Source organism: Zootoca vivipara, chromosome 17 (genome assembly GCF_963506605.1).
Source record: "Zootoca vivipara chromosome 17, rZooViv1.1, whole genome shotgun sequence".
NCBI lineage: Eukaryota > Metazoa > Chordata > Lepidosauria > Squamata > Lacertidae > Zootoca > Zootoca vivipara.
Window position 1 is genome coordinate 21,509,112 of NC_083292.1, and position 72,089 is coordinate 21,581,200.

At 46.6% G+C, this 72,089-nt stretch overlaps 1 protein-coding gene and 1 non-coding gene across 2 annotated transcripts; both read left to right on the top strand.

Moving 5' to 3' along the window:
• The first annotated feature begins 15,547 nt into the window (after positions 1–15,547).
• On the top strand, positions 15,548–60,297 carry TBX5 (T-box transcription factor 5). Its single transcript, XM_035098282.2, has 8 exons — positions 15,548–15,694; positions 20,348–20,442; positions 29,004–29,123; positions 31,085–31,232; positions 39,995–40,147; positions 40,486–40,577; positions 47,752–47,978; positions 59,272–60,297. Exons 1-8 carry the CDS (start codon positions 15,548–15,550, stop codon positions 59,856–59,858), a joined length of 1,569 nt encoding a protein of 522 aa, XP_034954173.1. The 3' UTR covers positions 59,859–60,297.
• Positions 27,675–27,750, top strand: TRNAI-UAU (transfer RNA isoleucine (anticodon UAU)). Its single transcript has one exon. It is a non-coding gene; the product is annotated as a tRNA-Ile (tRNA).
• Positions 60,298–72,089: the final 11,792 nt, after the last annotated feature.

Below are 72,089 nucleotides of genomic sequence, written 5' to 3' on the forward strand. Positions count from 1 at the left end.
TTTGGTGAAGGGTAATGGGATGGGCCTAACATCCCAGGGCTCGCTTTAGTTTGTTTATTTATGAGAATTATACCCCGCCTTTCTTCCAAGGAGCTCGAAGCGGTATACATACATTTCCTCCTCCCAATCTTATCCTCACAACAACCCTGTGAGGTAGGGTAGGCTGACAGAAAGTGACTGTGGGTCACCCAAGGTCACCCAAGGAACTTCCTGGCTGTGTGATGACTAAGACCCCGGTATCTCAGGTCATAGTCTAGCACTCTAACCACTACACTACACTACACTGCCTTTCTCTCTTTCTCTTTCTCTTTCTCTTTCTCTTTCTCTTATAATCGCACCCAGGCACCCTACCTACCCCTCTATCCAATGTCATTACAAGAGGACAACTCAGATGGTTAGAGCGTGGTGGTAATAAGGCCAAGGTTGCAGGTTCGATCCCCATATGGGACAGCTCACAGCTGCATATTCCTGGATTGCAGGGGGTTGTGCTAGTCTAGATGATCCTCGGGGTCCCTTCCAACTCTACAGTTCTGTGAATGAAACTCTATGAAAGAAGAGCGATTGCTTGTTTGAAAGGGAAAGGGAAGGCAAGCCCCGGCCTGCATCCCTTTCTTCAGAGTCCGCGAAGAAGGGGCTTATCTCGGCTTGGGTGGGGGGTTGGGGGTCCCACTCCACCTCCCTCTCTACTCCACCCCCTCTCTAGGTGGCGATCGGGCGTTGATTGACGCGATGTTTGGCCATTGCAGATTAGCATGGCCCTTCTGGCGTCAATGAGAGCTCTCTCACCCATTAAGTAATTGATTAAGGAAGGTGCGCGAAGTGAGGGTGACGTTAGCGTGGGAAATTTGTTTGCTTATTTGTTCGCTCATTCATTTATAGTTTTGCCAACTGAGCTCCAAGAGAGACCAGTTGGCGTCCGGTTGAGTCTGAAGAAAGGATGCCGGTGTGGTGTACTGGCCTAGGAGCCCGGAGAGCGGGGTTCGAATCCCCACTCAGCCACGAAGCTCACCGGGTGACCTTGGGCCACGGACGCTGTCTCTTAAGCCTTGCCTGCATCGCAGGGGTGTTGTGAAGATAAAATGTGGGGGAAGAAACTTTGTACGCCACCTCCATCCCCTTGGCTTGGAGGAAAGGTTGAGGTATCAATGCAAGCATAATAACGACGCAGGTTTCCTAGCTGTGTGGGAGGAGAGCAAGTTTTGGAGGCCAAGAAGGAGTAGCGAGGAAAAGCTCGGTGACACTCGAAAGTTCATCATCCGACACCGCCATTGGGACGTCCGCTTGCTTTGCTTCTTCCCTTGGAAAAGGGTAGAACTGACCAAAAATCCCACATTTTGAGGGCACAACTTTTCTCCGCATTGAGTCACTGGGAAGTTGTGTGGTTGTGGTCAAACCAAACCAAAAACACTCCATGGAAATAGAAGATTAATATTCTGCTTAGATTGAACCCTGAGATGCTAGCTGTCTACCTACAAGTAGAAGTTGCTCCTACCCCCGCAAAAAAACAAACAAACAAAACCCCTCGCCCCTGCAGGGTGGTTTGTTTGTTTGTTTTTAAGCCTTTTTGTTCTGTTTTCCTAGTATGAAAGTATTAGCGTTTGCTCTGTTCTTTAAACAGCAGAACATAGGAAGCTGGCTTGGGCGGACCCAGACCCTTGCTCCATCTTCACGGACTGGCAGCGCTTCTTCAGAGGACTGAACTTTCAGCATGCCAAGCGGATGCCCTAGTTAACTAGGCTACCTCTCTTCACACTTGGCCCATCTAGTTCACTATCGTTGGCCCTGACTGGCAGCGGCTCTGCAGGGCTTTCAAGGCAAGGGGTATTCCCACCCTCTCGTCTAGACATGCCGGGGATCGAACTAACGACCTTCTTTCTGCAAAGTAGATGCTCTGCCACTACGGCCACCGGGGAACTTCGCGGGGACTTGTGGAACACCGGAGACCTGCAGAGTGAAGGAAGCTTCATTTCAGTTCGTCCTAGACGAGCGCCGCAGAGGAGCTGGGGAAGAGACAACAGAAAATAGCAATCGTCCTTTTGCCTTTATGCCTGGGGGAGAAGGGGCTCAGCAAATAAGTTGTTTCTAGTCCGCCTAAATACAATATGCTCTTTCTAAACGCAGGCGCTATTAAGGCTTGCGCTGTTTGCCTTTCAATTTCGTGCAACCCTGAGGGGGAGGGGGAGATTAATGGACTGCAAGAGAAAGGGGGGTGGATATTAAATGGGGTTTTCATCTAAGAAAAATAAAAAAGCACCTGAACTAGCTGTTTAAAAATAAATAACTTTAAAAAAAATGTGTCCACCTGTTTGTGACTTTAGAAACTAGAGGCCGGGTAATCCTACCGCCCGGTTCTTGAGTCCCACAGCAATCCAGTTCAAAACCAGTGGGGTGGGGTAATTTTTTTGGGGGGGTGTTAGGGTTAGAGGTGAGGGAGGTGAGGAGAAGAAATTCTCATTTCCTTCAAGGCAGCGTCTGACGTCAAACAGTTTCTGTGTTTATTTATTTGTGTGGTGTGTTTGGCGGGTGGGGGGGGTGGGGAATAAAATAGCGACTGCAGTCAAACCCCAGTCCCCACTTTTTAATGTGAACCCAGGGCCGACCTACCCTACCAACAGCACCGACTCCTGGTGAAAGTGATGGCCCCGATCCAGCTAAAAGCAGGCCTGTGTCTAGATAATTTCATTGGGAAGTAAAAGCCCCTTTAATAACGGGACTTTCGACTCGACGAGACCCTGTAGGATCAGGCCGGACGTCCCATCGATATCAATGGAACAAGATGACTTAGTCCGGCCCCGTTGGCTTCACCAGAACAGCGGAGGGATACCCTGAAGCGTCTTACGTTGCGCGGATATCTCAGCGCAGCTGGGTGAGTTTTGCTCCCTGTGTTGAGTGAGTGTTGGGTCTCGCTTCTAGGCGGGCCTGCTTTCAGCTGGATCGGGCCCACCACTCGCCTGCGGAAACTCTTTCGGTTTCTCAGATGTCGCCTCTGGCTTGCATGGTATATAAAGAAAACTTCACGGCGATACGGTGATAAATATAAATCGAAATGGCTGCAGAACGAAAGAGAAGGGCTCCCCACTTTGATTCCCTGACCAAGAAGTAAATCCCGCTGGTTTGAATGGAATTGGTTTCCAACCAAGACGGCAACACCCTTTTCATTTGAAAGCAAAGCCCCATTGAACTAACTGGGTACTACTTAACTCGGGCTGCAGGAACGCTAAAAGGTGCAGTCCGCAATAGTTTCTGAGCAGTCTTAAAATCTCATTCAGCTCCAGTAGCTCAGGAAATCATACAAGTGCAAATATTATTATTATATTCTTAATAAATATGGTTAATCCATAATAATTAATTAATTGGTAATATTATTGTTCTTTCTGAGCATTGGGGGGCATATTGCAATCCATGATCATTATTTCCCCTTAAATTTCGAGTACTGTACAATATTTCCCTGTGTGTGATGTGTGTGTGTATTAAGCGTTTTTGTAATTGAGAAGCCCATTGAGAAGTCGAGCTGCTGCAGACTTTTTTGTGGGTTCTAGGCAGAGTAAGAGGAAGTGAACCGCTGAGAGGGAATTTCTCCCTCCCCGCCCCCCATATATTCACTTTCCTTTTAACAGCTTTGTACTTTTAACAAATGCAGATTTATTCACACACCCACACCCACACCCAAAAGATAAACCTGTGTTACGAACTGAGTTTTCTCTAGCTGTTAGGTAGATTTAATGAAGCCTTCGCCGCTTTGCTATTTACTATAGTACGATGTAATGAGGGTTTCTCAGTCTGGGCATGTACCTGAATCTACAGGAAGGGGTAGGGGAGACAATAAGGCCACATTTGTCAGCTGTAGTGAAAATTAATGGAACTGTTCACAGCAATGATCCAAGCCTCCTGCAAAAGAAGATTCATTTCCCAAACATAAGGGGTTTTCTTTTTATTTTTATTTTTTTGAATTTTTTTGGAAGATTCTGAATCTTTCAGGTTAAGCGACAAAGCTCTAGGATGCAAAGTGGAGGAAGGAAGCCGGCGATATACCGAGGGCACACTGACTAGGGAACAATCCCCAGTGGGCCTGACTTTTGAGAAATAACTTACTAGGGTTCTGCGGTTAAATGGCCCTATTTTAACAGATGTGGCTCTCCTCCCCTTGATGTCACTCCCCCCCGTTTTTATGTAGTCAAAACTGTATGGGTGGGATCCTCAACCTAGTTGCACGGATACGGTCCTCATGACAATTTCTCAGATGTTCAGTTCCGCCGATTTTGTTCCCCAGCAATCAGGCCACTGGGCAGGCGGAGAGAGGGGAGGGGGTCAGTCAGCAAGCCTGATATTGGAGTCGTCATGCGGACTGCTCCGAAGAACTGAGGTCGGGCTGCGCTGCCCTTTTCGCCCATTCATCCACCGAAATAGGAAGAAATCCATCCAAGTCGCCTGGTGTCAAGGATCGGGAGCAATCCAGCCCTAAATCGAACCTGCAACCCCTTAAGAACCAGCTCGCCTGGCGAAGGACTCCCCCCTCCACAAGAGCAATTCCAGCTGTCGAATCTGTCGCCTTGTCCGTCCCGTCCCCCCCAAACTCGGAAGAAGTAAGCCCAACCAAATTCAAGGAGAGAGGATTTGCTTCGGATTGCAGCTGCTGCAGCGGTGGAGAGCAGAGGAAAATTAGAGCGGGCGGGGGGCACTGAAAGAAACCAGAAAATTGCTAGGAAGAGGAAACGAGCCATCTGCTTGTTCCTCCTTCGGTGTTTCTTGGGACAGTCGCTTCTGCCACATAATTTGTCCTCTGGTTAGGCAAGGCAAGGGGGAGAAATTCTGCATGCTTTCCTCGGATTTTATGTTATTATCAATAGTTTCAGTTCTTTAGTTTTAAGTCTAGCATCTGCCCTGTGGGTAACTTTTTTTAAAAAAGCGGTGTTTTGTTTTAACATTACTGTAAACTGATTCGGGCTCTCTCTTTTTGCCCCACCCCCCAAACCCCCACCCCCACAACCCCAGTATATATTTATCTGAAATAATTAAATAAGGGGCACTCCAAATGGAAACTCATTTATCAGGACAAAAGTTCACCTTTTAAATAGTTTTTATTTCTCTTTCACACACGCGCGCCACCGTAAAAGCATTTCTTAAATGTAATTTCCCGCTCCCTTCCCCCCAAATAGATATCGATTGGGGGGGGGGGACAATACAGACGTACAATCACTGCAGGAAGCTATGTTGCTCCATTGTTTGGGAGAGAATCCCGAACTTACAGCGCAATAACTTACACACATTTTCGCAGAAGTTAATTCTGTTGTGTCCTATAGGGCTGTCTTCCAGGTGTGTTCTTAGGTTTAATTTTTTAAAAAGATAATTATTGGCTTGGTTAGGAACAACCAGTCACAAGGTAATGAGAAGTCCAGGTTTTTCCCCCTCCTAAATCCCTTCGGGCTGTGCGCATCCTATAGTTTATGTCCCGTTGAAGTCAAAGGGACTTCTGAGCCAGTATGTTTAGGATCGAGCTGAGTGCTTATTGAGCTGTTTAGCTAGGAGAACAGTCATCCACATAAATTATCTAGTGTAGGTTTGCTTTAGAGTAAATGCTTTCGAGGGTTGCAATAAGAAACTCCCTTGTTTGGGGAGAATTCCTCAGAAGCAAGCCCCACAGAGCTCATCGAGGCTTAGTTCTGTTTGTGTTACGGATCCCAGCCATAGTTCTGCGGATATGGCAATTTAATAAAAACTCACTTATATTAGATTTCTATTAAAGCACACCCCCCCCCGTCGTGATGTTCTGCCTAGTTTACCAAATGGACACAGAGGACCCTCTCGGTTCAATGCTTTGCCACAATGAAAGCAATAAAACAATATCTTTATTTTCAACCATAAGAAACTGGGGGCTTCTCTTTGGAATCAGGTGGGGGAAACGTTGGACACGATCTAGGTCCATTAAAAGGAGCTAATAAACACACAAACACACACAAATCGTCAGCTTAGAATATAAACGTTGGCCTATCACATATGCAAGAGGAGGGAACTGGTCCCTAATTACTGGGATGACTTTGTTCTGAGAGTTACCCAGGCCTCCAATCTTTAAAGGGCCCGCAGGAGTATTTCTTTTTTAAAACACACACACACACTACATCCTTATGAGTCAATTATCAACGGGATGGAATAGGAAGACAAGCATCCTTTGAAGCGAGGACATGCAGACAGAGAGGAGACGGATTGTCCTCAGTCGCTCCTTGCGGCCTTTTTTTCCCTGGGGGTGGGGGGTGTTCACCTGATGCCGATCCGCAACTCTGAGGTGCTTCACTCCCTCCGCCTGCCGCTTCCCCCCAACTCCCAACCCCCAGCAGCCTGGTACTCAGGCCCCTCTGATGGGCCTTGTCTCAAATCCTCAGCCGGAAGCCTCTGACTGAATCCAGCTCCAGCCGGCCAACAGAGGACATCAGCACCTCAAAGCCGGTCTGGAAAAGGGGATACTTCAAGGGTCCGACTTGGGGTCCGGGACTAAGGGAGGGACTTCTTCTCACCCTACCCCGCTCTTACCTCCTAGCTAGATCCTGAAGAGGAATCTTCCAGTCTTCCCGGTGGACCTGGGCTCGTCTCGTATTTTATTTTAGTCCCCAGCAACCATTTCTTGCCTCTCCCCAGCCCCCAGCCCCCCCCGTCTCAATTTCTGCTGGGGAAAGCATCGCATTTCTAGCACGCTGTGCTCGCAAAGGGCGAACGATTGCCAAGGCCAGCTTGCGAAATATCTGCAAGAGAGGGGTTACAAAAACGTAGATGATAAAAAAGCAAAACGAAACAAAAATATTCCCCAATCTCCATGGTCAGTAAATTTGGGGACTGGGGACCAGGAAAGAAAGGAGGCTATACTGTAAGGTCAGTATTCTTGCTCCCCATCCCTGGAGAGATCAGAGTGCCTGCGATGTCAGATCTACCCAAATCGCAGCTCTCCACGCTCCCTGCAATATATAGAAACAGGACAAGCCATGCGGACACATCATGCGGTTTAATTCCACCAGAAGTGCAGTCTAGCGATACGGCCAGTTGGCCCTCCATCTAGTCCAAGAGAATCTGGGTTTTCAGTTCTCCATACCTCCCCCCACCTTTTCTGCCCGCTTAGCACGCCCCCTCCTCCTTCCAAAAGGGCTACATTCCTCCCAATTGCAACTAGCACCCCCACCCCCGCGGGAAAAAAAATCCAGAAGAAGACGAAGAAGAAGAAGAAGAAGGGGAAACTGACTGATGGGGATTTAAAGCAGAAGAACACAAATTAACCTTACATTACTGCTGCGCTCAAGCATGACAAAGGGGCCGGTTGCGTGCGCGGTGACGTCTCCGTGTCCTATAGGTGCAGGCGCTGGTGAGATAGGAGCGATCGCCTCGAACCCGCTTTATTTTATTGGAGTATGGCTGGTAATAAACAGTAATATTTAATTTGTCAGAGGCCACAAATCGCTCGCGAGGCTGGGCAAGCCTGTCTCTCGCCTTGACAAGATCCTGGAAGGGCGCTACCTCCGCAGGAGATTCCCCACGAATCTTTTTGGTCTTGTTTGAACCTGGAGCAGCAGGGACAGAAAACGTCGTGGTCGTCTGCGGCGTCTTCAGCTCTGCTTCGGAGCCCTTGCATAGCCGGTTTGGGTTTCATAAGGTGAGAGGTGGTCCTTTTAGCAGAGTTTGGGGGGATCGGTCTCTTCTATGCAGCAATGGTGAATTTTATTTTTATTTTTATTTTATTTTATTTTGTGTGTGTGTGTGTGTGTGTGTGAGAGAGAGAGAGAACGAGAATGTTGTATTGTTACTATGTTCAGGATGTCCGGTGGTTGATGATGGGACTGACCCGTGCCAAATGAACGGGTAGAATCCGGTCAGAATGGTAGCGCCCTGGATTCCCATGGATTGCAGTGGCGGCGAGATTTAAGCACGTGGTTTTGCCTCGCTGTTGGTATAGATGCCCCGAAACATCCTTCTCAGCGCCTCGATCGTGCCTATCGATTTTAAATATATATATATATATAGATATTGTTTATTGATTTTAAATATGGTCGTGCTCATAAATGTGTTGCATAGAGTCTAGTTTTGAGAAAGGAGCTCATAGCTGGAGTCTCTGGAAGCAGCCTTTGGACTTGAAATAGGTTTCAGCCGGGCCGAATTGAGCTCAGGAAAGCAGGCCGTATGCCTACGCGTTTCAACTCGTGGTATTTTACTCAGTGTGCGTGCGTGTGCACCTCTATACCCTTAAAACACGTTCTCTGTTTGGGCTGTGACTTGGGTTGTCCTTGCTGAACGACAGCTGCTGGCCTCTGTTCTTTGTGGAACTTCGTGCACACAAATCGCCCGTGGTTCAAATTATTCTTCCAGCTGTGGGGCTATCTGCAAGATTTGTAGGGTTTGGTGAAAGTTTGGAAGATATAAGCAAATCTCAGAAAGAGCCTCCTCTTTCAAAACTGAAGGAGGTTTGAAACACAGGCGCACATACAAACGCACACCCTCACCAACATAATAAAAATCCAAGGCATTTTGTATATTGAAAATGTGCTGTGGAAACAATACAGTAATCGATAATCTCTACCTATCTATATCATCTATCTATTCATATATCTCTCCGGATATTTTTCATGAACAGAGAGGAAAGAAAGTTGGAGGCTGATTTAGTTTCTGCATCAAGCTCTAACTCGCTAGACGAAAATGCATTCCTCCAGAGTAATTCTGCAGCCAGCGGAGAAATAAAATCCCAATGATTTTCACCCAGATGTAATTAAAATACAGTCTACATGGAATCCATGGAATTGCCTGGGGTTGGGCCAAATGTTCGGGCGGTTTCTAAAATGTGCAATACATATACCAGTTTAGGATTCTCTTTCTAAGTTGTTGTTGTTGTTGTAATCTGTAGTACAAGGGTACTAATCTTTAATGATACCAATCTATAATGCACGATACACGAACGTATACGCACACTTTGCAACATAATGAATGTTAATCCATGTGGTTCACGTATATGATATTTTAACATATATGTATTAGAAGGTGAGCTGAGAAACGCGTGGCCAAGTCTCTGCTTATGTGTCCGCAGAATACAAACAAGAAGTATGTGTGTGTTACATGCCTTATTCTCATGCTCAGGGTTTTTATTTTGCAAGGCATTTTGTGGGTGCTGTCTCCTGCAGCCCACGTTGCTTTTCCGATGGATTACGAATGGGAAAGATTTGCAATCGGGTGCTAGCAAACTCCACAGAATTCCTCGGCCCTCGAGGCTTGACTGATATCCACTTTCAGCCCCCTGCTTTTACCTCCAGCTCGAAAAGCTATCCAAGCAGATCGCGCCTTATTGAACAGGATGAACTTTCCAGCGCAAATGTTGGGGGGTCGGTGTTTAAATTGCAACGAGGCTTACAGCGCAATCCTATGCCTGCCTCCTCAGAAGTAAGCTCCACTGACTCCAACGGGCCTTTCGCTCGCCTTGCCTAATCGTGCAACCCTGTAATGTTTACTCGGCAGGAAGCTCCACTTTGTTCCATGAAGCTGACTTCTTCCTAGGTGCGTGGCAACCTAACCCCCAATTTAGGGGGAGAGAAAGAGAGCCCCATTTGCAGACCGTTGGACTTTTGAGTTGGAGAGGCGCTGAAGCTCTCGGTAACCTCCAAATTCCATTTTAGAGAACGGCATGTAATCATGCAACAGCAAGAAAGCGGAGGCAGAGCTCAAGAGTGCTAAATAAAGATCCTTTATACCAAACTTTTTTTAAAAAAAAAGTAATAAAAAATGACCACACGTGGCTATTATCAACCTGGTTCTCTTCAGATTCCAGAAAGACTCAGGGAGGCTGTTTATCCTCGCTTTGACCTATTCAACTTTACCCTCAAAAATAATACATTTGAAAGAAAAAGAGAAGAAAGTTAAGATACAGAGAAGGGAAAGACAGATTACAAAAAACCACATTCTCAGCTCTCTTGACGGGTTGATTATTTTTAGTAAAGCCGGTTCTTGGAGCTTGTATATGTATGTAGTCTCTCTCTCTCTCTCTCTCTCTCTCTCTCTCTCTCTCTCTCTCTCTCTCTCTCTCTCTCGTGTGTGTGTGTGTGTGTGTGTGTTTTGTGTGTGTACACTCTATACATTCTTTATTTCTTTAGGGAAAAAAGGGTGAGATTATTCGTAGGGAGGTGGAGGTCCTTACAAAAATAAACCTATGCAGTAAAAATAATCATTGTTAGTAACAAGGAGATGACAATCGGATCAGATGTATTTATTTATACGGTGGTGTAGGACCCATCGCAAAATACATACGGAGGAGCAGATCCTCAAATAACCTGGAAGATCTCTCTTACAGTACAACATGACAGTGGTCTTATTTCTCTCCCCATAAGAACAACCCGAAAACTACCGTCGTGTGATTTGGTTTACAAATACAGCCCCGCTTCCCTTCGAACAAATGCGTTTTTGTTTTTATTTTAAGAAATTATCTCCTTGGATATAATGCACGAGAGAAGTCAGGCTGGTTTGGAGACAGTGGAAGCCGAAGGGGAATGGTTTGTATTAGGTGTGTGTGTGTGTGTGTGTGTTTTTTTTTTTAAAGCCAACGGCCTTTCTTTTCGAGGAAAAAAAGGGGGAGGAAAGAGAGAAAGGGGATTTCTGAAGCTTTGAATTTTTCTTTCTGCTTAAGAAAGATGGATAGAAAGGAGGGAGGGGAGAGGAAGAGGAGGCAAAGTGGGGAGGGAATCCAGAGAGATCCCTCCGACTGTCTTTGTGAGATTTTTTTCCCCTGTGGCCTGGGAGGGAAAATCAGGCTGGGAAAAAGAGAGGAAGAAGGGAGAGGGTAGGATAGGATAGGAGAAGGGTGGGGGGGGGGAGAGCGAGAGAGCGCCAGCCTCCCGTTGCACAAGCGCAGCTGGTTGGCCAGAGCGAGCTGGGCGCTCGCTCGAGACGCTGCGCTCCCTTCGCCTCAACGCACTTGGTTGGAGACGCGCTGGGCTCCGTCTTCCTCTGCCGAGCTCGCTCTTTCCCGGCCTTAAAGAAGCAAACCTGCTCTTTAGGGGCTTCTTCCGCCATCGCTCCTACCCCGAACTTTTCTCTCCCAGCTCTCTTTCCTGGAATCTGTAAGCGTCCCAGGGAGAGGACAGGACGGGGTTCTCGGCTGCGTGGAGGAGGCGAGGACCCTTCTCATTCCTGAAGGCATCGCCTGGAGGGACTCGCTCCTCTGCACGCTACCAGGAGTTGTGTCCGGGAGGCAGAGAAGGGACTGAACGGGTTTTCTTTCTTTGAGGGAAGGGGGAGAAGTAGGGGAAGGGGCCTTTCCTTCCCCCCTTCGTCCTCTCTCGCCCTTCACATCATTTCATTGATGCTGTCTTGAGGAAAGGCTCGGTTTTTTATTGCATTTGGAGCGGCGAGAATACAGCAAGGAGATGGCTGATGGTGGTGGTGGCGGCGGCGGCGGCAATGCTGCGTCCAGGCTGGGGGCTCTGTTGTGAGTGAGATGCGGTGACTGCCCAGATCCGGGCAAAGCTAGAAGGTAACGAGGGCTGTTCTCGCGCTCCGGATGCGCGATCGTGGGGGGTGGGGGCGCCCGAGGCTCAGAGGGGAGATTCGGACCTCTCGGTGTGTGGGTGACATACACACACACGCACGCACACCGAGAGAGAGAGAGGGAGGGAGGGAAGGAGGGAGAGAGAGAGAGAAAAGCGAGCCAGAAAACAAGGCCCCAGCAACACAACTGGGAGATGGTGTTTTGCTTTGAGGGGGAGAGATCTTCCAGTTAGTCCCTCGATCTTGCAGAGGGGGTGGCGATCCAGTTTAGAGGCACCGTGGGGTGTGTGTGTGTGTGTGTGTGTGTGTGTGTGTGTGTGTGTGTGTGTAGCGGTGCACCCCTCCCTTTCCATTTCATTCTTTCCCCGAAGCGCCTGGCAGAGCAGTTGCGGTTCCTTGCTCGGCTCGAGCTGGCTGGCTGCATTTTTCATCCAGCCGCGGCCTGGTTCTGTCAAGGCGGATTGCTTCTCCGCAACTCTCGGAGGGAGAAGCAAGAGGGTCTCATTCATATCTCTCTCTCTCTCCCCCCCCCCGCACCGCCAGCCTTCTTGGCCCAACTCTTCCACGAGAAAACCTTCTGCTCAGTTATGTGCCGATTCCGAGAGCCGATTTAACGTTAGGAGAGGCGTTCCTCTCGCGGTTGTTTTGTTCACACACGCGTGATACGTTGCCACGTTCGTCTCGGAGCTGGAGGGGGGATTTAGGGGAAATTGCAGAAAATGAACAGGCAGTGATCTTGAGTCATTTGGCACTCTCCTCTCCTCTCTGAGTCTAGAAATCTCTGACCCTTCCTTAATCTAGCCTTAAGCCAGCAGTTCAGTGAATTCAGCCCAACCACCACCTTGCTTTCTACCTCTGAATCACTTGCCTCCCGCTAACCCCACTTGGAACTTTAGCGTTTCCGAGGTGAGGTAGAGCCTCTGTTTGTCTAGAGCTGGTGCGCGAGTACATCCCTTATGATGATTCCTACAGTCCCATTTACCGTTCTTTATTCGGAAGTAAACCCCATAGACTTCCATGACTTTAACTCCCAAAACAGCCTGCCTAGGTCCAGCGGTTTGAAACAGGATGGTCTTGTTGTTTTTCCTATAAATCCCCCGCCAATTTAAAACTATTTTCACACTGAGGCTAAATTCTCCTTTAAAGAAATTTTCTTACATGCTGATGAAAGGAGCTGATATATTAATTATTTTTATTAATTAAAAACAATCACAAAACGCTCGGTCTGGTTTCTCTACAATTCGCGGGCTTTGTTTTGTTAAAGGTGTAGGCGCGGGGAAACCGGGCAGTTGAATTATTTTAAATATCCAGTCTATGCTCTAATATTCTGGAAACTAGATTCAACATATGATATTTTTTCCCTTTATTTCTTTAAAACTAGATTGCTCTGCTCCCTTGAGTTGTACTAGCATCCCAACTTGAACTAATAGGAAATATTTCCCGTACATTTCAATTATTTTTCTCCTTCAAGCGGCTGTATTTTTTTTAATGCAGCTGTAAATCCTTTTGATTTCGCTGGATATTTCTTAGAAAACGTACTAAAGATTTAACTGAGGAGGGAAAAGCAGCAATGAAAAGTTAGGGGCCTTTAGGTTCTAATCACTAATTCATTAGAAGACAAGTCGCTTTGTGTCTTAGTTCGGTTTACTTCTAAATAAGTAAGTGGGATTCGGAGTGCAATTCTAGATACATGCTTAGCCGGGAGTAAGTTCTATTGAATTTAGTGGGGCTTGCTTTGTAGTAGAGATTTTTGTAGAGGCTAGCTTGCACCGAGAGTCTTCCACTTCATTCCCGGTTAAACTGAAAGGAAGCGCCAAGGAAATATCTTCCAAGTAAAATATATATATTAGGGTATTGGAACGAGAAACTGATTTTTGATTTGCTGGAATTTCCTTCCTTCGTTATTTCATATTGATCTTTAGGAGATGGTCTTTAAAAAACAACAAAAAACACGAACATTCCTCAACACCAAAGAACATATAAACGAGAACATATATGAAAAGTATATAATTTTTCCTTAAAGTAAAAGACAAGGTCTTGTCGTCGTCGTCATCATTAAATAATGGCCATTTTCTACGTGGCTTGCTATAGAGCAAATTGTACAGCCTCTAATTTTCTCATTTTATCAGAGGAAATCTCTCTTTCCAGTCTCTTTTCTTTGGGGGGGGGGGATAAAGTCCACATTATTCAGTTCACATGGGTCCAGTCGTTGGCTCTTTTTAAACCTGCGAAGTATGTCGGGTTTTCATGAGGGATCTCTCCCCCTCCCCCAATATACCAGCATATTCAGTTGTAGATACGTACTGTTTTGTTTGGACGCAGAAATGAAAAGGGGGGGGGGCATGGATCGGTAATTGGCCTCTGCTGGAAAAGTGCTTCCCACTTTGGCGGTGCTGGTGGGAGGAAAAAAAAAACTATTTTTGCAAGGAAATCATGCCTGGGCACTTTTCGACATGAAAATATTTCTGGGCCTTTTCTATATGAAATTGACAAACGCCTTCCAACGGATGTCCATTGCTACGCTTCCTTCGCGACTCCACATCTAAGGTCAATACCACTTTCTCTGTTGACCTCGCTGTCTCTGTGTGTACATAGTTGTGCGCACACGAATCTTTCTCTTTGTTTTACGCATGGGTATATACATACGCTTGCTTTATGAGTACATGCAGAATATACATGTGTACACACGGAAGATGTATATGTATGTATATCCATGCTTGTACGTGTACATGTGTAATATTTTGGTTACTATAGAGTAGTATAGACTCTGTGTGTGTACTCAGATGTATGTATGTCTCTGTGTGTATATATTTGTGTGCATACAGAATATGTGTACGTGTCAGTACACATGCTTGCGTGTGTGCATGTATATTTTGTGTACGTAAAGAATATGTATTTGTGTGCTAATCAACACACATGCACACATTGTGCTTCTGCACATATGACATATGTGTGAAGAGGTGGTTAGCAGACGCACTGACCCAACAAAACAAGTAGCGCAAGAATGTGTTGCAATCTTGGACATCCTTACATTCCTTAAGCCCCACAGACTTCTCGGGTCTGGCAGCCCAGCGGCCTGAATCTATGCAAATTTATTCAGGAATAAATCACATTCGCTAGAAGGGGTCTCACTCCCCAGTACTGTAAGTATCCATGGGGTTATTGCAACCCTCTAGACGGAGACCGCTGTAAGAAAGCTTCATTGATCCAATATACACATAGCTACAGAATGCATATAGCTACAGAATGCGATTGCGGTTGTGGTAATTCACAGCTCCATTAGCGTATGTGGCATTTTACCTCCTATCATGTAAGTTTTTAAAGTGTTTGTGTGTTGGGATGGCCTTTGCACTGGAGATTTATGCACGGCACAGACACATTTCTGTATATCTGCAAGACTGGGAATCTGTCGATGTGAAAAGAAGGGAGGCAGCAGGGATCCCCAAGCAAGCTTCTTTTCTGGGGCCTGGTCTTTGAAGCGGGGCAGGCGTAGGCCTTCGAGGAACGCGGGTATAACTGGCTTTGAATTGGCAGCCGTGGACCTTCTCTCTCTCTCTCTCTCTCTCTCTCTCTCTCTCTCTCTCTCTCTCTCTCTCTCAATCTCGGCCTGTCCGCCCAACATTCGGCCTCTCTAGCTCCAGGGCAGGGCCGGATTTAGGTCTGATGAGGCCCTAAGCTACAGAAGGTAATGGGGCCCTTTATATGTCCAGCTGTCCTTTGTCAACAACAAATTGTCGCCGTTTTTTGTGTTGAATATATGCTATATGGTAATTCATGGACCTAATAGTTATCTAAAGCTATTTGCACATAACAAAATATGTATTTTATCAAAGTACATCTAGTTTTTTTCCTTTATTTTTTTTGGGGGGCCCCAAGAGAGTGGGGCCCTAAGCTATAGCTTGTAAATCCGGCACTGCTGCAGGGGCAAAGAGGGGAGGCGACCGTGGGCCTCTTCTCTCTCCACCACCTCCCCAAGACTACCTCTCTCTCTCTCTCCTCTCTGTTGTACAGGAGTGGGGCGAGGGGGGGCTCAGCAGCCTAGAACATGGCGGATGCCGAAGAAGGCTTCGGGCTCCCAGCCACGCCGGTCGACTCAGACACGAAGGAGCTAGCGAGCGACGGGAAGCCGGAGAGTCAGCTGGGCGCCAGCAGCAAGCAACCTTCCTCGCCCCAGGCCGCCTTCACCCAACAGGTAAGCCGCCGCACTGGGCAGGAATGGGGTGGGGAGGCGGGGGTGGGAATGCTTTGGGAAGGTGGGAACTAATGAGAGACAATCCCATTACTCCTCCTCTGTTCTTTTAATTCATAATAGTAACAACAATGGGTTGTGTATCCAAGGACAGTCCTACTCAGAGTAGGCCCATTATAATCAACAAATATGACTCACTGGGGGTTCACTTCGTTAGGTCTTCTCTGAGTAGGGCTAACGTTTGATGAATGATAATAATAGGTTAGTTAGGTTGCAGTCGTAACCCCACTTACCTGGGAGTAGGCCCCATTTAATTCGAATGAGTTACTTCTGAGTAGACGTGGTTAAAACTGCGCTGAAAGGTAGTTTCATTTCATTTATTTATTATTCACTGTAAATCCCACCTGTAAGGTTACAGTTGGAGAAAGAGATTACAATGCAATCAGACAAATATAAACATCTCCACCCCAAAAATCAATACAATATATATATATATATATAGAGAGAGAGAGATGGAGTCTGGAATGCGCTGATTCTGCTCTGCAGAAAGGCGAGCACGGCTATTGACTGAGGGAGACCGTCCTTCTGCAGCAGGGAAATTTGGGGGTACCGTTAAAGGACAGGAAAAAATATTCGTGTTTGTAATGTCCATTCGGATTGATTTCCTGGCTCCCGCCTGAAATACAGTTTGTAGCAGACCCGGTTATGTAAGGCAGCCGCGCAGTCCGCGTCAATCGATCCCGGAATAAACTGCCACCGCCAGATTCTTGCTCACAACCACAACGACTAAGGTCGCTTTGGACAGATTGCGCCGGCAGTAAAATGCAAATACACACGCAGGCGCGCCCGCGTCCCACTCTTTCCTCATGCGAGGGCGGCGTAAGGGTCACAGAAAAGGAAGTCGAAAGAGAACTGGGAGCGAACCCGGTTTAAACGATCGTGAGGACGCTCCCCGAGATATACGTGTGCGGCGCTCGCACCGGCGACAGACGCAGGCGAATAAAGAATTAAGTACATTTATTTGCACCCAAATATCAGAGGTTGGAAGGAGAGAGGTTTAGAAAATATATATAAAAAAATAAAAGTTCGCGTGTGTAGGGAGTGCCTGAGCGTAAAATACATTTACGACCGCGAGGTTTCCAGCCTTGATCCTTCGGGCTGCGTCTTTCTCTCGACGTCCCAACATCTGGTTTCTCGAAACCGATCCTCCCTCTCCCTCCAGCCCATTACTGCAAATATATATGCAGTATGCTCTTGGCTTGATCGGGGGAACTGGAAATCTGCTCTTGCTTCGGCTGCTTCTAGCGAGTTGCTTCGCTGCAGTTCGTGATGAGAGCGAAGTCTTTGGTTCAGGATTCTTAAAAAAGAAAGAAAAAACCACGCATCCGGATCACGACGCAGAAGCGACCCCCGCGAAATGGGGTGTGCTCTTTTATTTATATTTAGGTTATTTTTTTTTTAAAAAAACTATTTCTCTTTTAGGCATCACAAAACTGGGAAATCACCAAGGCTGCCTCATTCTCATTCTCTCCCTCCCTTCCACGTTAAACATTTTAAAGCATGTCCCTCCGCTCCCAGAGGGAATTGTAGTTCACCCTACAGGTCCCAGCACCCATAACAAACTACAGCTCCCAGGATTCTTTGGAGGGGAGTGTGCTTTAAATGTACGGTGGCCTAATCTCTTAGGTCAAAGCAAGCCTCGTTAAGTTCCACGGATGGTGCTCACCCCATTCCTACCGTGTTCAGTAGTGCTTACTCGTAGGTAAATGCGCGTATGCGGAGTCCCCGTGTTTACAAGTTAGGCCTACCGACCACTTTTTAAAAACACAAAAATTATGGGAGGGAAGGAGACTCGAAATCACCTTTTACTGTGTAAACGGCACTGAGAACTTTTGCTGTTGGAAAACTTAGTATAAACATATTGCAAATAAAGAAATGACCCAGGTCGAGGTTCCAGGCACTTTTAAGGCGCGATCCTATCGCTATCTTTTCAGGAGTTCGGTGGGGCTTACTGGAGATCAAGTGGGTGTAGGATTGCAGCCTTTAACTTCGCCTCCTCGAACTAGTTAGGACTTACTTCTGAATAAATATGGGTAGGATCGCACTGTCGAGCTCTCCCGGCTTGTGATAGGGAATAAGCCAACGTTACATTTGTCGAAACGATCCATCAGCACTAAGCTGATGCGCAGCACGGCTGGAACGGTCCAGTCGATTAATCAACTAAAGTGTAGGTTGATTAATCTGCTATTAATCGGCTGGGTCAAATTTTGAACGGTGGGCTTGAGAGCTAACCTTCTCTCTTTTTTGGGAGGTCCAGTGTGTCAGGGAAGCAAGGCTGATGGGGGGGAAGAGATAATAATAATAAATAATGATAATGATAATAATAATAATAATAATAATAATTTATATCCCGCCCATCTGTCTGGGTTTCCCCAGCCACTCTGGGCGGCTTCCAACAAAATATTAAAATACAATAGTCTATTAAGCATTAAAAGCTTCCCTAAACAGGGCTGCCTTCAGATGTCTTCTAAAAGTCTGGTAGTTGTATTTCTCTTTGACATCTGGTGGGAGGGCATTCCACGGGGCGGGTGCCACTACCGAGAAGGCCCTCGGCACTGGACCTCAGTCTCCGGGCAGAACGATGGGGGTGGAGACGCTCCTTCAGGTATACTGAACAGAGGCCGTTTAGGGCTTTAAAGGTCAGCACCAACACTTTGAATTGTGCTCTCTTCCAGGGCAATGCAGAAGTAAATCCCATTGATTCCAATGGGCCTCATAGGATTGCAGTTTTCGAGTTTAACTTTTGCTTCCTAAATGTTACATTTAACCCCCACTTTCGGTAACCCCCAAATGCATTTCCACTGCACCCATTGGAAATGAGGAACCCAGAAGCGGTGCAGTCCTTTTGCACACTTACTAGGGAGTAAGTCCAGTTTCTCCCGAGTAAACAGGGCTGCTGTCCTAGGCACTGGGTGGGATACTCCTCTCTGTTGCTTTCCGCGGGCTTAGACGTGCTCAGCTCTCAACAGGATCAGGATTCTTCAGCAAGGCAATCCTAAATGTGACTACTCAGAAAGAAAACCCCATTGAATTTAATGGGACTTATTCCCACGGATATGTGCATAGGATTGTAGTTCAATAATAAAATAGCCTGGATGATTATGACAACAGGCGTGTACATAAGAAAGCCACGGTGGCGAGTGCGTATTTGTGCATTTGGAAAGTGCATTAACCCAATGCACTTTCAACTTGACCCCCACCGAGTTGGCCTCGTTTCCCAGAACCTAAACCAGAAACTCAGTAGGATAGGAACCGCGCCTTTCTGCCATGTAATCTCAGCGCCAGTGTGGGGTAGCGGTTAGAGCGTTGGACCAGGACCTGGGAGACCCGAGTTCAAATCCCCCGCTCAGCCCTGTGATGTTCACTTGGGTGACCTTGGGCACAGCAGCATGACGTACCTCACAGGGTTGCTGTGGGGATAAAATGTGGAGGGGGGGAACGGAAATCACGTAGGCCGCACTGAGCTGGGGGGGGGGGAGGCGGAATTAAAATGCAACCAATAAAGGAAACTCTGGAAGGACGTTGGGATGGGCCCGTAAGTGACTGCAAGGCAAAGATAACCTCCTCCCCAGGGGTCAGCTTTTCATCCTCCTCCTCCCTCCTTTTTCTCTGCTCTCTCTTCCCCCATCCCACCCCGCTGCTTTTTTTCTCTCAGGAAAACCTTCCTCGCCTCCGATCCTATTATAGCGCCTGCTATTTTGATGCTCTTGGCTCGGAGCCTATCAGGCCGGCTCCTATCAGAAAAGTTCCAAGCGGCTCTCATGGCCGCTGGCGCTGGGCAGATCTCCGGCCTGGAGCGGCGGAGCGTCTTTGAACATGAGCCGGACTGTCCCGTCTCTTGCCCACACCCTCCCTCCCCATTTCGGGAGATAAAAACCACAAGCCTAGTTTAGGCAGCCTCTATTCACTGAGAAGGGATAACAGCCGTCGTGGAGTGCAGCCAAGTCCGCTAGCACACACACACACACACACACACACACACACACACACACACACACACACACGCTCGCTCTGGGGGTCGTTCCACACGTTACACAGTCATAAACTCGGGTTTGCCACCGAGGAGGTACTCTCAGCAGGAGCCACAGCCAACCCCGTCTCCTGGCCGCGTGTCCCTGGAAGAAGCACGCGTCTCTCCCCCGTTTCCACGTTCACTGTTGGCATTTTAGGAACACCCGTGTAACCCGAGCCTATGCGTGTGTACTAGGGAGCAAGCCACCTTTATCATCATCACCACCATCAATTAAAGCGGTGGGGGATATACACTTGAAAAGGTGGTGTGTGAAAAAGACGTGCCATCAGCTATTGATGGGCGCGGGGAATAAACACCCTTGATATCCCCGTGATTTGGGGAACGGAGGCAGCTCAATGGGTACGTCCCATTGCATGCTAAAAATCCCGAGTTCGATCCTCGGTTTCTCCAGGTAGGGATTGGAATGTCTCCTGCCTGGAAACCTGGGTATCTGCTTTTAGTCAGTGTAGACAACACTGAGCTAGATGGACTGCTGGTCTGATTCAGTCTAAGGCGCCTTCCCGTGTTCTCACCTGCCCCTGCTGTATAATGATTTGGCTGTTGCCATTTGCTCTCCTTTCCAGGGCATGGAGGGAATCAAAGTGTTCTTACACGAGCGAGAATTATGGCTCAAATTTCATGACGTGGGGACCGAAATGATTATAACCAAAGCTGGAAGGTAAGATACAGATATTTCTCTTTTGGGGGGATCGGAATGTGGGTGGAGAAATACTCATTATCACTAGATGTGTGCGTGTGTCATGGGCTTAGCCAAGATTTCTTTGGGGAGGGCAGACTTTATATGGGGTGGTGGTGGTAGAAGCGAGTTATCTGCGATGCAGTTGGTCAGTTAGTTAAGTATTTTTATTTATTAACTTGACGCCCATGGTGTGTATTTTAAATTTATTCTCTATATCCTCTTGCCTTTGTGGTTTTCCACCGAGGTTGCGTATTGTAGTCTTGCGTATTGTAAGCCGTCTCGAGGGTTTTTCTTTTGGTCAAAAGGCGGGGTATGGGTATTTTTTAGGTAAGTTAATGGTTCTATGGCGAAATAAATAAATGAAATATCGGCCTGCTTCCCTAAAAGACGAAGAAACACGATTCATTTGCAGGGCTGTGTGTGTCCTCGGAGGGAGGGGGAGTTCCTTTGCGAACCCCATTGAAATGAAAAGAAACATTTCCGGGTGCGTTATAGCAGCCCGGACGTGCCTTGAAGGCTATTGCCCAGTGAAAAATAGGTACGCAGGATCTGGTGTCGCATAAAATGTAATATCAGGAGTGACACCGGAGCTCTCAGAATAGATTTCCTTGCAGGAATATTTCGAAGAATTGATCTTAAGGTTTGTGGATGCGATAATTAGGGCGATGAGTGTACTATATAGAAGGCAGGCGAATTTGGCCCACGTCAAGCACGTCTTGGGTTGCAATGCCTGGCGCGTTTTCTTGGGAGTAAGTCCTAATGAACGTAGTGAGGTTGACTTCTGAGTAGAGGGGCGTGCATAGAACAGACGGGCTGGAGCAGGCATCCCCAAACTGCGGCCCTCCAGATGTTTTAGCCTACAACTCCCATGATCCCTAGCTAACAGGACCAGTGGTCAGGGATCATGGGAATTGTAGTCCAAAACATCTGGAGGGCCGCAGTTTGGGGATGCCTGGGCTGGAGAGTTCTGTTCTGAAAAGTGTTTGGCTTTGATCCATGGGTGGTGGTGGGGAAATGAGAAGTTTTGTTTTCTCCTGATATTCTCTCCCCCCACCCTTTTAAAACAAGTTTAGGTGCTGCAGAATATCTTCCAGTTATTTTCGCAGGGTAACCATTGCAATAATTGAGACAAAATGAAACCATTTACCGTAAAGGCCCGCCAGTTTCGGTGGCACAGTCCTGACTATGTCAATTCAGATGTAAGTCCGGCTCAGAGTAGATCCACAGAAATGAATGAACGTAGGTTAGTCATTTCCCTCTGAACAGGACTTAGTGCTTCAATCCAAAGTGTTTCCCCTTTTCTTAATGTGTTTGTTTGTGTGTCTGTGTGTCATAAAAGCATAAACACTTCACTCAAGCTTGCTCTGGTTTTGTTAATGAGTTTTTTTGTTGTATCAAGTTTAGCGACAGGTGAAGGCTTGAAATTAACACAGTGAACACTATGCCATTAGACTGCGATTCTACGCACAATTACTTCGAGTAAGTTCCTCAGAACTTCAGAGTAAACATGCATAGGATCGCACTATGGGGTTCTATTGCGCTTCTCAGTTTTGCGCGCGTGTTATAGGGACAGTAAGAGATTCGCCATGTTTTAATATATATATATATATATATATATATATATATATGCGCAAATCTAGACCCAATGGCATCAAAACAATCAGATCGGAACAGGGTCCTTTATAAACTATTTGACCTCCTCACCTCTGTATTTATCATAATATAACTTAAAAGGTAAAGGTAAAGGGACCCCTGACCATTAGGTCCAGTCGTGACCGACTCTGGGGTTGCGCGCTCATCTCGCATTATTCGTTTACCTTCCCGCTGTAGCGGTTCCTATTTATCTACTTGCATTTTGACTTTCGAACTGCTAGGTTGGCAGGAGCTGGGACCAAGCAACGGGAGCTCACCCCGACACAGGGATTCGAACCGCCGACCTTCTGATCGGCAAGCCCTAGGCTCAGTGGTTTAACCACAGTGCCACCTGGGTCCCTTAATATAACTTACAAGGGCGCTATCTCTACCTCTCAGTGTTGAGGAAAAAACTGTTCTCTGATCCCGCCTCCAATTATGGTGTTCCAAAAACACGCTCCACCACAAGCGCCAGAGGTTATGCTTTAAGGTTCAATTTTTACTCCAGTTTTGAAATTACGGTAGTCCTGTTGAAATGAATGCCAGGGTCTGACTGGAAGATTCTGCGTTTGAGGAGTTTAGGATTTGCTGCAATTTATTCTGTGTTTCCGTTTCCGAACACAATGTTGTTTCTCCCCCCTCCCCCTTGTATAAATATACTATTATATATTATTATATTATATACTATTATATATTGTTTTATATCTAAGTCTTCTATAATGCTTTAGATGGATAACTATAATCATTATTGGTTATTAGCCCCGCTGGCTATGTTGTACCTCCACCGCTAGAGGCAGTATGCTCCAGATACTGTACTAGTTTCTGGAAATGATAGGCGGGGAGAGTACTGTTGTGCTCAGATCCTGCATGTAAGCTTCCCATGGGCATCTGGCTGTATTCCCCTCTCCCCCGTTATAATTTTCAAAATTTGAATCAAATTTTCAAAAAAATCACATATACATTCCAACACATATTTTTTCCTTGTTGTTTTGTCGACTTCCCACCCCATTTTCCATTGTGTTTTACATTGCTCCCCGTTGCTGCACCCTGTCACCTCTCTCTTATACCATAACAACAATGCAATAATCTTTAATTCCTTCTGTTGCTCATAGTTCAAATCCTGCTTGCAAATTCATCATACTATAATATTTCTTTAACTAGTCCGAAAAAGGCTTCCATTCTTCCACAAAACCAGGCATCCCCAAACTGCGGCCCTCCAGATGTTTTGGCCTACAACTCCCATGATCCCTAGCTAACAGGACCAGTGGTTGGGGAAGATGGGAATTGTAGTCCAAAACATCTGGAGGGCCGAAGTTTGGGGATGCCTGCACAAAACAGTCATCATTAGGTTCTCTTATTTTAGCTGTTAACTTTGCCAATTCCATGTTGTCCATCACTTTACTTATCCTGTTCTTCTTGGGTGGGAACTTTTTCCTGCCACATTTGTGCCATAGAGAATCCTGGCTGCTGGTGGTTGTATGTATTTTTTTTATGTTGTGAACTGCCCTGTGATCTTCGGATGAAGGGCAGGATACAATTTTAATAAATAAATAAATAAAATAATAGATGGGCCATTGCCCGATCCACTACGATTCTTCATACATTCTTATGTATAAGCATTCATTAGCGAATGGAGCATTGATTAGTTCGCATCCGTTGCATCTGTCGCAGGAGGAAGAGAGCAAAGTTCTACTGCAGTTTTGATGACCCTGCTGCCACTCCCTTCTAAGTTTTGAGGATGCAAAGAACTGCTTAGTGGCACAAAGAAGCTTGTCTTAGCAAACAGGATTTTCAGGCACCCCTCCCTGCTTTTTATACACAATGACCGGTTCCCCACTGCCTTAGCATGTCCATTTAAATTTCCATCTCAAAAGCAGTTTAGGAACATAGGAAGTGGTCTTCTGTTGAATCAAACCCTTGGTCCATCCAGCTCTGTATTTTCTACATGGGCGGGAAATGATTCATTTCAAGATGTCAGGTGGGGGGACATTCCAGATCCTACCTGGAGATGCTGGGGATTGAACCTGGGACCTTTTGGATGCAAGGCAAATGCTGTACCACTAAGCCACAGCCCTTATTCATGTTGACCACGTGGCACAGAGGATATGCCGTTGTGGAGGAGAAGCAGAGTCCAAGGAAATCTTATACCTGTCTACCTGGAAGTAAATCTGATTTGGTTCAGTTGGACTCACTTCCAGGTACAGGATTCCAGCCTTTGGTTCCTTCGATTTCTAGATTTATTGTTAATTGGATTCTGGCCTAGAATTGAAATAGAAAAAAAGAGACAATTATACAGTTTCAAACAAATTTATTCCTGTGGTTCTTTTGGAGGTACCTTACAGACAAGTTGTGTTGTGTTGTGTGTATATATTTGGGGGGTTAATGGGTTGTTGTTTTTATTTTGATTATATATTTTGTGGTTTCGTATTTTGATTTTGTTCTATGAACAGCCCTGAGACCTCCAGATATTGGGCAGTATATAAATTCAAATTCAAATTCAAGTTGTTGTTGTTGTTGTTGTTGTTGTTGTTGTTGTTGTTGTTGTTGTTATTATTGTACTCATTTTTGCTCAATGTTATGTATGTATAATGCATATAATTCTTATTCAGTGAAGTATATAGAAATAGTTACAGGTAGGTAGCCGTGTTGGTCTGAGTCGAAGCAAAATAAAAAAATTCCTTCAGTAGCACCTTAAAGACCAACTAAGTTTATATTTTGGTATGAGCTTTCGTGTGCATGTGTGTATCTGAAGAAGTGTGCATGCACACGAAAGCTCATACCAAAATATAAACTTAGTTGGTCTTTAAGGTGCTACTGAAGGAATTTTTTTTATATAGAAATAGTTAATATATGCAAATATACATGCACACATGCAAACATATAATTATATCATAGAATCATAGAGTTGGAAGAGACCACAAGGGCCATCCAGTCCAACCCCCTGCCAAGCAGGAAACACCATCAAAGCATTCCTGACATATGGCTGTCAAGCCTCCGCTTAAAGACCTCCAAAGAAGGAGACTCCACCACACTCCTTGGCAGCAAATTCCACTGCCGAACAGCTCTTACTGTCAGGAAGTTCTTCCTAACGTTTAGGTGGAATCTTCTTTCTTGTAGCTTGAATCCATTGCTCCGTGTCAATCCATTGCTCCGTATCCATAGGTCTGTTGCAGCAAGAGTCTTAAAGACAGGGCTGGCTCTACGGCCAGGCTGGGTGGTGCCAGCCCGCGGGGGGGGGGGGGCGCCATGCAGCCGCGCCTGCCCACCCGCCGGCCACTCCGCCGCGCAGCAAGCCCGGGGCGGGGGGGGGGGGCGGCGGCGGAGGGATCCGTTGCACCACAGTGCCAGGGCGCCAAAGGTGCTTAAAATGGCCCTGCTTAAAGACTTTCAAATTTAAAAAGGAAGAGTGTTTATAAAGTATGTTTTAGACGTGTGATTTTATTCAGTATAATTTTGGATGCCACAGACGTGTTTTAAAGTCTCTTGCTTGTGTGCATTGATATTGTAATACTGTAGATCTGTGGTGCTAAGATGTTTAAGTGTAGTAAAGGTTAAGATTTAATTAGAACTTGTATGCTATAACTGGGATATGTTATAAGGCAGTCTCAATGTGTATTAGAATGGAAGTTATGCAAGGGGGTTGAGGTGTTTAAATCGTGCTTATGTGTAAAGACTGTGCTTGGACTTTGAGAATGTAATCAAGATCCATGCGCATTGGAATTTGCGTTCCTACTTCTGAGCACCAGCAATTAGTGTGTGAAGAGTTAATTAACCTATGCAAATGTCCTAAGGGCCTTTAAACCGTTGTCAATCAACAAGTGTTGATGGTCAGGAGAACTCCTTTGTTAGGTGACACCTGAGGGGGTTAATCATTAGTATTTCAAAGCATTGAAAGAACTGACCATGATAATGATAATGATAATGATAATGATGATAATAATAATAATAATAATTTATTATTTATACCCCGCCCATCTGGCCGGGTCTCCCCAGCCACTCTGGGCAGCTTCCAACAGAAAAATACAACACAATAATCTATTAAACATTAAAAGCCTCCCTGAACAGGGCTGCCTTCAGATGTCTTCTAAAAGTCTGGTAGTTGTTTTCTTTTTTGACATGTGTTGGGAGGGCGTTCCACAGGGCAGGCGCCACCACCGAGAAGGCCCTCTGCCTAGTTCCCTGCAACTTGGCTTCTCGCAACGAGGGAACCGCCAGAAGGCCCTCGGTGCTGGACCTCAGTGTCCGGGCAGAATGATGGAGGTGGAGATGCTCCTTCAGGTATACTGGACCAAGGCCATTTAGGGCTTTAAAGGTCAGCACCAACACTTTGAATTGTGCTCGGAAACGTACTGGGAGCCAATGTAGATCTTCCAAGACCGGTGTTATGTGGTCTCGGCGGCCGCTCCCAGTCACCAGTCTAGCTGCCACATTCTGGATTAGTTGTAGTTTCCGAGTCACCTTCAAAGGTAGCCCCATGTAGAGCGCATTGCAGTAGTCCAAGCGGGAGATAACTAGAGCATGCACCACTCTGGCGAGACAGTCTGCAGGCAGGTAGGGTCTCAGCCTGCGTACCAGATGGAGCTGATAGACAGCTGCCCTGGACACAGAATTGACCTGCGCCTCCATGGACAGCTGTGAGTCCAAAATGACTCCCAGGCTGCGCACCTGGTCTTTCAGGGGCACAGTTACCCCATTCAGAACCAGGGAATCCTCCACACCTGCCTGCCTCCTGTCCCCCACAAACAGTACTTCTGTCTTGTCAGGATTCAACCTCAATCTGTTAGCCGCCATCCATCCTCCAACCGCCTTCAGGCACTGACATGCAACTGAATAAAGGAGGCTTAGTGTTTAGGAGCAGCAGAATGAGGAGAGATGCCTTAGACTGGAGTGCTGCCCTGTGGTGGGGAGCAAACCACTCTTGAGATGACCATGCTGTAAGATCTGGACTCCCTCCATGCAGATTGAAGGAGTAAATATGTGTATATATACCGGTAGTATTTCTTCAATTCTCCAAAGGAGCCCCATGGGCCTCTGCTTGGTAGAGAGAGGGGCAGGCACCCAACTTTTGTAAACAATATAAACATAACTGTTAATCTCAGGGTCGTGGGTTCGAGTCCCACATTGGGTGAAAGATTCCTGCATTGTAGGGGGTTGGACTAGTTGACCCCTATGGTCCCTTCCAACTCTACAGATCTATGATTCTGTGAATCTGTTAGTCTTTAATGCATTATAAGACTTCTTGTTGCTTTCCACATAGTTATTTTTTTACAGTAGTACACTTACAAAAGCCTCTTCTAAATACAATTGTAAATACAATTGCAGAGCAGCTTACAGAAATCCGTAGGAAGACAGGCGTGCATAACATGCAAGGAAAAATGGAGAGAGGCGAAAGAAGAAGAAGAAAAAAACAAGCTCTGCCAGCAGCTCTTAAAATTCCAGTCTTCCTCCTCCTGCTCCCCAACTGCTAAGCAGGACATCTGTCTAAACCCCTGAGAATTGCTGCCAGTTAGTGTGTTGACAATAATGAGCTAGATGGGCCAATGGCCTTACTCATAATAAGGCAGCTTCCTATGTCTTAGGGACATGGCTGTAGCTCAGTGGTAGAGCATCTGCTTTATGTGCAGAAGGTCCCAGGTTCGATCCCTGGTACCTCCAGTAGGTTTAAGGACACCTGCCTGAAACCCTTGAGAGTTGCTGCCAGTCAGTGGGTGTGTAGATAATACTGAGCTAGATGACCAATGACCCAACTTGGTAAAAAGCAGTTTCCTATCTTCCTACCCTTCCTTGTGAGTTGCATTGCCACCCAGAGACCTTCATGGCTATGTTAAACACTCTGAACCAGGGATTGGGAAGCTAGGGCTCCAATTCCAATCAAGTCCAGCCAGCATGAGCCAGTGGTCATTTTATAGCCCAGCAACATCTTGGGATGCGGGTGGCTCTGTGGTCTAAACCATAGAGCCTAGGGCTTGCCGATAGAAGGTCGGTGGTTCGAATCCCTGCGAAGGGGTGAGCTCCCATTGCTCGGTCCCAGCTCCTGCCCACCTAGCAGTTCAAAAGCACGTCAAAGTGCAAGTAGATAAATAGGTACCGCCAGGGCCGGTGCGTCCATTTAGGCGGACTAGGCCATTGCCTAGGGCGCGAAAATGGAGGGGGCACTGCCGAGCCTGCCCCGCAATACCCCCGCGCTGCCACCGCCTGCCCGCTCACTCCCCGAGGAGCTCACAGCGTCCCCTCCACAGGCGGGAGGAGCGCAAGCCAAAAGGAGAGCTCAGCGCCCTCCCGCCCACATGACCTGGAAGCTGTACGCCAGCTCCTTTGGCCAGTAAAGTGAGATAGAGTTGTCCGTGACTGGACCTAATGGTCAGGGGTCCCTTTACCTTTACCTTTAACATCTTGGAGGCCACAAGCTCCCCACCTCTGATAGCTCTTTGTTCTATTTTGGAAACTGTATGATATCATTTTGTTTTCACTTGGTTTTGCTTTGGGCTGTTTAAATTACTTTGCGACTTTTACTCGGGATTCAGAAGTGCTGCATTCTGGTTAGAGAGTGCTATAGATTACACAGACCCATGGGTGAGAAATTATTTAAAGGCGTCAGATACTGGATGACTTCTTTTGAAAAAAGAGAGGGAGGAAGCAGAGAGGAGAGATAGGAGTCTTAAGCAAATTTATTTGAAGTAAGGCAACCCAGAAGTAGCAGGGTATACTTCTGAGTAAATGCTTAGGATTGCAGCTGTAAGAGAACTTACTGGTGGATCATACTCCTTAACGATAACAGGACCTCATATCTGGTTCTCAATCTTGGTTATACTACGGAAGACTGTAATTGCAATTTGTTCCAGAGCAAACTTTTTCAGATCAATGCATGTCTCTGCTAATATTGACATGTCTTTTTCTTTTCTTTTTAGGCGCATGTTCCCCAGCTACAAGGTGAAAGTGACGGGACTCAACCCAAAAACAAAGTACATCCTGTTAATGGATATTGTCCCCTCTGATGACCACAGATACAAATTTGCAGATAATAAATGGTATGCAGGCTAATTCTGTTTTGGAGATAGGGCAAAAACCATGCAAGATTAAAGGGTTTAAAACAAAATCTATACAGAGCAAAGTCAAAAGGGGCAATTGTTCTTTGGCATGGGTAGGCAAACTAAGGCCCGGGGGCCGGATGCGGCCCAATCGCCTTCTAATTCCAGCCCGCGGAGGGTCCGGGAATCAGCGTGTTTTTACATGAGTAGAATGTGTGCTTCTATTTAAAATGCATCTCTGGGTTATTTGTGGGGCATAGGAATTCATTCATTTTTTCCTTCAAAATATAGTCTGGCCCCCCACAAGATCTGAGGGCCTGTAGACTGGTCCCCTGCTGAAAAGGTTTGCTGACCCCTGCTCTTTGGTGTGGCATGGGATACCCTGCTCCTTGGACTAAGAACATTTGTCTATACATTAAAGCAGAGTTGAGGAAACCACTGGCTGGGGGGGGGGCCTTTAAGGCCCCTCTCTCTGGTCCTTGGAACTCCTCACAGACCCCACCCATTGTTGGCTCCGCTTTTCACCTTGAGTGGTTTTCCCTGGCTGGAAGATGTGCTCTCATAATGCCTCTCATTTGCCTGGCTGAAGCACAGAGCAGTACAAAGCGAAACAGTCCAGAATTCAGTCATTTTGCATTGTGTGTAGGGAGGGACAGCTCTAAATACTGGGTGGCACACAGCTGAATGGCACTGTTGGGTAGGTCTGTACCACTCCAGACTTCAGGTAGGACAATACCATTCTTGTCATCTTTCAAATCCACCAGACTTTGCACATTCAAGAATGTGATTCCTTCAGCTGCAGCATGTAATAGGGCAGTCTGTTCTGTCAGTGGAGGCGAGTCCATTAGGGCAAGTGGGGGGCAATGCCCCATCAAGCTAAGTTTGCCCTCTGCCAGCCTCCGCCTGCCCACCTCCTTACAATCAGTCTCATGGGTTGTGCTGGCTGTCAGCGTCCTCCTCCTTAGTCTCATAAAATTCAGCAAGGGGTATGGTGGGGACAAAACCAGAATGAATTGGCTCTACCTATCACAGACCAGGCATAGGCAAACTCAGCCCTCCAGATGTTTTGGGACTACAATCAGTAGCGGAGGAACCCTCTCCGGCACCCAGGGCAGGGCATCCCGTACGGACTGTGCATGTGCAGCAACTGTATGGACTGCGCACACCCTTGGCTGCTGTACAACTGGAGGGAGGCAGGGGCCATCTTGTCACCCCTCCCAGAGTGGCACTCGGGGCGGCCCGACCCCTCTGCCCCCCTTTCTACGCCCCTGACCACAATTCCCATCATCCCTGACCACTGGTCTTGTTAGCTACGGATGATGGGAGTTGTAGTCCCAAAACATCTGGAGGGCCGAGTTTGCCTATGCCTGTCATAGACCAGGCATTTTCTCTGGCTCCCTCTACTGTTGGCCTCCATCCTACTAGTGCCAATCAGCAGCAGTCTCTACTGCATTCCATGACTTCAGGACTCCACCACCCCTCTCTGCTGCACATTATCATTATCATTATTGTCATCTGCAATGCGGTGCAGTCTGTTGTGCCACCTCCAGACTCTACCACTTTAGCTACTGCAAAATTAGTGAAGGGATGGGGCATGTCTGAGGAATAGGACTGGGAGGGAAAAGCCATTTGACAATTCTTCTCTTTCTCTGGGCTTATTCACAATTACATTTTGCCCCACTCTTTCCTTGTGCTTTAAAGCTCTGTATCCAAGCAGTTGCTGTTGGTTTTTGCCCTGGAGCTTTCCCTGCAAAAGCTTTAAAAAGCTGGGTTTCATGGGGGGAAAAGGGCACTTGGACACAACTTTAAAGCATGGGCCATGCCTGGATAGAGTGGAGGAAAGATAAGTGTGGATAAGCTGCTCTTCCCGCCTCTGATTTGCAGCCTTTTCTGATTTTCTAACATAGTTGAGGGAATAAAACAAAACAAAACACCAAACCCATTGTGTTGATTTTGGTTAGGTCAGTGACTGGGAAAGCTGAGCCTGCCATGCCGGGAAGATTATATGTGCACCCGGACTCGCCAGCCACTGGGGCCCATTGGATGAGGCAGCTGGTCTCCTTCCAAAAACTCAAGCTGACCAACAATCATCTTGACCCATTTGGCCATGTAAGTACCTGGCAGATTTAATTTCATATTGGCTGATACAGACTGACATTGGAACTCTCATCAAAACAAAACAAACTCCAGCTTTTCAACCAGAGCTTAATTGGATCCATACATATACACCACAATAGGATTGAGCAATCTTAAGCTCCTGCTATACGAAATCACGGATGGTGACTCTCTAAGCACCTGCAGAGTGCCTTTCGTTTGTCGCAGCCACTCCCAGTAACAGGGAAGAGATGGAGAAGCTGTGACCTAGCTGTTGGTTAAGACTACAACTCCCATCAGGCCAAGGCAGCAAGATGAAAGGTCAGGGACCATGGGAGTTGTAGTCCAATGACATCCAGAGGGTCACACAGGTTCCCCCCCCCCTGGTTTAGGGGTAAACATTTCTAGGCAGTCTTGCATACCCAACAACTCTTCTTCTCATTTTAGAAAGTAGGCATTTTGGGCCATGATCCAATGGCAACAACAGATAAGGTGGATATAAACTTTCACAACATTGATTTCACTTTGTGCCAGATTGTAACCTAGATTACGGGTGGCTAACCTGTGACCTCCCAGATGTTGATGGCCTAAAACTCTCGCCATGCTGGCAGGGACTGATGGGATTTGAAGTCTGACAACATCTAGAGGTCCACAGGCTCTCCACTCCTTGCCACTATAGATAAATTGATGGAGAGTAAACCCCAATGAATTTTCAGTTGAGTAGCTTGGGTGCTATGTAAGGGCGTGTGCATGTTGTGACTTAGACTGTGTACATCCTGTATCTTTAAAGCACATTTGAAGCACAGTCTCATCCTTAAACAATTCTGGGCTCTATAGTTTACCCCTTGCAGAGTTACAATTCCTAGCAACCCTTCATAAACTACAGTGCCCAGAATTCTTTTAGGGGTAAAACATACTTTGAAGCTAGAGTGTATATGCAGCACTTGCGAAGGAAAATGAGGGAATTTTTTTTTAAACTACCTTTATTTCAGAATTGCAACTAATATTTCTGCTGGTGAGGGGGCTATGGGTCAAGCAGTTCTCTGTTTGGAAAAAAGGGAAGCATAATAAAACAACATATGTTAACAAGATGGCATATCTACCTGGTAATAAAGCTGACATTATGCATATTGTATAATTTATGGGATTTGGAGTTTATAAAATAATGACGTAGAAATAATGTAGAAAATTATTGTTTTATATGTTCTCTTGGTAAGAAAGTCTCTTGATTTATCTGTGTTTCCACTGCTCTATTTTCTTTCATGTACACCTCTACACATATTGCTTGAAGTCTGATTTCTCAAAGGGGAATAATAGAATCATAGAATGGTAGAGTTGGAATAGACCACGAGGGTCATCTAGCCCAACCCCCTGACTGAATCTTTTTGGCCAATGTGGGGTTCAAACCCACAACCCTGAGATTAAGAGTCTCATGCTTTACCAACTGAGCTATCCCAGAAGCATGTTCTAAGCCTCCAAATGCTCTGGGAATTATTCTTATGGCCAAGCCTCAACCTGGGGGGGGTGGGAGAAATTGAACTGCATTCTCATTTAAAGGGGAACTGACTTAATTCACCCTTTCTGACATGAGACACAGCCATCTTCCAAAATTTGCACTTTTCTGAATGTTGAGATGTTCTAGCCAAGTAATGTGTACCAAAATGTGTATATTTGGGTAAGGTGTATGGAAGAATGACTCATGTTAGTGAAAAATAACATGCAGCGATGCATTATATTTGGGAGTGCTGCTTTGCAAAAGTGTGTCTTTTAACCAAAATTGCATGCAAACTTGTTGTACATTAGGATAAATTCACACAAAAATGCTGATACATTTCCTGACATTAAAAAAAATCTCAAAGTGATGTGGAGAACTGAATTTAAATTTTAAAAAGGAGACAAAAACTGAAATTGACAGATTCACCCATCCCTATGTAAAACGCAGGTCTCTTCTAATCTTAGATGGGTGGAGGCAAATGGAGACTGTGATATTTTTCAGCAATGAGAGAAAGCTCCTCTGTGTATGACCAGAGACAGCCTGCACTGCGTTCTCATCATCCAACCACATATTGATTACTGTCCTTTCCCAGCACTGAAAACAGGTTGCTGTGGAAAGAGGCGTAGCAAGGTCAGGTGGTACCCGGTGCAATTTTTTTTGTCAACCCCGCCCCCCCCATTGCAATTTTTGGGAACGTTGCCCAGAGTTGCTGACCTTTTTTTAGGGAGGGTTGGCCACGAAACAGATACAGGGGTGCCAGCGCCGCCCACCGATTATGAAAATCTGACCGCCGATCGCATAAAACCGCCGCCAGGGATGCAAGCGCTGACTGCCAGGAGTGTGTGAATGCCGCCAGCCCGGGGGGGGGGGAGGCTGATCGCTGGCCGTATTTGCATGACCAGTGGCCGTATTTTCACAGCGGTTGCGCCAATTGCAAAAATCCGCCCACCGGGGGTGCGAGCACTTCCGTACCCATCCGGGTGGAGATTTTGTCACCCCCCTAGGCATGACACCCAGGGTGGACCGCCCCCCTTGCGATGCCCCTGGCTGTGGAGTTGTGGCCTGTGGAATCACAAAAGAACAGAATTGGAAGAGGGCCTCCGAACTAGTACTCCAGTCCGGTGCCCTGCTTAAGAACAGGGCCTGCTGTTCAAAATACAGCTGCAGTAGCTCTGCCAGCTGGTGGCCCAGCACCTTCTGAAATATCCCCAGCAAAGGAGAGCCCACTGTCTCCTGAGGAGGTCTGTTCTGCTGTGGAACCACTCTTCCTGCTAGGAGGCTTCTGCTGATGCTCAGCTAAAATCACCTGCAGTTCTAGTTTCCCCACCTAGAGTAATGGAGGGCATTTTTCAATTGAGGTCTGCATGCTTTTGCTGCCTGCTGTAGACCATAGCTGCCAAGTTTTCCCTTTTCTCGCGAGGAAGCCTATTCAGCATAATGGAAAATCCCTTAAAAAAAGGGATAACTTGGCAGCTATGCTGTAGACTGACTGCCAGAGCAGCAGCAGCGAGAGAGCATTAATGCTCAAATTCTTTCCATTAAGCTGAGGCTGACAGCTGAAATGCCGAGGGATGGGCGGCCGGGAAGCCTGAGCCAGGAAGGTGTTTAACAGTGAATAAAGTTGGTCTTAATTTGATGGAAGTGTGTTTGATGCATCTTGCTGGCAGCCGCGCCCTGTCAACAGTTGGCTCTAATTGAGCTCCGGCTGCACAAGTGGTGCCTGCAGACACGTGGAGGGGAGATGTGAGATGAAATGGGAGACAGCAGCGCCTTGTAAACAAGGATCTGTACAATGTGCTAACTGATCTAGTAACCTAGATTGAAGTGCAGCCGCCCAGCCCAGGTTACAGTTTGAATTAATCCTCATGCCTCACTGGACTGACATCACACACACACACACACACACATCCCCAGTATTCTAGTCCAGGCTTAATTTTAACTGTGCATGTTTTGGACTTAGCTTCAGCACCTATTTTTGGTGTTAGACCTCAAGGAGGAATCAGAGCATGTACAGAATGCCTCCTCCTCCTCCGCTCTTCCTCCTCCTCTTTTTTAAGGATTGCAATCCTAAATTTATTTATGAAGGGATTAAGGTCGATTGTACACAATGGGAATTGTTTCTGAGCAAACATGCATGGGAATGTGTTGTGATTAATTATAACTTGCTTCTAAATTATCTTCGACTAAGGGCAACAATTTCTAGTTAGTCGCATGCCGTGCCTTTTCTTGTTATAACCTTGAACAGTGCAATCCTATAATGTCCTTTCAGAAGTCTGACCTACTGCCTGACCCAGGGATTTTACGTGCAAGCAAGCAAATGCGTATAGGATTGCAACCTTTTGTAAAACGCTTTGAGGTTTTTGAAGTTCCCCCCTAACAATCAAGCAGTGTATAAATCTTATGAAGAAACAAACCAGAAACATCAAAGAATCTTGTGGCACCTTTAAGACAAATGTATTATAGTATAATAATAATAATAATAATAATAATAATAATAATAATAATAATAATACAGTAATAATAATAATACAGTAATAATAATAACAATCATAAATTTGTTAGCCGTAAACATGCCACAAGACCTTTCACTGGCTTTGCAGCAATAGACTAGGGTGAAATCTACACACATATAAAAAACGTTGTGAAAATGCTTCAAAAAACGTTTTGAAGAAGATATTGAATTTGCCATAGCTCACTGTCACCATCTAGTGTCAGATTTGCATATTGTACTTTCACTTAAAACGTTTTATTTGCAGCTGTAGCTGAGTCCTAAGACAGCTAGCCCTCTGCAAACAGTTACAACCTTAGCCTCAAACATTTAATAGCTAAACGACATGTTTGTGTGTGAAAGACCACAGTTAAGGAAGCGTGATTATTCTTTTAAAATATTTAGATATCGCTGTCAGTCAGAATAGATTCCAGGGCAGACTGCAAACCTTTACAAACGTATCAACCAGACAAAGACACAAATTAGAAATAAGCTATAGATTCATGATAGAAAGAACAGAAATACTTAAATTGCTTGAGGTTTGACTTGGTAGCCACTGCAAATATATGTTCTTGGTCTCTCTCTCTATACCAGGTGTGGGGAACCTGTGACCAGTGGAGGCCGGCCCATTAGGACCAGAACTGCCCCCCCCCCCAGCCCCAGTCTGCCCTCAGCCAGTCTCCACCTGCTTTCCTTGCTATTTATAACCAGATCAGGCCCAGGGCATGTCTGCCAAATTCTTCCTCCACCTTAAGTCTCAGTGTTGCCTTTGCAGAACTGAGCAGGGAAGAGGACGGGGGTCAAAAATGGACTTAGTTGGCTCTGCCTGTCACTGGCTGTGGCGCCACCTACAGGTGGGCTCCTTGTCTTCTGCCCTACCAGTCCCAATGAGCACCAGCCATCACCGCCTGTGGTGCTTTGGATGCTGTTGAAGAACAAATCCCACCAACCCCAGGCAGCATAGAGTTGTAGCCCAAGTACAACCCCTATGTCCTCAAACTCTCCCTGAGGATACCACTTCATGTTGTAGGAGAGATACCACTTCATGTTGTAGGAGAGATGTTTGACATGTTTCAGTGCTTTCATCTCCTGGAGACAAGAACAAAACAACCCTCCCTGCACATAGAAAGATAGCATGTCCTGGTGAGGGACATTATTCCCTGATGTGGAAGTTTTCTTTGTGCAATGGGACTGATAGTTGGCTAAGTTGGCTAACGGATGCTGGGAGTCCATCAGCTGAAGATCACTGATGTAGTTAATACTAACCTAGATGGACCAATCATCTGACTCAGTACAGTATAAGGCAACTTCATCTGTTCTTCACTAGGATGTGAGGCATATTTGAAGAAGGGCCATAGCTCACATGTCTAGCAATTCCTTTGCATGCAGTCTCTTCAACAGGTGGGTTGTGGCCTGATTCAAGGTGGGTCACAGCAGGAGTGCTACCACCCTGCAAATATATGGTGAAAGATTAAGAAATTGGTACCCCATTTGGGTTAAAAGTAGATCCTGGGTTTGAAAAGGTTGAAGATTTGATAATCTTTGGTTGCCCTTTCTGGAATCACATTAGCCGTGATTCCTGCATTGCAGGGGGTTGGACTAGATGACCTTTGGGGTTCCTTCCAACTCTATGATTATTTTTTTCTCTCTCCCCCTCTCCCCTCTCTCTGTGTGTGTCTCTGTGTGTCTCTCCCCCCCCCACTCCTAGATTAGGATGGGGTGGGGGTGCACAGAAGGCTGTTTCTTGAAGAATTATATATGGGCATGGACAGCTCAGTTTGTTGAAGCATGGTGCTGATAATGCGAAGGTTGCAGGTTCGATCCCCATATGGGACAGCTGCATCTTCCTGCATAGCAGGGGGTTGGACTAGATGACCCTTGGCGGTCCCTTCCAACTCTACGAATCTATGATTCTTTCTCTCCCCCCCCCACAACTCTGCTCTCTCTCTCTCTCTCACACACACACGACTCCTGGCTTGCGGTGGGGGACGCGCAAAGGGCAATGGGCGCTCCGACTGGGACGCCCCTTCCCACTGGGCCCAACCGTCTCCCTCCCTGCCAAGCGGAGCCCGCGCTCCACAACAATGGGAAGCGGGGAGGCGCGCGGGCGGCCCCCTCAATTAGGAGAGCCGTAATGAAATTAAAAACCATTAGATCGTTCACCGTTGATGTCTGCGGCTCTCCGGGATGTCAGAGCCGATTTGGCTAAACCCCCCGGATGAGAGGGGCTTTGCGAGCAGCCCTGACGTCCCGAGGCCCCTGGCTGGCGCAGGCCCCGCGGGGCAGCCTGCGTCTCCCTGTCGCCAGAATCGACGGCAATCATTGTCAGGAGGGAGGAGGAGAAGGGGCGGGCGGGCGGGACCCCGCTTGATACGCTCCCCGTCTCCTCCTCGCCGCTCCTGGAGATTAGGCTTTGGGGAGCGCCGGAGATCTGCGGGACTTGGGTCGGCTTGGAAGGCTGGGGCCGGGTGGGGAGAGGCGCTCGGGAGGTCCTTCCGACGGGCACCCCCCCTCCCTTGGCATTCCTTTCAAAGGACAATGGGGAGATGGAGGGGAAGGATGGGAGGACGAGATGGGGTCAGGCGCCCTGGCGCATTCATTAACCCCATGCCAAATGCCCATCCTGCGTTCTGGCCTTCGCTCTCCTTTGGTCAATTTCTCCCTGTTGTGTGTGTGTGTGTGTGTGTGTGTGTGTGTGAAAGAGAGTTATTGTTGCTGCTGTTATTTTAACACGGAAGCAAAAAGTTCTGAAGCAGCTACCTATGAAGAAAGAAATGAAAACAGAAGCCTTTAGCAAATTGTTGTTTTCATTTTTTTTTAAAAAATACAGTGTTTCAATATTAATGCTACATTTTAATTGTTGCAACGCACCCTGGGACCTTAGGGTGAAGGGAGGCAATAAATTGTAATACTGATGATGATGATGATGATAATGACAATAATAATAATAATAGGGATGCGGGTGGCGCTGTGGTGTAAACCACTGAGCCTTGGGCTTGCCAATTGGAAGGTCGGCGGTTTGAATCCCCGCAACGGGATGAGCGCCCGTTGTTTGGTCCCAGCTCCTGCCAACCTAGCTGTTCGAAAGCATGTCAAAGTGCAAGTAGATAAATAGGTACCACTCCGGCAGGAAGGTAAATGGCATTTCTGTGTGCTGCTCTGGTTTGCCAGAAGCGTTTGCCATGCTGGCCACATGACCTGGAAGCTGTATGCCAGCTCCCTCAGCCAATAAAGCGAGATGAGCGCTGCAACCCCAGAGTTGTTCACGACTGGACTTATTTAACTGTCAGGGGTCCTTTACCTTTCTAATAATAATAATAATACTTTTGTTCTTGTTTTTATTATATATTTTGTGTTTTTATCTTGTATTTTTATGCTGTGAACCACCCTGAGATCTGAGGATGAAGGGCGGTCTGCAAATTTTTAATAATAATAATAGGTTGTATCTAATGTTAGTCCTGCTCTGAAATTAACGGAATGAATGACTAACTTAGGTTTATTAATTCCAGTGGCTCCAGCTGAGTAGAGCTTAATTTGAATACAACACAGTGCAGAAGAATAATACAAGCAATCACAAGCATATATTCTGATGCAGTTACATACCAGGAGACAAAGGGAAACAGAATTAGGACACACTGTATATTTTTGTATTACTGAGACATATTCACAAGCAAACACTCTGATGCAACAATGTACCAAGAAAGAAATGAAAGCAAGGCTTTAGGAATCCCCTTTAAGTAAATGCCTGTAGGTGGTATTCAGTGCCAATCTTACTCAGAGTAGACTCATTCAGCTTAGCAGACATGATTGGTTTAGGTTCATTAATTTCGATGGATGTACTCTGAATAGGACTTACCGGTAGTTGAATACAATCTTGGGTAAACAGGAGTGATTTCAGACCCCATCACCTGATGATGTCAATGGGAGTTACTAACTAGTTACTACTTAGGCAAGTATTTACTATTATTTATTTGTTTCTTTACTCATACAAATGCCCAGAGCAACTCACGAACACCAAAACAGACAGTGTTTCCCAAATCTCACCCCCTCCCCTTCCTACAAACCACTTGAAAATTTCTTAGGGTCTTAGCAGCCTGCTTGATTATTTTTCTGCCTGTTCTAGCAATTGTGCTAGAACCTGTATGGTTTTAAATTTCATCTTAACTGTTAAAAACCACTGTGATTTTTTTTTAATGGGGAACACTTCCATTTTCTGCTATGAATCCAGGCAGACCCTCTGAATGATAGCTGGTTGTCTGTGGACCACAGTTTGGAAACCCCTGGTTTATCAAATAACGCCATTAATGGTGGCTTTCTGCATGGAGTCTCTTCACAGGGTAACCTCCCCCCCCCCCAAAAATTGTTGCATTTCCAATTCCCAATGCATCCCCGATTAGGGTATTTGTTGTGCTCTGTCTGATGCCAGAAGAGAAGACTATTGATGGCTCCTAGGCATGGCTATGCTCTGCCTCCACAATTCTAGTTGCTGGAAACTGCAGAAGGGGGGAAATAATAGAATTGTTGGAAGGGATCCTGAGAATAATCTAGTCCAACCCCCTGCAATGCAGGAATATGCAGCTGTCCCGTATGGGGATCGAACCTGCAACCCTGGCATTATCAGCACCATTCTCTAACCAACTGAGCTATCCTGCTTACTGGTTTCCCACATGCATATGGTTGGTCTCTATGACAACAGGATGCTGGACTATATGGGCCATTGGCCTCACCCAGCAGGCTCTTCTTACGTTCTTACATTCTTAATGTCTCCTCCTCCTCCTCCTCCTCCCCTTCTAGATCATCCTCAACTCCATGCACAAATACCAGCCCAGACTCCATATCGTCAAGGCGGATGAGAACAATGGGTTTGGCTCCAAAAACACAGCCTTCTGCACCCATGTCTTTCCAGAGACGGCCTTTATCGCTGTGACGTCCTACCAGAATCATAAGGTAAATGATGGTCCTTTGGAAATATTTTCGTGGAAACTGGAACATGGTTGAGGCAGAGTCTAGCATCCTCCTCTCATGGTGGCCAACCAGATGCCCCAATGGGAAACCCAAGCAGGACCCAAGCCCAAGAGCATGCTCCCTTGCTATGGTTTCCAGCAACTGCTATTCAGAAGCGTTACTTCCTCCCTCTGTGGAGCAGAGCATTACGATCATGGCCATCAGAAGGCTTCCTTTTTGTTTTGTTTTTAGGCCGATCTCTTTGGCCCAGATGACGGATCGTTGTCAGAATGAACAAAGCATCCCCCTCCAACTCTCCTCCTTCTGTTTTCTCTTTTCAGATCACCCAGCTCAAGATCGAAAACAACCCCTTTGCAAAAGGATTTCGAGGCAGCGACGATATGGAGCTGCACAGAATGTCGAGGATGCAAAGGTAAACATTTTCACAGCTGAGAACCCTCTTCAGCCACGTTGCTCCTTGAGCCAGCTTCTGAGGGTCACCTGTCTGTGGTGGGTTGGGCCAGAGGGAAAAGGGGGTGGAGCCAATAGGTTAGGGCTCATCCACAGATCCCCTTATCCCATGTCTAGAAAGCACTGGTCTGGAAAACTCCTCTTTAGTGCTAAATTGGAGCTAACCTGAGTTGTCCGAGTTGATTGACCACTAAATAACTGTTTCCCCTGGGTGAAAGCAGAAGGGCAAGAGAAAGTCTGGAGAAGTCATTAGCTTCTACAGATGCTATATCCTGCATCTAGGCAAGCAAGAGGCATTATTGGAGACATTGGCTGAGAAGAGCCTGCTGGATCAGGTCCGTGGCCCACCTGATCCAGCATCCTGTTTTCACAGCCAGTAGCCATTGATAGCACGTTGGTCTGATGTAGTCGAAACAAAATAATACTAAAAATCCTTCCAGTAGCACCTTAGAGACCAACTAAGTTTGTCATTGGTATGAGCTTTCATGTGCATGCACACTTCTTCAGAAGTACTTCTTGACGAAGTATCTGAAGGTTAGTTGGCCTCTAAGGTGCTATTGGAAAGTATTTTTTTATTTCATTGTTAGCATGATTTTCCATGACATTGTTTCTTTCTCTTTCAAAGACAGCCAAGGTGCAGAGGTGGAGCTAGCTGCTCCGGCACCCAGAGGGGTGGGGCTACTGTGGGGGTGGGGCTTGCATCCCAGGGGGGTGCTGCCTGCAGCGAGTGTCCCAGGGGGGCGGGGCGGCGATGTCACCCCCCTCAGGGATGACAACTGGAGTGGACTGCACCCACCGCACACCCCTTCCTCTGCCAGTGCCAAGTTGGTGGAAGTGAGTTTCATAGTTCGACTATGCACTGCAATGGAGAAGTCCTCTGTTGTATCTGTCCTGAATCTTCCAACATTCAGCTTCATTTGAATGTCTATGTGTTCTCGTGGTATGAGAGAGGGGAAACAACTTTTCTCTATCTGCTTTCTCCCTGCCATGCACAATTGGGTGGGGGATAGATAGATAGATAGATAGATAGATAGATAGATAGATAGATAGATAGATAGATAGCTAGATAGATGATAGATAATGTCGCCTCTTTCTCACCTTCTCTCTAAACTAAACAGTTCCCAATGCTGTAGTCTTTCTTCAAAGGGTGCCACTAGATTCCCTTTTGATCATTTGGAAGAATATCCCTTCGATAGTCAACTAAGTTTTCGTTTCCTCCATAAATTGGAGATGGAATTCATTGTGACTTAATTAGACACACAATTCTGCTTTTACAAATCTCTCTTTCTCTCTCTCTCTCTGGGTATGTATGTAATGGATAAGGCTCCTAAAACATGAACAGTTAAAAAAAATCATGAACAGGTGGTCATTTCCAACTTCAACTTGCTCCTGACATAAATGTAACCATGAGATTCTGGATGCGACATGTAAAGGCAGCCAGGAGTCTTGGCTCTCAGGCTGTGCCTCTTTTTCTCAGACAGAGAAGAGCACATGTTTCCAATCGGCGTAAATGCTCTGTCTTTCCTTGTATATATATTTATAGGTCCCAATCATTTCCCTTTTCTGAGAGGGATGTTTTTGTGAGATGATAGCCATGCTCAGGACTTTGTCAGCACAGCTGGGAAACGTATGAGAAGAACTTCCTTTCCCCTCACCGACTAATTCTGCTAAATATGCCATGAGCGCAGTCATGGGGAAGGGCCATAGCTCAGCAGTAGAGAATCTGCCTTGCATGCGGAAGGTTGCAGGTTCAATCCTTGGCATTTCCGGGTAGGGCTTGGAAAGTCTTCCTGCCTGAAATTATGGGGAGCCTCTGCCTGTCAGTGTAGACCAGGGTTTCCTACAACTCTCAGCATCCCTAGCTAGCAGGACCAGTGGTCAGGGATGAGGGGGGCAGTAGTCAAAAACAGCTGGTGACCCAAGTTTGGTAAACCCTGGTGGGGACAGTACTCAGCTAGATGGGCCCAATAGTCTGACTCAGCACAGGGCAGCTTCCTATTTATTTCAGGCCTTTACTCAGAACGGGACGCAGGTGGCGCTGTGGTCTAAACCACAGAGCCTAGGGCTTGCCGATCGGAAGGTCGGCGGTTCGAATCCCTGCGACGGGGTGAGCTCCCGTTGCTCGGTCCCTGCTCCTGCCAACCTAGCAGTTCGAAAGCACGCCCCAAAGTGCAAGTACAGTGGTACCTCTGGTTAAGTACTTAATTTGTTCTGGAAGTCCGTACTTAACCTGAAGCGTACCTAACCTGAAGCGAACTTTCCCATTGAAAAAACACCTCCTAAAACAGCAATTTAACACGAATTTTACTGTCTAATGATCCATAAAATGAAAGGCAATAATCAATGTACAGTGGTACCTCAGGTTAAGTACTTAATTGGTTCTTAACCTGAAGTGTACTTAACCTGAAGCGAACTTTCCCATTGAAAGGAATGGAAAGTGGATTAATCCGTTCCAGACGGGTCCGTGGAGTACTTAACTTGAAAGTACTCGACCTGAAGCGTACTTAACCCAAGGTATGACTTTAGATTAATAGGTACCACTCTGGTGGGAAGGTAAATGGCATTTCCGTGCGCTGCTCTGGTTTGCCAGAAGCAGCTTTGCCATGCTGGCCACATGAACCAGAAGCTGTCTGCAGACAAACGCTGGCTCCCTTGGCCAGTAAAGCGGGATAAGCGCCGCAACCCCAGAGTCGTCTGCGACTGGACCTAATGGTCAGAGAATCTTACATTAGTTTTTTGGGAAGGAGGTGATAATGTAATGAGTAGAACACCTGTTTTGCATTCAGGAGGTCCCCAGTTCAATCCACAGCATCTCCAGGCATGACCATGTGCATTCTTTGCAGAGCTGCTGCCATTCAGTGTCGACAACCCTGAGCTAGAAGGCCTGACTCTGGCAGCTTCTCCCGCAACTGGGGCATGGCCTTTGCTTCTAGAAAGCTGCCATATTACCAGGCATGCCATCTTGCAGATTGTCGAGGGCCCTGGCCCCCTCCTGGGAAAAATTGGGGGTCCTTGGTCCCACGCTAGATGGTGCCCTTGCATATTACTGACTCAGTCCCGTTAGTACTTTTAGCTCAGTATTCTTGACACTGACTGGCAGCAACTATCTGAGATTTCAGGCAGGGTTTCATTCCCAGCCCTGCCTTCAGCTGATGGAGATTGAAGCTTCAACCTTCTGCATGCAAAGCGGATCTCTATCATTGAGCTGCAGCTATTCCCAAAATAAAAAACCTAAGTAAAATTTGAAAAAAATGAAGCTAACTCACACACTCAAGCCATTGGTCCATTTAGTTCAGTATTTCCAACACTGACTGGCAGTGGCCATGCAGTGTTTCAGGCAGGAAATTCCCCCCCCCCCCCGTACCTGGAGATGCTGGGGATTGAACCTGGGACCTCCTGCATGCAAAGCAGGTGCCCTGCCACTGAGCCACAGCCCTTCCCTGCCTCTTGGCAAGAGAGCTGCCACTATGCATTGAGCCATGTGGGTCTCAGATGGAACCTAGTATTGGCAGGTGGGCAGGCCCACTGTCCATATGGGAACGCTTACTCAAATATAACACCCCTGTCCAATGTGGGTGAGCCCTAGCAGGGCCTGAGGATAGCAGCACGATTGAGTGGTTGGGAACCATCATTTCAATTTCCCACAATCCCCTCAAGCCATTTATCTTCCTGAGGCGAAGGACAAGATGGCACCATGACCATCCCATGTACAGAACCTGAGCAGACTGGCAGATGAATCTTGTTGCTACATGCGCAATGGGATTGTGTCCCCCACCTCATCTGAAGATGGCACTGCAGGACAGGCACACACAGCTCTGACCTCATGGGGAATGATACAGCCAAGAGGCCACCCCTGCCACCTGAAGCAGTTGGCTCACCCTACCTAATGGTAGAGCCGGCCGTTTATGGGACATTTCAGTGGTGGCTTCCAGATGCAGCTGCCTGCTACTGATTGAAACACTGTATTATTATTATTATTATTATTATTATTATTATTATTATTATTATTATTTATTATATCATAGAAAAATTGAGTTGGACGGGACTACAAGGAATCTTTTTGCCCAATGTGCATCAAGCCAGTTTAAACAACCCTGTCTTTTCCTAAATTACGATCATAGTGGTTTAATATTCAACCCCTTTTCCCAGGGAGCTCTGGGAATTGTAGCTCTGGGAGAGGCATGGGTGCCCCCCCAAATAACTCTCAGCACCCTTTAATTTTTTTAAAATTTTAATTATTTTTTTCTAATTTACGTTTCAAAATATTCATTTAGATGATCTTAAATCAATGACTTCCATTATTCCCTTCTTCTCTTCTGGTGGTTCATTTTGCATACCATACATCCCTGAATATTTTAAATGAACTATACTATTCAGTAATCCATTGTTACATCCATCAAAACTTACTTACACTGTTGAGTTTATCTTAATGCTACCAGCGTTTTTAAATAAACACAATTTTCACCCAGATATTCAGTAAATGGCGGTTCCCTCGCTACGAGAAGCCAAGTTACAGGGAACCAGGCAGAGGGCCTTCTCGGTAGTGGCACCCACCCTGTGGAATGCCCTCCCACCAGAGATCAAAGAGAACAAAAATTATCAGACCTTTAGAAGGCATCTCAAGGCAGCCCTGTTTAGGGAAGCTTTTAATGTTTGATGGATTTCTGTATTTTAATGTTTTGTTGGAAGCCGCCCAGAGTGGCTGGGGGAACCCGGCCAGATGGGTGGGGTATAAATAATAAATTATTATTATTATTATTATTATTATTATTATTATTATTATTATTATTATCATTATTATTAAACATTTTCCAGTCTTCTTTAAACATATGTTCTTGTTCTCTTATTCTATATGTTAAAACTGCAAGCTGTGTGTATTCCATTCGTTTATGTTGCCATTCTTCTTTGGTTGGGACCTTGCTTGTTTTCCATTTTTTGGCTAGCAGAACGCAGGCCGCAGTAGTAGCATACATAAATAATCTTTTTTGACACCTGGGAATTTCCCTCTGAATTATCCCCAAAAATAAGAACTCTGGTTTTTTTGTTTTGTTTTGAGAAAGGTACCGTATATTCCGGCGTATAAGACGACTGGGCGTATAAGATGACCCCCAACTTTTCCAGTTAAAATATAGCGTCTGGGATATACTCACTGTATAAGAAATACGACCCGGCATATAAGATGACCCCCGACTTTTGAGAAGATTTTCCTGTGTTAAAAAGTAGTCTTATATGCAGGAATATACAGTACTTTCAAACATCCCCCACCAATTCCTTATATATCATTTCCCAATACTCTTTTACCCTTTTACAAGTCCACCACATATGGTAAAACATACCCTCAACCTCATTACATCTCCAGCACTTACCTGATTCGGACTTACACATTTTTGCAAGTCTACTCGACGTTAAATGCCATCTATAAATGAGTTAAAATGATAACTCTCAGCACCCTTAATGAGCTATATCATTCCCAGGATCCTTTGAAGGAAGCCTTGACCATTTAAAGTGGAATCATAGTGCTTTATAGTGCAGACAGGGGCGGATTTAGGTTTGATGAGGCCCTAAGCTACGGAAGGTAATGGGGCCCTTTATATGTCCAGCTGTCCTTTGTCAACAACAAATTGTCACTGTTTTTTTGTGTTGAATATATGCGATATGGTAATTTACAGACCTAATGCTGTTTTAGGGGTTGTTTTTTAAAAGTCTGGAACAGATAAATCCATTTTGCATTACAGTGGTCCCTCGACTTACGAATTACTCGACATCCGAAGTTTTCGACTTACGAACGGGACAAATGGCCACACGCTTACGAATTTTTCTACATCCGAACGGAAACTGTTGGCGGTTTTAAATGCGGTTTCCTTGACTTACGAATTTTTAAATGCAGTTTCCTTGACTTATGAATTTTTCTGAATATTTTTTCCCTATGGGAATCCCGCTTTTCGACTTACGAAATTTTCGACCTACAAATGTGTATTCGGAACGGATTAAGTTCGTAAGTCGAGGGGCCACTGTACTTTCTATGGAAAAGCACACCTTGGTTTTGGAAGGCTTTGGTTTTGGAACAGATTTCCGGAACGGATCAAGTTTGAGAACCAAGGTACCACTGTACAGTATATAGAAATGAGCAAACCAGTGATGCAGTGGCACCTCGGGTCGTGAACCTGATCCATTCTGGGGTGCTGTTTGCACCCCGGAAAGTCCGCAACCTGAGCGGTGCTTTTGCGCATGCGCGAAAGCGCAATAGAGCGCTTCTGCGCATATGCATGTGGCGAAACCTGGAAGTAAACATTTCCAGGTCAGCTGCGTTCATAACACGAAAAAACGCAACCCACAGCAGACGCAACACGAGGTATGACTGTGTTTTAGGGAGCAGGCTAGCAGGTGGGGCCCATTACTTGCATCATAGGAGCCTACACAACACAAAACACTGTTGCTCATAGCTGCCAAGTACCCCGTTTTCCCCGGGAAACCCGCATTTTTACTTACCTTTCCCCGGTGGTCCCCCGTATCACTTCGTCTCCCGTTTTTCTCCGTTATTTTCTCCTGCCGGCGGCCATTTTTTCCCTTTCCGATTTGCCCATCTATGGGCACAAAAAATGGCCGGCGGCGGCTTCAAAAGTCGCATCTACGCATGTCCAGAAGTGCATAGATGCAACTTCCGGTGTCGGCGGCGGCCATTTTTGGTGCCCATAGATGGGCGGAGTGACACCGGAAGTTGCATCAACGTACTTCCTGACATGCGTACAAGCGAATTTCGAAGCCGCCGCCGGCCATTTTTGGTGCCCATAGAAGGGCAAAGCGACACCGGAAGTTACATCGACACAACTTCCGGTGTCACACGGCTGCCGGTCCCGGATTCTGCAGTCCGGGACTTGGAAGGTAAGCAAGCTGTTGCTATGTGTAGGTTTTATTTCATTTGTTTTTTATCTTATATTTTGAAAATGTACATCCAGTTTTTTTCCCCTTTAAATTTTTTGGGGTCCCCAAGAGAGTGGGGCCCCAAGCTATAGCTTGTTTAGCTTATACATAAATCCGGCACTGTAAGCTTACTGTAAGCCAACCCAGAAGTAGCAGGGTATACTGAGTGCAGATAGAGCATAAGTAACTGATGAAAACATTGCCTGTGTTTTCAGCAAGGAGTACCCTGTGGTTCCCAGAAGCACCGTCCGGCAGAAGGTGGCCTCCAACCACAGCCCTTTCAGTGGCGAGAACCGGGCATTGCCTGCCTCTTCCAACCTCGGGTCTCAGTTCCAGTGTGAGAACGGCGTTTCCAGCACTTCTCAGGACCTGCTACCAGCTGCCAACTCGTACCCTGTGTCGCAGGACCACAGCCAGATTTACCACTGCACCAAGAGAAAAGGTCAGGCCCTTTGAACAAAACTCACCTCCCTGGAAGAGAAATTAGGTCCACTTTCCCTTTCAGAAGCAAATCTATCCAATTGGCACCCCCCCCCCCAAACAATACGGGAACCAAAGCGCAGCTGTGCCATTTCAGAGCCGCACGTCTCCAAATTTCACGACACAGATATCCCCAAGCAAACGGTGTTTACAAAGATGCATGTGTTAGGGGAAAGCACTCAAAACAAGGAATATTTTACGGGAAATAACGTACAAAAAGGCATTACATTAGGGAAAACTGCTTGTGGAAACGTGTACGTTACTCAAAAGATGCATGCCAAAATTAAATGATCTACTATTTTATTTTATTATTTGTTAATAGTACCTCTTTTATTTTTTTACAAAAGTAATTCAAAGTGACTTACAACAAAGAAATACGCAATATACCGACGTCAAAACCAGCATGAAGAAAAAGAGAAAAAACACGAAAGTGTGTGTTTACTAGGAGAACCTCTCACTAAAATGGTGAATTTGCATGAGGATTTCTTAAATAAAGTAAACAAGTTGCAAATTGATGCAGGAATGTAGAGAAAATTCGATATTAGAAAAAAATGAGAAAGCAATAAAGACTGAAATGGGCAGATCCCTCCATCTTTGGGTGGCAGAGAGTCCTTGGCATTTATTCATTTCTTGAGTCCATGTTATGGATCTCTTCTCCCTGTTTAATGACTACGGGGATGGCTCATGCTGGCTAAGAACAGGAGGAGAAATTTGGTTTGGTTCGCCCTTTGAAATGAACCTATCTAATTTGTGCTTCTTGGATCAGTATGCAAACTGAAAATTCACAATTCTCTGAATTTTGCAGTGCCATTTCCCAAGCAAATACAGTGGTACCTCGGTTTAAGAACAGTCCTGTTTATACAAAATAAAAATGAAAATCCTTCCAGTAGCACCTTAGAGACCAACTAAGTGGGTCATTGGTATGAGCTTTTGTGTGCATGCTCACTTCTTCAGATACACGAAAGCTCATACCAATGACAAACTTAGTTGGTCTCTAAGGTGCTACTGGAAGGAATTTTGTTAGTTTGTTTCGACTATGGCAGACCAGCACGGCTACCTACCTGTAACTAGTCCTGTTTAAGAACAATTCGGTTTACGAACCCCGCAAAACCGGAGGTAGTGTCCCGGTTTGTGAACTTTACCTCGATCTAAGAACGCAATCCAAACAGTGGAAGGGCACTGGGGGTAGGAGGCCTCATTAGGGAAAGCGTTCCTCGGTTTAAAAACAGCTTTGATTTAAGAATGGACTTCCGGAACAGATTAAGTTCGTAAACCAAGGTACCACTGTATTGTGTGCAAATAATGTGTGTTTCAGGGGAAAGTGTGCATACAAGTGCACACATATCAGGGAAGATAATGTACAAAAATGCATTTTGTTAGAGGATAGATCGCCTGCCAAAACGTTTCCGTTAGGGAACATTGCAGGCAGATTGCATAGCAAAACAATAATTGCATACAAAATTCCATACAATTCCCAAACTCCATACAATTCCGACCCATTCCCAAATTTCCCGTTGCATGCCATTCTAAAATTCCATGCAGTTGTATACACAGTTATTTGGAAGTGCCTTTGCATACAAAAGCCTACCCTTCCGATGAGCGTAGGCAAATTGTGTACAAAAACGTGTATTAGGAGAGATGCACTCTGAAATGCTGGTGGATTATTGCGAGACCTTAAAAAAAACACGGATGCAGAAATGCGGTAAACATAATTTCAGACTGGGGAGAGAAAAAGAGAAATGGAAAGAAATAAGACTGGACAGACTTGTACATCCACTGTGATGACTGCCCCCCCCGCCCTCTGCAACATGCATTAGTATACTGTACATGTACTTGCAACAGAAACAAGACATCAGTATGACTCCCTCATTTCCCCCCAACCAGTGCTTCATTTCTCCAATTTGAACTTTAGTCCATCTCCATAGGAAGCTGCCTTATTACTGAGTCCATCTAGCTCAGGATAGTCTACCAAGAAGCAACAGCCATGACCCAGTTGTGGGGAAATACAGAACACCAGTAATTTATCCAACCAGAGAAGCAGGCTGTTTGTAGTAGGAGCATAGGAAGCTGCCCGAGTCAGACCACTGATCCATCTAGCTCAGTGCGGTTGACACTGACTGGCAGCGGCTCTGCAGAGTTTCAGGCAAGGGAGCCTCTCCCCACCCTATCTGGCGATGTCGGAGACTGGACCCAGGGCCTTCTGCCTGCAAGCAGACACTGAACCGTGGAGCTACTGGCCTCTACTTTCCCCTCTCCCCCACTCTTTCCGTTTCTCTGGCTGCTTTTTCCCACTGGCCGCTATTCTGGCAATTTCAGTCTGCATTATTGAAGAGCAGCATAGATGAAACCCAGAGAGATGGCCGCATAGTTCTATAGAAGCTGAATCCACATCCAGGGAGATAGCTGGTGCCTGGGATAAAGATAGCTTATCAGGCAAGGAGGCCTCTGAAAAGGATTCAGGATTAATACAAACGCTTAAATAGCTGATGTAAGGTTATTCCGAGGGGTGAAATTTACTGCTATTTCGAGAGACTACACAGGCTCTTTTGACCACTTGCCCACATGGGATTCGAGAGCAATGTTTTGACATTGAGCCATTCATTTATTTTCTTTAACATCTCGAAAGAAAGTTCCCAGTATTTGTTTTTTAATTTTTTTGATGAAGTAGATTTATTATTATTATTATTATTATTATTATTATTATTATTAAAATAATAAAAACATTAATATCCATTGTTACAGGTAATCAATTCAAAGAAACAAAGCTCCAACAATCCCATACACCCTTAATAAGCTAGGAGTAGATCTAGACCTCCTTCTGAGCAGATGATATAGGTACAATTACAACATCAGCATATATTCCCTTTAACTCTTTCTAAACCACTGAGCCTAGAGCTTGCTGATCAGAAGGTCGGCGGTTCGAATCCCTGTGACGGGGTGAGCTCCCGTTGCTCTGTCCCAGCTCCTGCCAACCTAGCAGTTCGAAAGCACGTCAAAGTGCAAGTAGATAAATAGGAACCGCTACAGCAGGAAGGTAAACGGCGTTTCCGTGTGCTGCTCTGGTTCGACAGAAGCGGCTTTGTCATGCTGGCGACATGACCTGGAAGCTGTACGCCGGCTCCCTCGGCCAATAACGCGAGATGAGCGCACAACCCCAGAGTCGGTCATGACAGTATCGATGACAGTATCGATGGCTAAAATGACAGTATCGATGGCTAATGATATGTCTGGGTAGGCTTGCTGAAATAAAAAAAAGGTTTTCAGCAGGCATCTAAAACAGTGAGGGCACCTGCCTAATGTCAGTTGTTGTTTCCAAAAACCCACGGATTTTGCAGCAACAGCATAAGAACTGAAGAAGACCCTGCTGGATCAGGCCAATGGCCCATCCAGTCCAACTTCCTATAGACCAGTGGTTCCCAACAGGTGGTCCGGGGACCCCCAGGGGTCCGCGAGCTATGCCAGAGGGGTCCACAAGATGCTATTAGAATAAAAAATATATTAAATATATTTCGTATGATAACAGATTTTTTGTTTTGGCCGCTTCCTGCATGAGCAGAGTCTAGCGCAAAACTAGAATTAGATAGAGGCAGTAGTTCTGCTGTATGCCGCAAGGACTACAAGAAACTTGGAGATAAGGCAATGAAAAAGATCCTTCCATTTGCAACCACATATCGGTGTGAGCAAGCATTTTCTTCCATGTGTTTCACGAAAAACAAATATAGGAATCGGCTCGACATGGGGTCGGATTTCAGAGTGAAAGTTTCAAGTTTGGAACCTAATATTTCAGAAATAATGGACTCAAAGGACAGATTTAACTCATCACATTAAGAACTGAAAATTAAAACTAACTGTATACTGATGGAGTACTCTGTTGTAACTGTAAAAAACGTATAAATATAAAATATAAAAAGACTCTTAATTTGGCTCCCACTTTTTAATTTTAGGATTAGGAATTAATGGGGGTCCTTGTCACAATAGCGGCTCGATGAGGGGTCCTCGAGAAAATTTTGTTGGGAACCCCTGCTGTAGACAACCAGTGTGGGAATGTTAGGGATGTGGATTAGGATATATTATTAGATAGATCCTATCCAAGCTTGTGTTATCAAGCTTCCAATATCAGCAGAGTGACATTCCCCTTTTGTGCGCAGCAAAAGTGTGCGTTCAGGTTTGTTAAAACCTCTACAACATTATACTTCCTGGCAAATCCCCTTTTTCCCTCTTAAAAGAAATACATGACACAATAGTATTAAAATAAGATAGAGTTTACTCACATGACATCCTGAGTCAACAGCATGATCTCAGAAAGGCAGGCTTACGTAGAAAAGTTACAGATATATACATCTGGAGTCTACTTAGTAAAGTAAGGCTCCATCTGGTCTCTCTCTTGGCAGCTTCAGACATATATAAAAACATTCAACATCACACATTAAAAAGCTTCCCTATACAGGGCTGCCTTCAGATGTCGTCTAAAGGTTATATAATTACTCATCTCCTTGACATTTGATGGGAGGGCGTTCCACAGGGCAGGTGTCACTACCGAGAAGGCCCTCTGCCTGGTTCCCTGTTACTTCATTTCCCATGCCACAAGGCCCTCTGAGCTGGATCTCGGTGTCTGGACTGAACGATGGGGTGGAAACACTCATTCAAATATACAGGGCTGAGGCCGTTTAGGACTTTAAAGGTCAGCACCGGCACTTTGAATTGTGCTCCCTCAACAAGCTATAGTTCCCGGGATTCCTGGGGAGAAGCCATGTGCTTTTACTGTGTGGTGTGCGCACCCACCCAGCCATTGTCTACAGAATATCATGCTGTGGCAAACCTATTCCACTTAAATGGCCCCACTTGACCGTCTCCCTATAGATATGCAATGCAACCCTGCCTTATCCACTGTCTGCTGCCCTTCCCCCCAAAAAGCATCCCAAACCGAGCCATAACAGCAAAGAGGATGGCCCAAACTCTGATTACGGCCCTGGTCACAGGGAGGCAATCCATCATCTGTCTCCCAACATGGCAGCGTGATAAAGAATCAACAAAGTTTTCCTTCCAGGGTTGGGATTCCCACTGAGTGGGTGGCTCTTTGTGGCTCCCTTCCTCTCCCCTCACCCGCTTTATCTAATTTCCTCATATTGTCACAGGCAGGAGGACTATCTCTCCCATGGTGTTCTTTCTCCCCCCACCACCTCCAAAGCTTCTTACAGCATGCCCAGCTCAGTGAGTTGACCGAGGGAGGTGTGTGTGTGTGTGTGTGTGTGTGTGTGTGTGTGTGTGTGTGTGTGTGTGCGTGCAGGGGAGAGCCTTGTCTCCTTCCTATCTCCCCAATAGCTCAAGCTTGATGGGCAGAGGAGGGCTCATTTATCAAAGCTGCCACATGCTTTGATCGCTGACAAGAGACCTTCCAGCACAGTCTGTAAATCGGGATGGGGCATCTCCAGGGCGTGAGCTGGCTTCTCCTGGCTGAAATTTTCGACTGTGCTAGATCAAAAGCAATTCCACTGCATTGGCAAGCAGGTGGCAGTGGGAGGAAAAGGCAGGATTTATGGAACTAGCAAAAAGTACATAGGCACATAGGAAGCTGATGGTGATATTTATATTTATTTATTATTCTTATGGTTGTTGCTGTTGCTGTTATTTACTACCTGCCCTTCACTGTAAAGTCCCAGGGTGAGTTGCCACATTTAAAACCCAATGTGGCTAAACAATTTAAACTTCTTCTTCTTTGGCGATCACTCGTAGCCGAGCAAGATTGTCTTCCATAAACACTGTTTTAACAATGGGTCCGTAAGTGACTGTGGAGGCCAATTCTGGATCCACACATCCTTCCACAGTGGGGACATTGGTTTCCAGGCGGGAGTTGATAACGGTGTGGATTTGCCAAGCGTGCCTTCCTCTTAGCACGTTTCTCCCTTGCGTCCTGAGATTGAGTTTCTTCAAAGCCCATGACACCTTTGGTCAAGGCTGTTCTCCAACTGGGGCGCTCGCAGGCCAGTGTTTCCCAGTTGTCAGTATTTATACTACATTTTTTAAAAGATTTGCCGTGAGACAGTCTTTAAACCTCTTTTGTTGACCACCAGCATTACGCTTTCCATTTTTAAGTTTGGAATAGAGTATGGTAGTTGCTTTTACAATCACAAAATTAAATACTGTACAGTAGTTGCTTTTGCAATCACAAAATGCAAAAGACATTGCTTGAAACAGAACATGTTCTTTCATACCCACACCAAGGAAATTTTACTGAATCAGGCCACTGGTCTGTGCAGCTCAGTATTGTCTGTACAAAGGGCAGGGAACCTTTTTTGGCCCAAGGGCCGCATCCTCTTCCGGGCAACATTCTGGGGGCCACATGAGCATGGTGGGTGGGGCCAGAGGCAAAAGTGAGTGGAGCAATGCAGGCCAAATTGACCTTTATGCTGTAGGTTTCTACGCCCACCCACCAGTCAGGGATAAACACCCTATCTAGGGAAGGAAGATGCATTATCAGAGTTCAAGGACGTATTCCAGCCAGGGGAAAAGCGCTTACGGAGTGTATGAAGGAAAGGTGGTGAGGGGTGTGTGGCCTGTGGAGACCCCCAAGGGCCAGGCAAAGACCTGGAGGGGCTACATTCAGGGGTGTAGCAAGGGGGTGTGATAGGTTCGAGGCCTGCAGCACGCTCAAGCCACACATCTCTCCTGGGAGTGACGCGGTGGCTTGAGAACCCACAAGCTCTGTGCTGCCCCAAACAGTCCGCCCATTTCCCCACCCTCAGCTGTAGGGCAGCTGAGTGGGATGAGGCAGGAAGACTCCCTGGAGGCCCCCCGGTGCCCCCTTGGGTGACTGGTCCCACCCCCGGGCGCAGGGCATGCATGCCGCCCCAGGCACCTGATTGGCTTGCTCCGCCACTGGCTACATTTAGCCCCCAGTCCTGAGGTTCTACGCAGACTAGCAGCAACCCTCCAGAATTCTAAGCAGGGGGGTCTCTCCCATCCCTACCTGGAGATTGAATCTGGAAGACCTTATGTGTTTGCAGAGCAGTTATTCTAACCACTGAACAACACTGCAGCATATCATAACCATCCCTATGTAAAAAGGGTGTGTCCCTTTTTTGGGATTACAACCAATTATTTTGGGGGGGGGATTACAACCAATTTTTTTGGGGGGGAGCCCCCATTGGCGAAAGTGCGCCTTGGATTACAACCTGTTTTGGTTTACAACCGGACCTCCGGAATGGATTATGGTTGTAAACCAAGGTACTACTGTAATGAGAGGGATCAACTATGATCACATATGTTCACACAGGGATGTATGTAGCCTGTATCCAGAAAAAAAATCTGCAGCAAGGTAGCCCCAATTCAACATGGATCCAGTTAGTGCCGCCTTGTGACTGTAATGTGGTTCTCATGCAGTGAATAGTTAAACTATGGAAGTCACCGCCAAAGGAAGCCGAGATAGCCACCATAGAGGATGGCTTTCGATAGCTACTAGCTATAGAATCATAGAATCGGAAAAGACCACAAGCTATGATAGCTGTGCTCTGACCATAGCTGCCAAGTCTCCCGTTTTTCACAGGAAACCCCCATATTTTAAACCGTTTCCCGCTGGCAGCCCAGATTGGGGGAAATCCCGTATATCCCCTGGATTTCCTACCTGCCAGGGAGGCTCTATTTTGGGTGCCGGCGCCACCCGATTTCCAGTGCCCAGACATGGGTAGCGCGGCACCGGAAGTCACTTCTACGCATGTCCGGACATGCGTAGAAGCGACGTCCGGTGCCGTGCCGCTGCTGATCCTGCATTTTTCAGCGGGAGACTTGGCAGCTATGGCTCTGACTTCACTCTCTGACGCAGTCATGTTTCTGAACACCAGTTGCTGGAAACAACAGGAGGGCAGAGGGCTCTTGTGCTCAGGTCCAGATTGCGGGCTTCCCACTGAGGTATCTGGTTGGTCACTGTTGAGGACAGGATGCTGGAATAGATGGGCCATTGGCTTGTTCTAAGAGGTTCTTCTTATGTTATATATTAACACGGGATGGTGCCTTATACTGAGTTAAACCCTTCGGTCCATCGAGCTCAGTATTACCTGCACTGAGTGGCAGCAGCTCTTCAGGCTTGAACCTGCAGGGGCTGGGGACCTTCCGCGTGCAAAGCAGATGCTCTGCTGCTGAGCTACAGCTTTCTCCTCTTGCCCAACAAAAGAGAAATCCACGATCCTCCTCCAGTTGCTTCCTCTCCTTTGTCTCTTCTGCACAGTTCCCAATGTGCATCCCCTCCCACATGCACACAGTTCCTTCACAGGCTTCCCTTTTGCTCTGCAGACAATGCCTGCCCTATACTGTGTTGTTATTTGTGTATTATGACAGCATCTATTATCATCACCATTATAGACCGCAAGCTAGACTGGGGCGTCTCCGATGCGGGAGCCTGCCTGACTTCCCTCCAAAGAGCTGGGCGAAAGGAGATACGCTCCCTCTCTCTAATCTTGCTGCTGTTGTTTCCACTGCCCCTTCCAGCAGTCAGACACTTATTTTGCGTCGAGGGTCTCAGCAGGGGTGCAATTTAATGGAGGGCATTGAAAAAAACTGGATCGTACACTCTCTCACACACATACCGTGTGCCAGACAATGTGTGGCTATTCCTGCGGAGCATTTACATTTCCACTCAGCTCACATCTTCTGCATCTAAGAGGCGTTCTGCAGGATCAGGCCAAAGGGGTCCCATATAGCCCAGGATGCTGTTCTCATAGTGGCCAAGCAGACCTCCCAACAGGAAACCAGAAAGGAGAATCTGAGCACAACAGCAGCGCTCTTCTCATTTGTAATTCCCAGCTGGTAAGCAGAAGGATTTTAATCCTGTGTGGTGCTGGTTGTTTCTCCTTCATGAGCAGCTTCCATGTGTGCCCCCCACATACCTGCCAAGTCCTGGATTGCAGAATCCGGGACCGGCAGCCGCGTGACACTGGAAGTTGCGTAGACGCAACTTCCAGTGTCACTTTGCCCATCTATGGGCACAAAAAATGGCCGACGACGACACTGGAATAGACGCGACTTTCGGCACTGGCACCGGCCATTTTCGGTGCCCAAATATGGGCAAAGCCGGAAAAAAAGGCCGCCGGCAGGAGAATATAAGGGAGAATAATGGGAGACGAAGTGATACCGCTGGGAAATGGTATGAAAAAACGGGGGTTTCCCGGGGAAAACGGGGTACTTGGCAGCCATGGCCCCCCATGTGGGCAGCCATCTCCCCTACCTCACCAGAAGGTGCAGATCTGGTTTCATTCCCTACAAAATAGGGACTGAAAGAATTCCTTGATCATCCTTAATTCCCCATCACTGAATGTAAGAAGAGCTTGGCTGCTGGATTAGGGCAAAGGACCAAGAAGCCCAACATCCTGCTCTCAGACTGGCTAAGCAGACACCAAAATGGAAAGTCCAGAAGCAGCACTTGAGTACAACAGAAGCGCTTTCTGAACTTGTCATTGTGAGATCAGGTGACTGACAGGTGGGTGACTCCACCCACCTGCCAAACTTGGCCTGCGTGTGTGTCGGGGGCAGTGTTAGAATTTCATATATATAAGCTAGGCACCAAATGGCTCCTAAAACCAAGGGTAAAGGTAAAGGGACCCCTGACCATTAGGTCCAGTCGTGACCGACTCTGGGGTTGTGGCGCTCATCTTGTTTTATTGGCTGAGGGAGCCGGCATACAGCTTCCAGGTCATGTGGCCAGCATGACAAAGCTGCTTCTGGTGAACCAGAGCAGCGCACAGAAACGCCGTTTACCTTCCCGCCAAAGCGGTACCTATTTAACTACTTGCACTTTGACGTGCTTTCGAACTGCTAGGTTGGCAGGAGCAGGGACCGAGCAACGGGAGCTCACCCCGTCACAGGGATTCAAACCGCCGACCTTCTGATCAGCAAGCCCTAGGCTCTGTGGTTTAACCCACAGCGCCACCCGCGTCCCATAAAACTAAGGTTACAGTCGCCCAAATGGAATATCTAGTTGCCGTTTTGGGGGCAAAACAGCTCTGAAGCCCCCCCTTTTTTTCAAAGGATGGTCTGATTGTGATTGATTCTCATTTAAGGCTAGTTCAGATGACAACCTTGAGCTAGGTTAAGAATTTTGAGAACTTAAAGAAGAAAAGTAACTTGACCCAGGGACAGTCCACATACTTATTAGCCTATTCCGACCTCTTTTTCTAAATGGTGACTGCTCTTGCTCAGCCTGCACAGAAAAAGCGTTTTGCTTCCAGAAATTCATTTTGATTGTGCAGAAAAATATATAACTGATGGAATTCTACAGGATGGGGTATTAGTGTGTGAAAACAGCCCAGATCCAATGGTGCCCAGGCATGCACCTTCAGATGGTTGAGATATGTAGTGCCCAGGTATCTTCACTTGGTTGCAAGTGGCCGAAAGCCAGGTGCAAAATGCGCCTGGTGCCTGGTTATTTTTGAACACTGGTAGGGGTGGAGGCAGGGCCGTCTTAAGCAAATCCAGCGCCGTGGCGCAAAGGTCCCTCCGGCGCCCCCTCCCTTTCCCCAAGCTGCTCTCTCTCGCCCTGGCTCAGGGTCCCCAGCGCCACCAGCCCAGGCTTCCTGCCGCCCCTCACCTGCTGCACGGTGTCCCGCTGCCAGGTCACGCCGCCGACCCCTCTCCGCCTTAGCCAGGGCACGGGCAGCTCCCCAGCTCCTGCCACCTCCCCCGCCCGGAGGCCGTGGGGCCCAGCGGCCGCCATCCGCACCGGAGGAAACAAGCGTGAGTGGTGAATTCCAGGTTCTGCGGCCGGCTGGCCGGTCCACCGCTGCCTCTGCCTGTGCTCTCTCGCTGCGCTCCCAGTGGCCCGAGGAGCAGGAGGCCATTGCCACGCCGCCACCTGTGCCCCGGGAGAGGTGGTGGTGGGGCGGTGGGCACCAGTAATGTGGAGGAGGCCCCTTGGGAGCTGCTCCCGCTACTGCCGCTCCCACTCCCGCAGGCGACAGCGGCTTGGCGGGCAGCGGCTGAGGGGATTCCCGTGGCCAAAGGAGAGGAGGCGGCGGCGGAGCCATAGGGCTTAGTGGCTCGTTGCACCCTGCCAATGCTGGGGCGCCCCTGAGAGGCCGGCGCCCTGGCGCAATGAGCCACTAGCCCCTATGGGAAGGACGGCTCTGGGTGGAGGAGAGATAAGGATCCGGCATAGTGGTTGGATTCAGTTCCTGATATGGGCTTTTGGTCTGATCCAGCAGGACATCTCTGATGTTTCACGGTGCTCCTCATTCATTGTGTATTTTTTGTGTGTGTCTCTTCATCAGATGAAGAATGTTCCACCACAGAGCATCCTTACAAAAAGCCCTACATGGAGACGGCTCCTCCAGAAGAAGACCCTTTCTATCGCTCCACCTACTCCCAGCAGCAGGGACTCAATACCAGTGCATACAGGACTGAGTCTGCTCAGCGCCAAGCCTGCATGTACGCGAGCTCTGCGCCCGCCACGGAGCCAGTGCCCAGCCTAGAAGACATCAGCTGCAACACGTGGTCCGCTGTGCCGTCCTACAGCAGCTGCACAGTGACTGCCATGCAGCCTATGGACAGGCTGCCTTACCAGCATTTCTCTGCCCATTTCACTTCTGGCCCCCTCATGCCCCGGCTTGCCACAGTCGCCAACCATACCTCATCGCAGATCGGGGAGACGCATGCCATGTTCCAGCACCAGACCTCTGTCCCTCACCAGCCCATTGTCCGGCAATGTGGACCTCAGGCAAGCATACAGTCGCCTCCCAGCAGCCTACAGCCAGCAGAGTTCCTTTATTCTCATGGGGTGCCCCGAACCCTCTCCCCCCACCAGTACCATTCCGTGCATGGGGTGGGCATGGTGCCAGAATGGAGCGAGAACAGTTAACAAGGCAATCAAGGGAGAGGATTGCTGGAGAGATTTCACTGCAAACGAAGAGTGGTGTTTGTTTGTCTGTTTGTTTGCAAGACTCGCTTTAACTGAATGTTAATATCTAAGCACTCGAGAGATGGACAGCGTCCTATCCCCTGGGCAGACCATGGTATTGTATCTCCTGGCTTTCCTTTCTTGCGACCAATGACAAACTGATCCATGCCGTTCCGCCCTGCCCCACGCCATACAGCCCCCCCCATGCCCAGACATAGCCACACTGAGTTTGCATTGCTTCCACACCAACTTGTGCCCTTGCACAACATTATAGTTTGGTTTTGTTTTCAGGTGAAACACGGGAGTTTTGCTACCTTTCTTGACACGCGGAGAGTGCTCATAACAAGATGATCAGAATATGTCGTGTTTTCTTTTCTCCCCTCTCCCTCTCTCTCTCTCTCTCTCTCCCCTCTCTCTCCTTTTCTTTCTTTTTTTTTGGTGTTGATATTGACATTGTTATATAATAAATGATAATATATATCTATCTATCTACATCTATCTATATATTCCTTGGAGTCTCGCGAAAAGAACCTGTCCCTTTTCACAGAGACTTAAAAAGGGTGGGGAGGGGATTCGAGGTTGAAGAGTGTGTAAGGTTTCTTTTTAAAGGGGTGGAAGTAATTCACAGGTAAAACACTTTGGTACCTACCTCTGACAGGCACTTCAACTCTGAAAAGTTTCTGACCTGATTTTGCTCCATTTTCATGCCCGGTCCATTTTGTAATGTGCCACCCTCTAAAAATGGACCAAGATAGTTCACAGCAAATGAGCATCCACACTACAAGTTATAACTAGGGATGGGGGAGAAATTCCATTCCATTCACACTTTTCAAAACAGCATGTGATGTGAAATGCACTCATCCTTCAAATCTGCATGTTTACTAATTTTGCAGTGCAGTTCTCCAGCCAATTCATGTGCACAGAAATGTGTGCATGTGTGCATAAAATGCACATATTAAGGAAAACATTGCACAACAATGCATGGCATTACAGAAAACAGTTTTGCAAAGAAGAAGAGTATATTCGACAAAAGCACATACAAAAATGTGTATATTAGAAAATCACACTAAACAGATCTGGAAATGTGGAGAACTGAACTTAAAGTTAGAAAACTGAGAAATGCAGAGAAACCAATATTGACAGATTCACCCACCCCTAGTTATAAGAGAGTTGATTTTGTATGGCACAGATAGCCTGCTTTAAATCACAAACAGGTTTGTTGTAGCCTAAGATTTTGTGCAGTAAGACAGACAGGGAACATGTTTCCTTCCTGATGTCATTGGACTATAGCTCCCTCATCCCTGAGCATTGGCCATCCTGTGTGGGGCTGATGGGAGGTGCAGTCTGACAACATCTGGAGGGCCACCATTTTCCCATCCCTGGACTAAGTAGTCCATTTCACCAGATTCTTCAAGCCAAATTAGAAGTTATGCTAATGGCAGCCCCACATCTGGTGCTCTGCTCCTGCTAAAGTAAGAATGGTGGGAGACATTGCCTTCCAGATGTTGCTGGACCAGCTCTCATCATCCCTGAACATTGGCCACGATGGCTGGGGGTGATGGAGCCTAACAACAACAACTGAGGTTGCCCCATCTCTACTGCAATGTTTGCTAAAACCTATCCATGATTCAACATAATAATGTTCTCTCTACATCACACCATTAGCAGTCATGAATGGAGGGGGTGAGAAAGCATGAAAGCAGGACATGGGGAAGCACTGCTGGATCTTATATGCAGTGAGGGAGAAGAAGAGTATATTGGCTGCCCTTTTTGGTAGAATTCAAAAGAAGATCGGCACTCACACCATTTTCTAGCATGCGGTGGGGAACCTGTGGCGCTCAAGATGTTGCTAGACTCCAACTTCTATCACCTCTGTTCATTGATCATGGCGGCTGAGGCTGATAGGAGTTGGAGTCCAACCACACATCCCCCAACCCTGCCACTCTTGGGAGAGACTGATGGTGCTGCGTTTTTGCATAGCAAGCCCATCATCCAGCAAATCGTGATGTTCTCATGCCTCTCATCTCTGTCTTGCCTGAAAAAGGACCTCTCCATCTTCCACCTCCCCCAGCAGATTTCCTAATTGCCTTTGCACTTTGAGCTTGCTCATCCCTAGTGATGGAGGTCCTTATATTTAGGGCAGGAGTAGTGAAGCTGTGGCCCTCCGGATGTTGTCAGACTCCAGATCCCACCAGGCCCAGCCAGCATTGTCACTTGCAGTCCAGCAACATCCAGAGGGTCACACGTTCCCCGCATAGCTGCCAGGTTTTCCCTTTTCTCGCGAGGAAGCCTATTCAGCACAAGGGAAAATCCCTTAAAAAAAGGGATAACTTGGCAGCTATGGTTCCCCATCATTTAATTAGGATTGAGACTGAGATGCTGTGGAGCAGAAAATCCAGTTCAAGTGCCCTTCCTGTCTCCACTTTTGTCAGCATCACTTCTTTGTCCCAGGACAACAACAACAAAAAAAGTGGCCACCACATCAAATGATTTTTTTAGGTGTTTCGATGAAGTTACAGATAGGTTCTCTAGCCTCCATTAGATTATGAGCACCAGCTTACCATGAAAGAAACACAAACTATTTTTATTTTTGGAATTAGCACAACTGAGGCCCATGTTCTCTAATGGCAATCGGGTTAGGACCCCCCCCCCCAGATGTTGTTGGAGTTCAAGTCCATAAGCCCCAACTAGGATGATAAGTGATCAGCGATGATGGGACTTGGACTCCAACTTGGGTTGATGGGACTTGGCGGGTCCTTGACTTCTCCTCCGTCCTGGTCCTCTGCTACAATCCCCAAAGCATTCTGGGAAGAGGTACAAGAAGTTCATGGCTGCTGTGCAGATATGACGCCTGTTTCTTATCCATTTCCCTAATGCCCACGAGCAAGTGGTTATGTGTAGGTCCATTTAAAAATGCTTCCTATGGAACCAAAGCACTGTCTGGAATGACACATCACGTGAGGTAATCCTTCGGTCACCAACTCTGCTGAAATGTAAGTCTATGGTGGAACAATGGGGTTGTATCCAACCAAATTCTATTCAAATAAAACTCATTGAGATTAATGTACCTGTTGGTCATGACCCTTAGCTGCAATGGGTTTGCTCTGAATACAATGAAAATTGCATACAGTTTAATGACAGGAGCCTTATCAGCAAAGCAAGTTCCTCCAGATAAGTATTGCTTGATTTGGAAGCAGTTACTACAGGGGGACAATTTTAATTAGTCTGCACCAAGGATGGTGTCAAAGATCTGGCAGTTCGGATTTGGGGGGCATTGAATATATCAAATTTGTAAGGGTTGATTTTTTGCCATCAAAACCCTCCATAGCATTATTTTCTTGGGTACTTTGCTGTGCATAGAATTCATTTAATTCTGACATTTTCAACAGTCCCTCAGCTTCTTGCCACATACGCTTCTTGGACCAGATCATGTCTGGTCCCTCCCCTTTCCTCTGAATTGTCCAGTGTCACAATTTCTCCTACTTCCTGGTTTTGCCTCCTTTCTAAATTAGGCAAAAATGAGGTTGATCCCGTCCAGTCATACTGGATACCACATCTTATATTCTTGAACACCAATAAGTAAATTCATGTGAGTTGATGCAACCAATCAGACCTGGACAGTTCAGAATGGCATTGAGGGCAAATGAGGGCAACAGAGAGTAAAAACTAGTGAGGGCAATGGAAACCAGCATTGCCACTGAGGAGTTTGTCAGCAATGAGGAAAACCACAATGCACAGTTGTGCGCTGTTTGGTTTCTTTCCTTCTGTACATGTCCATTTTTAACCCATTAATGGCTTTTACAACTTCTTTTTAAAAGTTGTCCCTCTAAAGTGATGTTGGCCATGTTAATGAAATCTAGTGTTTGGAATCCCCCCAGAAAAATACCTGAAATGAAGTTTGATGTGGGGAAAAAAATTCTGTGCATTTAGTAACAACCGAAAAGCCAAATTTGTAAAAAATGATCATTCTATTTGTCTTCCTGTATAATTGTTCTTTTTTCTTTTTTTGACATATCTGCTTATGTTAACATGGGACGTTAAACAAAATCTGTGTTTAGAAAGTGCTGAGAAAGGTTGGGCAGTTGTGTGTAGGTAAAACAAAATCTAACTGCAGGGTTCTTTGGATGTAATTATTTTGTTAGTACTATTTATTGATAAATAGGTATTCTGCTAAGGCATAACAGGTAATAAAATCAGCCACACAGCTGGTCAGAAACTTTTAAATTCTATTTTGTTTATACTTCATTGGCAAGCTTGAATTCCTTTTCCTCTCTTCCTTTCCATACTGTACTTAAAAAATAAATAAATACAAATGACCCTAATTATGAAAATGGAATAAATATGTATGCATGGGAAAGAAAATGAATGACTGTCCACAAGCATGGAAGAATGAGGTCACAAATACGTTCGCATGTCTGTTTCTAAAGGGGTGGGAAGAACCATTACCTATCTAATCTTTCCATATTTTTGTGTGACAATTTATGTCTAATAAATACCAGGTGCTCTGAAGTACAAGGTATCTGAATACCTGTTTTCCCCTGTGTCTGTGATGGATACCTGTGTCCTCTGGTAGAGGAACGAGTCCTTCGAAAACCCTGATGGGAAGAAAGTTGAATGGCAACCTTTTACCTGCACCCTCATTCCTCACTGGTTCCTTTTTAAAAAGAAATGTTGGGGCTAATGGGATAGAAAATAACTACAGTGGTTTCAGGGCTGGAGTAGTTTCATTCCCATTCCAGAGGTGAGCAGCTGAGGCTGGTCCATTAGCGCAAATGCGACACTGCCCCAGAGGCTGGAGGCTACTGTTGGTCATTCCTCACCTGCATTACGTCTTGTATGCTGGCATAATTCCACAGGTGGAAGCTGGTGGAAGGCCCTCCTAGCCCTGCACAAAGGGGTTTTGGGTTGTTCTACTAGTCAGTTAGGGATGCGGGTGGCGCTGTGGTCTAAACCACTGATCAGAAGGTCGGTGGTTCGAAGCCCCGCGACGGGGTGAGCTCCCATTGCTCGGTCCCAGCTCCTGTCCACCTAGCAGTTCGAAAGCATGCCAAAAGGTGCAAGTAGATAAATAGGTACTGCTCCGGCGGGAAGGTAAACGGCATTTCCGTGCGCTTCTCTGGTTTTGGTGTTCCGTTGCGCCAGAAGCGGCTAGTCATGCTGGCCACATGATCCAGAAAAACTGTCTGCGGACAAACACCGGCTCCCTCGGCCTGTAAAGTGAAATGAGCACCACAACCCCAGAGTCGTTCAAGACTGGACTTCATTGTAAGGGGTCCCTTTACCTTTACCTTACTAGTCGATTAATCAACAGGCAAAGAAAATAGCTCCCAAGCAAAAACTATGTGGCAAGCCAACCCAGCTACATAGAATAATAAAACTGCAGGGTTGGAATGAACCCCGAGGCTCATCTAATTCAATCTCCTGCAAATGCAGGAATCTCAACTAAAGCATCCATGACAGATGGCCATCCAACCTCTGCTTTAAAACCTCCAATGAATGAAAATTGTGAATGGACTCCGGAGGGTGTGCATGCACATACATACACTCCGGAGGGTGTAATGAAGGGAAACAGCTCTTCCAGAAGAACCAGAAGGTTCTTCCTGATGTTAAGTTGAATTCTTTCTTGTAACCTGTTCCTCTAGAGCAGGAGAAAACAAGCCAGCTCCATTTCCCCTGTGACAGCCCTTCAGATATTTGGAGATGGCTATTGTGTCTCCTCTCACTCTCCTCCTAGCCAGGATAAACATACCCAACCACAGGGCCGTCTTATCTGGCGCCCTGGTGCGACGGATCCCTCCGGCGCCCCCCTGCCCTGTTTCCCAGCACGGTGGGCGGGCAGGCGCAGTGCGGCTGCCACAAATGCAGCTGCGCGGTGGCCTGGTGCCCTGCGCCCCCCAGCCTGGCCATAGGGCCAGCCCTGCCCAACTATACCCAACTCCTCAACTGTTCCTCATAAGGCTTGGTTTCCAGATAAGGGCCATGGAATTCCACTCCAAAGTCTACGTGGATGCTACCACTACCTCTAACACTAAGAACACAAATTAAGGGATCGTGGAGAGGAACGGAGTCGTTGTAGAAAGCGGGAACTGCCGGTCTTTATATTCAAACATTAACATCATCTGCCTGGGAGAGGAAGCAGGAGAATCCAGATTGCTAGAGAACCGTGTTGCAGAATTGGATGCCCTATCAAACACTAGGTGGTGGATAGCTGTTTGACTGTGTTTCCAGGAGGGGAATGACCCTGCCTCCCCTTTGACCTTAGAAGCCTTCCCACATCTGATTTCTTTAAGAATTACATCTATGTTGGTTAGTGTCAATGTCAGAGGGGATGAGAGAATCTTTCATTTATTTCAACTGAAACAGAAACATGCTTGTTAACCTCAGCGCATCAGACCAGCCCTGCTGGATCAGCTCAAAGGCCCATCTAGTCCAGCCTCCTGTTCTCACGGTGGTGAATCAGATACCCACGGGAAGCCCACAACTGGAACCTGAGCACAAGAGCACTCTCTCCTCACTTGTGATTCTCAGATATTCAGAGGCATACTGTCTCCAACAGTGGAGGGTAGAGCACAACTACCAACAGTCTTTATCTCCAGGAATTTGTCTAATCCCATGTCATCCAGGTTGGTGTCCACCACTAACTCTTGGTGGGAGCCAGGGGCGTAGCGAGGCACCGCGACACCCGGGGCGGCAAATTGCCATGCACCTGGGGGGGGTGTGCCGTTGCTACGTAACGCCGCATGCATCGTTACGTGGCGGGGTATCGCCGCCGCCCCGCGCCTCCAAAGCTGCGTGCCTCCAGCTACAAACTCCAGGTAAAAAGCCTGCTCAGCGCAGCGCACCCGTCCTCTTGGCACAGACTTTTTACCAGGAGGCTGGAGGCTCGGCCTGGGAGTCGCAGGGGTGGGGGCGACAAGTGGCACCCCCCCAGAGTGGAACCTGGGGCGAACCGCCCCCATTGCCCCCCGTTGTGACGCCCCTGGTGGGAGCAGATTCCCTCATCTAGCTATGCGCACAGTTACACACAGCACACACCCTCAGCTCAATGGACTAAAGCAGATCCACAACTTGAAAACGTGTCTTACCTCACAGCTTTGGAGGTGGGGATATATATGTGGGTCACAGCAGTGGCCTTGCAGCAGTTCACTTTTCAGGAGGTAGAACTACATACTATATATTTGAAAACCAAGTGTATTACAGTATTCAACCCAGTTCAAGGTGCTCATGTTAGTGTTTAAATCCCTAACTGACCCAGGCTCCGAATACCCTCTCGGGCATTAAGATCAGCTGAGGTGGACCCTCTTGGCTGTTCCACCACCCTCAAAAGCCTGGAGAGGTGGCCCATGAGAGGTCATTCTTTGTGGCTGCCCTTAAGCTGCGGAACTCTGGAGTTGGGTATGTTTAGCATGGAGGAGGGAAGGTGGAGAAGTGACATGCTACCCATCTTCACATACCTAAAGAGCTGTTGTAGGGAAGATGGTGCAAGCTTGTTTTCTGCTGCTCCAGAGAAGAGGACCTGAACCAATGGATTCAAATGACAAGGAAGGCAGTTCCGATGAAAGATTGAGAAGAGTTTTCTGATGGCAAGAGCTGTTTGAGCAGGGCCGTCTTAAGCATATCTGGTGCCCTGGTGCCCTGGTGCGAAGATCCCTCTGGCACCCTCCCGCCCTGTTTCCCAGTGCGGCTGTCTGGAGGGCGTAGTGCGGCTGCCGCGGGCTCAGCAGCGTGGCACCCCCCCTAGCAGCCCTGCACCCTGGCGCCCTGCACCACCCAGCCTTGCCATAGGGCCGGCCCTGTGTTTGAGATAGTAGAAGGGGCTATCTGGACTCTCTTTCATTGGAGGTTTTTGAACCATAGCTGTCAAGTCTCCCGTTTTTTTGCGGGAAACCCCTGTATTTTAAACCATTTCCCACTGGCAGCCCGGATTGGAAAAAATCCCATAAATCCCCCGGATTTCCTACCTGCCAGGGAGGCTCCATTTTGGGTCCTGGCGTCGCCCGATTTCCGGTGCCCAGACATGGGTAGCGCAGCACCACAAGTCGCTTCCACACATGTCCGGACATGCGTAGAAGTGACTTCCGGTGCCACACCACTGCTGATCCCGCATTTTTCAGCAGGAGACTTGGCAGCTATGTTTTTAACAGAGGTTGGATAGCCATATATCCGGAATTGTTTAGTTGTGATTACTGCATTTCAGGGGGTTGAACTAGATGGCTCTTGGGGGATGCTTCCAACTGCAGTTTTATGATTCTGTAACTCCTCCCCACAAACATGCATCTGGCATTTTTACGGCACAACTTCCAGGAAATGCTGAAGACACACCTCTTTGACACTTAAGGTGTATATTTTAGGACCCACCTTATGTATGCGGTTCTAAGTTGATTTAAACTGTTAATAACAGTAACAGCAGCAGCATCAACAACAATCATATTCCCCCCCTTCATTTTCAATGATATAACAGCAAGGTCTTTCTGAAGGCTATACTGTTTCTTAAAAGTGAGCAGTGTGCCTATGCAGGGTGAGGAGGGGAAGGATCTGTTCAAGGCCACAATTTCCACCCTATAAAAGCGCCTGCTTGAGAATAAATCCATTTTTCTTCCTCACAGTATTAAGGTTCAAGAAATTCCATGGAAAATAATTTGTCAAGATTTCTGGCTGATCAAAGAAGCGTATAAAAAGCCCCCATTTCTTTCTTTCTTTTTTTTAACCCCCCCCCCCAAATAAATAAAAATGGCTAGAGAAACCCCCCTCCAAGCTCAGAACGAATTGGCCATCCATTTACCCAACTGTCAGGCAGGGGTAGCTCAGTCCTTAACGTGTCTTTAGCAGGAGCTGGAGCCAGAAGGAAGCAATTCTGTGGCCACTGTGTGTCCATGCATGGGGTATGTTAATGATTAGAATATCTCGGCCCAGGGGGATTCGGTAAGATATGACTCAGATTTGCAAAAGCCCCATAAATCTCCCTTCTTCTTATACAAAATGTGTGCTTTATGGCTTTTTCTTGGCCGATAGCATACATACATACATAACAGAGCACGGTGGGTTTGCATCTGAGCTCCCCAAACGAGTGTTTTTTTGTCTTTGGGCCCAAGCCATGAAGAACAGACTCTTTTCTGTGCGATTGCTACTATTTCCTGGCTCAAGGTGAATGCGGATAATGGCTGGTAAATTACTATGGGGGCGCCTCTTACAATTAAGGGTTCAGGTTGCTGCTGGTATAGAAATAAAAAGAAAAAGAAAAAGTGGAATCGGCAAAGTTAACAGCTAAAATAAGATGACCTAATGATGATTGTCATAGCTGCCAAGTTTTCCCTTTTCTCGCGAGGAAGCCTATTCAGCATAAAGGAAAATCCCTTTAAAAAAAGGGATAACTTGGCAGCTATGATGATTGTTTTGTGGCAGAATGGAAGCCTTTTTTGAATTATTTAAAGAAATACCGGTACTATAGTATATATGCAAGCAGGATTTGAACTATCAGCAACAGAAGGAATTAGAGAATATTGTATTGCTGTTACGGTTCAAGAGAGAGAAGGTAGTGTGCAGCAAGGGGGAGATAAAAAACACAATGAAAATGAAAATGAAAATCCACCATAAGAACATAAGAAGACCTCTGCTGGATCAGGCCAATAGCCTATCTAGTTCAGCATCCTATTTTCACAGCAGCCAACCAAGCTGCCTGTGTGTAGAGTTGCCATATTTCAAAAAGTAAAAACCTGCAAAGTTGACAAGCCTACCTGTGTGAATTCTGAAAACAGCAACACCTGAGTGCAAAGTTCTCCTGGTACACACATTCCTAGATGCAATTTCTCCTAATATAACACACTTTTGTTTCTTCAGTAGCACCTTAAAGACCAACTAAGTTTTTATTTTGGTATGAGCTTTCGTGTGCATGCACACTTCTTCAGATACACTTGAAACAGAAGAGCCAGACCATTATGTATATACAGAGGGTGGTGGGGGTGGGTGGGAATGGGTGATGGGTTATTTTCATTAATATATTCAGTTTATATGCACACTTCACCCTCGTGCATGTGTATTTGAACAACGTGACTTGGTGAGCTGCGGTGCAAAATTCAGAGAGGTGAGATTGTGGAAGAACGGCTGCATTTTGACTCATGTATTGTTTCCAGAAATGCAAACAGGGTAAATTCTCCTTTAAATGTGAAATGAATCTAATTTCTCCACCATCTGTAGTTGCAATGCACCTTGGGAAAGATAAATCATGAGAACTACAAGCACCACAATGCACTGGGTGCCTCTGAAAGCAACTCCCCTCCCCCCCCCAGCTATCATTAATGCAATCCAATCAAATTCCAGTTGCATGGGCCATTTCTGAGGATTGCTTGGACTTCTACAATGTTAAAATCACAGAGAGTGTTATATACATATATATTTAAGTACATCAGATAATTAGAAACTAATCAAAATCCCAGCCCACAAGGAAGGCCTCAGTGGGTTTCTGGTAGGAACACCTGGAAAAGATTGATCAAGACGTGGTCGGCGGAGGGAGGTGATTTATGAGGAGTAAGCCTTGCTTAAGTAGGAGTTCTTTGGAAATATTGCTGCGGCAACTCTGGAGGGGGAAAAGCCCCGGGTTCTTCTTGAGTTACCAGTTTGTCAAGAAAAATCACTTGATATGGTTCCATGATAAAAATTATTGCTCTTGATTTGCCATCCGCAAAGCTCTCCATCAGGGAAAGCCCTGCTCACTTCAATGGGATTGAGTCAAGATGGTGCCAGGAGATTTCAGGTTGCCGTTTATGACGGAACAAAGTGAAGCGTTGCAGGCCAGCTGAAGTCACTTCCCTAGGATTCAGTTCTAGAATTGTAGAGTTGGACGGGACCACAAGGATCATCTAGTCCAGGCATCCTCAAACTGCCGCCCTCCAGATGTTCTGGCCTACAACTCCCATGATCCCTAGCTAACAGGACCAGTGGTCAGGGATGATGGGAATTGTAGTCCAAAACATCTGGAGGGCCGAAGTTTGGGGATGCCTGATCTAGTCTAACTCACTGCAATGCAGGAATCTTTTGCCCAACGTGGGGCTAGAACCCATGTCCCTGCCATTAAGAGACGCACGCTCTACCAACTGAGCTACCCCAGCTGGAACAAACTCCAGGCCGATTTCCACATTATGGGCCGTAGCCTACTCACTTCTGCTCATGAGTGGGCGGTAAAATGGCAAGTGCAATCCTACGTAAACAAGAGAAAAGTGATGCCCATTGGGGCATAAGAACATTAGAAGAGCCCGCTGGATCAGGCCAATGGCCCATCATCATCTTGCTCTCACATTGGCCAGCCAAATGCCCGGGGGAAGCCAGCGAGCAAGATTCAAGCACAAGAGCCCTCTCCCCTCCCATGACTTCCAGCAACTGGTGTTCAGAATAACTACTACCTCCAGCTGCAGCGGCAAAGCATAGCCATGATGGTTAATGGCTTTCAATAGCCCTCTCCTCCATAAATTTGTCTAATCCTCTTTTAAAGTCATCTAGGTTGGTGGCCATCTCTGCTTCCTGTGGGAGCGAGTTCCATAGTTTAACTCCAAGCACCCCCAAACTCACCCCTCCAGATGTTTTGGGACTACATGCGTCTCTTAATGGCAGGGACATGGGTTCTAGCCCCACGTTGGGCAAAAGATTCCTGCATTGCAGTGAGTTAGACTAGATCATTGCAGTGAGTTAGACTAGACTAGATCAGGCATCCCCAAACTTTGGCCCTCCAGATGTTTTGGACTACAATTCCCATCATCCCTGACCACTGGTCCTGTTAGCTAGGGGATGATGGGAGTTGTAGTCCCAAAACACCTGGAGGGCCGAGTTTGGGGATGCCTGCTTTAACTCCGTGCTTTATGAAGAAGGGCTTCCTTTTATCTCTCCTGAATCTCCCCTCATTCAGCAGCTATATATCTTTTTACGTATACACATGGGGTCTGATTTGGTGGTGACTCCCAATTATAACTCATAGCTTTCTGTAGGCAGGCAGCCCTGTTTCGGGAAGTTTTTAATGTCTGATCCCCCCCCAGTTTCTTTTTTATTGGTTTCTGGTTTCTTTGGACATACATTCATCATATCACATTGTAACAACTTAATTTTCCTGTAATTAAACATATATTTTAAAAACCTAATAAAAGGGGGGACCATAAAAATACATGCATGTTTATTTGATTCATTTGTAATCCATTTGACTTTTTT

Coding starts and splice junctions, on each gene's coding strand:
- TBX5 (XM_035098282.2), top strand. CDS start 15,548: ATGGCGGATGCCGAAGAAGGCTTCGGGCTCCCAGCCACGCCGGTCGAC. Junction 20,443..29,003: donor ATTATAACCAAAGCTGGAAG/GTAAGATACAGA, acceptor TTTTCTTTTTAG/GCGCATGTTCCCCAGCTACA. Junction 31,233..39,994: donor ATCTTGACCCATTTGGCCAT/GTAAGTACCTGG, acceptor CTCCCCTTCTAG/ATCATCCTCAACTCCATGCA.